This window comes from Spea bombifrons, chromosome 1 (assembly GCF_027358695.1).
Source record: "Spea bombifrons isolate aSpeBom1 chromosome 1, aSpeBom1.2.pri, whole genome shotgun sequence".
Classification (NCBI taxonomy): Eukaryota; Metazoa; Chordata; class Amphibia; order Anura; family Pelobatidae; genus Spea; species Spea bombifrons.
In genome coordinates this window covers 46,302,897-46,374,985 of record NC_071087.1, presented here as the reverse complement: position 1 = coordinate 46,374,985, position 72,089 = coordinate 46,302,897, and the positions used below count along the sequence as shown (strand labels likewise).

The window sequence follows — 72,089 nt, the reverse complement described above, 5'->3', positions numbered from 1 at the left end:
TAGGTTATCTTCTTTTTGTATATTCGAATAAACGTTATATTGAGTCCTCTGAGTATTCTGCAGTTCTACAACAATTTACTAAAAACATTCACTTAAATAAGCCATGAGTTATACTATCATGTTCTAGATCAGTGATTTCCATGGCCCAGTGTTGTAATATCACATACACTCACAAGGATATGCGTGTGCTTGTAGGACAGCAGAACTGTAACGGCGGCTTTTTAGTATCTGGGGCAAGATCGGAGATCCCACAGCGTGCTGTTGTCACAATGTTTCTATAAGCAGAACAGCATTGTGTACAGCATACTATGGGCTGCACTGACTTCATACAGTCCTCCATAGTGTAAATGGGCTGGTTGGGGGAATCAGAGATCTCTCTTGTAACCGATCTATTGAGCAAGAGCATACTGTGGCAATCTGCCTATTTGGTTTTAGGACCTAGGCCAGAATAAGCTACTGCTCAGTTAGCTCCCTTAGTTATCAGCAGCTCCCTAACACGTCTTCATTTCTCCCTCCAATGCTAATACTCCCTCACCAGTTTCCCTTAATGTTAATGGAGCACTCATCCCCCTGTCCTCTCATGCCAGCTGTCTTGGGGTCACCTTTGACTCTGACCTCTCTTTTACCCCCACATTCCCTGCATTCGTCCCTTCCCACTAAGGCTCTTGTCTAATCCCTCATTATCTCCCACCTCGATTATTGTAACTCTGCCTTAGCTGGTCTCCCTCTTACCCGTCTTGCCCCTCTACAATCCACCATGTATGACGCTGCCAGACTTATCTTCCTCTCCCCTTTATTAGTCTCTTCACTGCCTCCCTGTGCGCTTCAGGATTCATTTCAAGATCCTGATTCTTACTTTCCTTCACAGCGCTTCCCCTACTTACATCTCCTCACTCATCTCTAAATACACTTCTAATCAGTCTCTCCGGTCATCCAATGATCTCCTTCCGTCCTCTCCTGTGATTTCTAGTTCACATACAAGATTTCTCTGCCACAATCTTCTGGAATGCCCTCCACTGGCCTATCCATCTGTCCTCCTCCATAGGTCTTTCAAAAAACCCTGCAAGACCCACTTTAAGGACGCTTACAACATTGCACATTAACACCCCCCATATTCCTTTAGCTCACCTTTCCTAGTCCCTTTCCTGCAATACTTACACCAATGTGGCTGGTCCATCCCTACCAACAGCACTTACCTTTTAGCTATTGTGCAATACACCCTAACTCCCTCTATATTGTAAGCTCATTTGAGCAGGGCCCTCCTTGTTGTTTCTGTAAGTCAAACTGTTATGTTATATACTACTTGTTATTTCCTGTTTACCCATTGTACATTATGCTACAGAATATCATGGCGCTATATAAAACAATGAATAATAATAATAGTGCTGTACACCATGAATATACGTAGCATCCTGGAGCTTAACATACAGAGAGCCCTGGCACAACCCAGTCCTGGGTTTTAACCTCATGTTTGAAGAACCCTGTTGTAAATTATGTTTGCCAAAATAGTTATCATCCTTGTTCTTTGTATGATTTTCAATAAATGTATATGCACTGTCATCTACAATAAATAATGCTTGATGGAGTGTTCAAAAACAGGGGACTACAATGGCTGCAAAATGATCTACATCAGTCATTGATGGAAACCAAGTCAGCCTGGGAAACATGACATCTGTTGTAACTAGAGGGTTAGGAATGAGGAATGTCCTTGCCTCCAAGACCTGTACCCTCAGGGCCAACTTGTTCATCTGTAGAGACTATGGACAGCTGCTCTTGTATGAATTATTGAAGTTCATAACTTAACTTGGTGTCATGCAAGGCCATGTAAGAATTACAAAAACTGAACCATTGGTTATCTCTACTTAACTCAGTATAGAGACCCAGTTCACTGAGCCCCAAATATTTAATTAGCAGCAAAAACTCAAACGTACGACTGAAGGCTAACATGGAAAATAATAATTCTACAAATTCACTATTTAACAAATTATTAGAATCCCTAAAGACAAATAAGGAAAATGCACGCAGAACTTTAATTTGAATCATCATGCAAGTCTGTCAAGCCAGTGGTCTTGCAGTATTATTGAATTTAATGAGGTTTAGTTGGAGCTTCTTTTTTTAATTCAATCAACATCATTCATGTGAATTTTGACAAAGTGCAAGATGTGGTTCTGGATACTGTGTATCTAGGACTAAGAGTCCTACAGTCTCTACTCTGGGTAGTGGTAAAACACAGCCAAAGGGATGTATAGTATCAGCTTTAGATGCAATAAGTGCATTTGGGGTCCCTGGGGGTAGAGTATGTGAATGAGCAAGGTAGGTGGATTATCCATCCCACTACCTATGCGTTTATGTACAACAGAGTATAGATCTTCCCTGGAACTGGGTCTACGTCTGATTAAGGTTGATTGTAACCATCAGTTGAAAGGCTGAGACCGGTGACTTTATGCTGAAATTGTGCTTATTTATTTGGTGGGTATGAAAACAAACAGCAGATATCTTTAATATTGTTTATTTTGTAACCACCGGCTTCCAGTATACTGATAGGTCAGTCTTGTTCTGCTAGTCAACAATTTTGTATACTTATGATGAGAAAAAATATTACAAAAGTGGGATTTATGTAGAGTGGAACAAAGAACTGAAAAAAGACAGCTTATGCAGCCAATCGGTGGCACGAAAGTGCTCCCAATGAAATCAGTGGGAAGACTTTACATATGTGCACTGGGCTCCTGCAGGGCATTTAGCTGGGGGTGGGGAAAGGGACAAATGTATTGGGAAGGTGTTCTGCAGAATTTCCAACATACATTTTAGAAACGAATCACACAAAAATTTAAAAGGGACAACTCAGCTGCCATATGCATTAAAGTGCATATAACACTGGAGTATCCTCTTAAATGTCCCCCCTTTCTGGTCCTATTATACCGACTATAGATTGTTGCAGTCAGAGAATAATATCAAGGTAATACATGTTTATTTCATGTCATTAGGTATGTAACTATGTAACTTTTAACCACAATCAAACGTTGAAAATCTATCCCACACCCCTTATTACAGGTTTTAGGTAGCACATTATGTATCAACAGGCAAAATATCCCAATTGTGGGTTTTCTTAGGCATTTTAAAAGAGAATGCTAGATTGTTAGCGCACCAAAATAATAAGTTAGTGATTGAGTTCCTACAAGCATTTAACACTTTGTTGAAGTGTTAGTTGAAGAGCACTTCAGTTAACATCTACAGAGAATTGTATCCATTTCATTCATACAGATGAATGATAAGAAATCATATGAGGCAGCTGCCAAACAGCTGTTAGTGCTCCATAAAGTGGACAGCACCTACCGAGGTTAGAAAATGCGATTATACAAACCCCAATGAGGCATAGTGTTATTTCATCAGCAGATAACATTTAACCCACTGTAGTGTAGATGCCAAACATAGTTATTGAAAATATTCCAGAGAAATAATTAAAATCTCAACAACGGCACTATACAAAGTAATCAAACAGTTCTAGGAGAGTATTATTATTTATTAATGTATATATCATGTTCTGCAGCGCTGTACAATAGGTAAGCAGGAAATAAGTACTGCATCAGCAGGGGTGGACTAACAATGGGGCCACCGATGAATACTTGGTGTGGTGTAACTATGTATATTTATGTAGTCACACGTTACAGTCAGTAACAGTGGAAGTTGCATGGCTCTCTGCTTGTAAAGAAAAGGTAAGGGTCAGAGCCATCAACCTGTAGCAACATGAAGAGAGATACTCTGCAGGAGCCTGGATCTGTGTTAGCGGCAGTGTGTGTGTGTGTGTGTGCAGGCATGCATGTATTTTTGTGAGAATGTGTGAGAATGTGCTTAGTAAGGATATGTGTGTATGCACGCGCATGTATGTGTATTTTGCCTTTGTCTATCTATGTATATCAGTGCAGCAGCACACATAAGCCTCTTTCATAACACATGTTAATATCTCATGTGATATGTACTATTATGTGTGGACATTCAGTTAGCTGACTAACTTTTTTTTACGTTTTGTGGGAACACAGCTTTTACCTGTGGTTCCCTTCCTGTCCCCTTGAACTATTATTATTATTTATTGTTTTATATAGCGCCATCAAATTCTGTAGCGCTGTACAATAGGTATTCTTGAGTATGTCTACAATGTCCTCTGTGTGCCTATGGAGAGTCCCTTTATCAGCGACCATCACTCTTGTGTTCCAGTGGCACATTGTGTTTGCTAATCCAAATTAAAAAGTTTAAAAGACTAATTGATCATTAAAAAATCCTTTCTGCAGTTATGTTAGCACAGCTAGAAATTGACCCCACACATCTGAATGGTAATCTATATAATTATTCTGATGGATGCCCCACCTTGACCTGACATTGATCTGTCCCTGTGCATCACATAACAACTTGGACTTACAGAAACAAGGTAAAGAGGGCCCTGCTCAAACGATCTTGCAATCTAGAGTAGTAAGGGTTGGGGAAGGTTAATAAGGGGTCCCGGGAAATTATTTTTAAAGTTTTGGGTCCACATTGAACTCGCACGCCTTTGCTTTTAACGCACAAACAACTAGTAGAATAGTGAATCAGTTGTTTTGCGAGTGCAAAGGCCATGTGACTGCAGTCAAATACGGTCAGTTGCCCTGTCACAAAAACATCAACAGCAAGAAATGTTATATTTAATGCCTTACAAAAATGAAATCTAGTTTTGAAAATAAAGTGGCAGTTTTTCCATTAATCCTTTAGAACTACTATAAACATATGTATAACTATACTATGATTTTTCTAAGTTTATATATATATTCATAAAGCATTACATTTTGTTTTCATTTATACACAATCATTTTAATTATATTTTCAATATTACTTATAATACTTTAGTACACTTTTTAACACATGCATATTGTGCTTAATTTACAGAATCTATGTCAAGACAGTATGGGTTATTTTTACAATCGGTTCCGCTGTGCGTTTTTAGTAGTAGGCTTATCGCTATAGGAACCAACCAAAAGGCCTTGCTCAATAGACAATTCCATTGGCTGCTATGGCGACAACACTGTTACATATAACACCATGTACTCCTAATATTTGAAACAAGATTTTAATCATCTAGATTCACTCACAAATGTCCCCAAATTTGCCTTTATACCAACTTATTCAATTTTTAGTCTGTCTCACAAAGATGAAAAACAAGGCTGGCCTAAACAGGTGGCAGTTGTTAATGGGAGTAACAGTCTAAAAAAAACTATAAGAGCCAGAGTTCGACAGAGTGCTATTTAAGTTACAGGTGATTCCTGCAGTGCATTGCATTTCACGAGAGTTAACAGTCAGATTTTACATGAAAAGAGAACTATAAATCCAAAGCAACCGCATCTGGATCATCTTTTCCCAGTTTCGGCTCTTTCTTCTTGTTTCCCTATGTCTTACCAGCAAAAAGAATGTTCATGTAATATAAACACAGAAACAGTACATAATACAAATACAATTCCCCGAAGGACAGTCTTCCCATCATAATGTAAAAACAGAAAAATAATTAAAAGCAAACGGCATCAGAGTACCGACAAGTAAATGAAAGCTGAAAGCAGATGCAGTTGAAAAACAGGTCTCTTCCCTTTAATGATTCTCACCATATGGTAAATAAAAGTAATCACTCCATAGTGATTTATGATAAATGGGACATTTGAAATTATCCATTAAGTCACTCAGGTTTCATAAAACCATTTGTTGATTCCTTTAAGTGTTTTCCAGGTTTAAAGTATGGAAGTAATAGAATGCTTCTCATTCTCAACTTACAAAACCTTTTAGCCTCAGAGAACTCTTACGAACAGATTCGTCCTTTTCCTTGTCTTTCAAATAGACAAATCTTTCCATTTTGCAGCTGTTATACATAATATCTCACCCTTTATTTGGTAAAATGTAAGGGTCATTCTGCTCACCAAACATTCCATAAGACCCATTTGTTAAATTATGTACTTTTGCACATGCATGTTCATTATTTAATTTTCAATGGTTATTTATCATGTTAATTTGCCTTATTTAACAAAGATTTTGCCACCTATGTGACCTAGAAAAAGCAAGAATCCTTTTAACTAGAAGACACAGTTTATATATTGGGGTAAGCATAGCTGAAAAGTTGAATTAAATGTACTTAAAAAGGTTTTTAGCAATAATTTAAACCCCTCATAAAAATTTGATCAAAATATTTTGTGCAACATGTTGACAAGGTACAAGTCAAAGTCTCCCTCAGGATCTTTTGGCTCCTGTAAACATAATGTTTAATCACTTCAAATCCTGGCTGTTATCTCACCGGCATTCAACCCCATTTGAAGTCTTCATTAACAATCTAAACCCGCTACCGTGTTATTTCGCCCCTCCAATGCTTATTAACACTGGGGAACACCTATTCTCATGGGCATTATATAGCAGCCAGGTAGCAATAGGTAAATGTATAGATGACCAGGTAGATTCTAGTGGTCCTTAAATAAAACTATTTTTACCAGAAGTCTTTGAACTAATTTCTTCCATCTACAATATTAATTGTTCTACTTGGGTTTTTTTTTCCAATTTATAAGATTCTGTACCAGATTATGACTCACACTGAACTAGAATTTCATTCATATTGTTTAATTTAATTTTTTACATTAAAAGAAAAAAAAAGCCACACCCTGCTTTATTTATTACAGTCAGATAATTTATTTGGCAAAACCTGATTATAATGTGAATTTTTGAGGTCTGTTCACTAAGTGTCCATGTGAGTCCAGTTGGCAATCAAGTTACATTATTCTGGACAACTTGACTGAGTTGGCTGAAATAAAGTAACTTGTCTATTCTCAAGCTGACTTGACTGCCACAGCATTGTGATAATGATAAACATAGCATTCACAGAAAGACAAATTAGCAGTCAAGTTTGAAAAAGTCTAGCTAGCTAACACAGTTTAAGAAGACGTGATGACCAGTTCATCCAACAGATTAACGTGTCAATTCTCATGACCAATGCAAGAAACATGGCAGTCCTGTCACAACAAACCCCTGTAACTCAACTGCCAGCTTAAACCTTAATGAACAGACATGCACATTGAAAATGTTTAGGTCATATAGGTATAGCTATTGTGAAATTTTGAACCAAACAGGTCTATTCACTAAGGTCCAAGCTGCCAAGTTACAGGGAGACCACTATCTCCTTGACTGCCACCCTCAACTCTGATCAAGTTGGAAGTCGAATTTACTATAGAGAATGGTTGGTCTAAGTAATTTGATTGCCAACGTGGTACAGCTGTAAGCTATGGGAATGGACGCTACAAAATTAGATTTTAGTTTTGTCTATACAGGCCCAAACTGGACCCTGTACAGTGGGCTGCAGCCTACATACTTTTATTGCCGCTCTTGCAGCAGATACTGTACTTTCATGTGTGCCCGCTGGCCAAACACTATGAAAGTTTAAGGGCATGTTTGTTGGCCCCAGGCCTTAAAGTGCCAAGTCAAGATGAAAAGATGTACAGGCTTAAGGTTTATAGGCTTAAATTGCAAATTTGATCACAAATCTGTTTAATTTTTATATGGAACAGAAAGTCAGATTACCTTGTGAAATGCAAGATGGTACTACAGGGTGTAGTAAGATGTTTTCGGAGGCCAAGTATGTACTGATTGGAGAGGGCCCATGACAAACATGCTGAGGTTTTCTAGTGGTAGGGTTTAATTTCTCATTTGTTTTCATATTCGTTACTTGTGTATGTGTCATCAAGATAATTCTTTGAAGATTCCCTCAAATTATGTATGTGAGTTCAGTAATCTGGTGCCAATCTTTATTTGTATGGATGTAATATTATTTTATAAAATTATAAAACAGATGTTCCAATACCACAAATCAACATTAGGATGATGTTCAAATATCCAGTGGGATATTTTCGTCTGCCAATCCTTTAGAACATTTTGTTAATAATGAATTATGATAAAAATGGTTAAATTGCATGTCAAATGATTTATACATAAATCAAATTTAAAAAGAAACACAAAAAGAGAAAGAAGTAAGAGAAAATATTAGGTACAAATCCATTCAATAGATCAAGGCCTGAATACTTATATAATTGTGATGGGCAACTAAACAAATGTAACATCAGGGTGTTGCAGTGGATGTAATCTACTTGGATTTTGCCAAGGCGTTTGACACGGTTCCACACAATAGGTTAGTATTTAAACTGAAGGAAATTGGTCTAGATGCAAATTCTTGTTCTTGGGTAGAACATTGGCTTAGAGATAGAGAACAGAGAGTTGTTATAAACGGTAAATTTGCAAGGTGGACAAAAGTGGTAAGTGGTGTCCCTCAGGGTTCTGTTCTGGGACCAATTTTATTCAACATGTTTATAAATGACCTGGCAGTAGGTGTTGAAAGTCATGTTTCTGTGTTTGCAGATGACACTAAACTAGGTAAAGTAATACAGTGCGAGCAGGATATTACTGTGCTGCGGAGGGATCTAGATAGACTGGGGGACTGGGCACACAAATGGCAGATGAAATTCAATGTAGATAAATGTAAAGTTATGCACTTCGGGGTAGGGAATGCACAAGCAACCTACACCCTAAACGGTAGTGAATTAGGGATAACGACAAATGAGAAAGATTTGGGAATTGTTATAGACAACAAACTAGGCAACAATGTGCAGTGTCAGTCAGCAGTTGCTAAGGCCAGTAAGGTATTGTCGTGTATGAAGAGGGGCATCAATTCGCGGGATAAAAATATAATTTTGCCTCTGTATAAATCAATGGTAAGGCCGCACCTTGAATATGCTGTGCAATTTTGGGCACCTATTCTAAAGAAGGATATCGTAGCACTAGAAAGGGTGCAGAGGCGGGCTACAAAATTAATAAAAGGAATGGAGCACTATAGTTATGAAGAAAGATTAACAAATTTAAATCTGTTTAGTTTAGAAATACAGCGCCTCAGAGGGGATATGATAGCATTATATATATACATTTGGGGCCAATACAAACCATTGTGTGGAAATCTGTTCATAAACAGGACTATGCATAGGACACGTGGTCACGCGTTTGGATTGGAAGAAAGGAGATTTAGTCTAAGTAGAGGAAAGGGTTTTTTACAGTAAGGACAATAAGGATGTGGAATCCTCTGCCTGCAGAGGTAGTTTTATCGGAGTCTGTACAGACGTTTAAACTGCAACTGGATGGATACCTGGAAAAACATAATATTCGGGGATATAATCTTTAATTATGGGGAAACAGCTTATTGATCCAAGGAGAAATCTGCCTGTCATTTAAGATCAAGAAGGAATTTTTTCCCTGGTTAGCGCAAAATTAGAAAGAGCGAAACCGGGGTTTTTTGCCTTCTTTAGGATCAACAGCAACAGATTAACAGATAAAGGAAAGGCTGAACTTGATGGATGCATGTTTTTTTTCAGCCTATATAACTATGTAACTATGGATGGCATGGATTTATAATTCAGGATTAGTTCTTGATGTCACTCAATTTATTAAAAAATCATCATAAGAAAAAAAAGAAAAAAAAGAAAAAAAGACATTACCTAAGAGGATTAAATGTTCTACTAGTCTACCTAGCACCAAATATACAGTATACACCAAAAAAAACAAATTAAATAATAATTGATATAGCTTCTTTATCAAATTGATCTGATCTTTGATGAGGTAAAGTTGGAGGGATGGTGTATAGGACAGTACATATAAATAACTGATAGGTAGATCTAACCAAAACATAGTTTTGGCTGTGATTGATGGGTCCAACAACCTGTGGGAGTTTTTCCTTTTTTTTTTTCATTCCGGCCAACCAGCATTTAAAAGGGGAAGGGACAAGCATTAGATATATAACTGTGGTGGCGCCATTTTAACTTGTCAGTAGCAGCAGTTACAGACTGATGAGAGTTGGAGTGTGAGACAGCAGAGGCAGAGATTAATGCTCATTCCTCACCTACCGTACTGCAAGTTAACAAATAGTTCATTTTAGTTGCAGAACATTTAGTGTTGTGGGGTGGATTGGAGAAGCTGTAGTGATGATTCTAATGTACATACCTGGGAACTTCTCGGCTCCGGACACCTGGAGCCTTCCCTTGCAGGAAGCGGCCAGGACTGCACACTGACGTCGGTGGACAGTCCTGCGGATGTTGGGGGAGTTCCTACTGACGTCGGGGGAGTTCCCACTGATGTTGGCGGCTTTCCCGCTGACGTTAGGGGCGTTCTCGCTGATGGCAGAGGGAAACACCCCCATTTAAAGGAAAAAATGGGCGGGGAGCGTGGCATATCAAGACCCCGCTCCCGTGACCCGGAGGATTCGGGTCTTGACATGGAGAACCGGAGGAGCAGCGCTCACCCGGCAATATCCGGGTCAAACCCGGAGAGTTTCCAGGTATATTACCATACCTGGAAACTCTCCGGCTTTGACCCGGATATTGCCGGGTGAGCGCTGCTCCTCCGGTTCTTTTCAGTACCTAATAAGTATTAAAGGGACTGCAGCAGACAGCAGCAGACAGCAGAGTAGATTTTAGTTGATTAAGACAGGTTGCCCATTCATTCTACCAGCCAAACCTGTAAGTTGTGGACAAATCAATTTTTTTATTATCTTGATATCATATCATCTATTATTCTTCATTGATAAATAAATATTGGTGACAGGCATTATATTATATAATATTGGAGAAATTCAGTCTTCTCCACGGGGCTCCATGTGCATATCATCTGCCAGTGTCTACTGCCCTGGCCCAGTGCTCTACGACTGCTGCTGCTGCTGCACCACTTTGACCGTCCTTACTCTGGGGGAACCTTTTCTTTTAAATTTCTATAATGAAAGGTGAGTCCAGAAGGTGTCACAGACCTCTCCCTTTTGGGAACTCCCCCTCAATTGTCATTCCAAATTAAAAAAGACCTCCAAAATTCAGTGCCCAAAAACAAACGTGGCAAAAAACGAAAATTTCATCTGAAGCAATTTTATTAGCCGCCATGCACATGTCTTGTGGGTAATTATGACAAAAATAAACATAGCATAACATATTAATGAAATAAGGATGAAATTCTATAAGAGTATAACCTCCACTGAATATTTTGCTTAGCCCATCCCTTCATCAAAGTGCACCATATACAACTTGCCAAGTGCCAGGCTAAGCAGTTTAGTATATGACCACAGAGAGTCACCCACATTTATATGTATTTTAAAAAGCAGTTGTGTGGATGCTGAAACCCTGGTCATTATATGACAATTCAAAAAAGAACTTTTGATGCATCTAACATTGTTTAATATAATAAACATTATGTGAACCTAATAAGTTCCCCAGCATTTTGAGCAAATGTTCAATATGAGAACTGTTATCTATTCACGCAAAATGTTAATTTAAACTGAAAAGAACAAAAACTAGTAAATGTTTATTTTCCAATAAAAGAATAATCAGACAAATATCTGTCTATATATATATATATATATATATATGTGTGTATATATTGTGGTAAAGTGTATGGGAGAGTGGTTGATGGGATATATATCTCACATGGTTTCCTCAGCCAGGCACGGTAGCAAACCCAGGAGCCCTCAGGTGAGGCTTCTTATGCTCATTACTGGGGAGGAAGCCTTAAAAGAGAGGGCTGTTGGGTTTGCAGGGTGGAGGAGGGACTGAGGCAGGGAGCAGCTACAGCCAGCCAGCCAGCCAGCCAGCCCGCCAGCCCGCCCACCAGGTATGAAGCTTTACCCATGCAAAACCTGTTACTTTGCTTTGTGCCAGACCTTAGGCTGCTAGAGAGGTATCCGGATGTTTAGTTAGAGGCGGACAGGCTTAGAGTTTGTTTTGTTTACAAGGTGCTCTGTGCCTTCAGCATCTAAATAAACACGCTTTACGTTTGAAACCTGTGTGAATACTGTCATTGCCGGGGCGTGAGCTGAGCTGTTCCCTACAATATATATATATATATATATATATATATAATTTCAGTGGCCGTGAAACACTACTACTGAAAGTAAATGGGAGCCTGCAAGTGGAGGGCATCAATAATTAAACACCCTGAAACTTTTAAAGGAGGTTAGTAGAACACATCGCCTGCAAGATTTGGCAGGGGTAGAGGCAAATAATTGGGGGATTCTGTATAATACTTCTGTTAATTCACAAGAAGGAAAAAACATAATTTAAAGAGAATACACAAACACTATACATACATAGGATGGTTGGAGTGTCCCTTTAACGTTTATTTTGTTCAAAAATTCTTGTATAGCATGCTGCACACAACTTATGGATATGGAGATGCCTACAAACAGCAGGTTAGAAGAGACAACATGTTTTTTTTTTTTAAGAAAACAATGTTATTATTGCTTTCATTTTTAATGAACCTGCCATGAACCTTACTCCGTGTATTATTTTTTCAGGTGTTTAATGCCTCGACACAGCAAGAAATATAGGATTCAGCTCATATCCTGCTGCTGCAGCTGGAGACCATGAAGGGAACAATATGGTCTCTTTTAAAATTTGTTATTTCTTGCTATAAAACGTTGTGGAAATTATATTATTAATAATATGTGATATGCGTCGGCCTGTTTGAAACTTGCCGTTGAGACAAAATGAAGATACCGTACATCTGTTCATTTTCACACGTGCTATGATCTCATTGAAATCCTCCAGTTACACGGATATCATTGTTTTAATACATCGTGTGCCTTTTTCGGCCTCATAAATATTGCAAATGTCTATTGAACTGTGACAAATACAGTCCCACTTCTTTCACGTACAGAAGTTACAATTAAATTACATCCCTTACATAACTAAGTACCTAAAACATACATAATCTATACTACGAACGTAACTGGAAACATACAAAATATATCACTTTTTTTTCATAGTAAACGTCAGATGGGATAGCAGATATAAGGATAAAAACTCCTTTCTTGCAGCTTTGTTTTAAATATTTTTGTAAGACTTATAAGTTTTGAGCTTTATTATCTTATTATTTGCATTATTATTGTACTAATAGAAGGGAGCTTCACTCAAAGAAATGGTAATTGGTAAGCAATATAGCCATGAAAAGTTAGATAGGACTCACCAAACTTGGGATACTTTGACATACTGGCGGGCTAAGCAATCTATGGCCACATAGTGTGATGGAAACCCCAATATTTATGCCTTAGGTAGGTTTTTTGGAATGGCATTAGCTGGGTATTCGCTGGGTACGCTCTGAATTCTTGCTTTGTTTAGTGTTTGTGTGTGTTCAGGTGATCCAGTGGTTTGCTTGGCTTTACTTGGCCACATGGCCAGAATATGCCAGCGCTTCCCTTCCTTCGTGGAATGGAATTAATAAAACATTTGATCAATAGACACATTTTTTACAGTTTGTAACACATTCCCATTACTCAGAACGTATCTTCATGCACCAGCACTTTTCTGTGGTTGATGTAAAGGAATTTGTAACAAGACCAAAAAGGGTGTTAACGTGCTGGAATACCTTCAAGGGTTTTTTTTCAAGGCCTATGATGCACATTTTCTTTATGTAAGGTGTAATGCAATACATCTGCTGCTGAATAGGAAGATGCAAGCTATATATATTCACTTAAACGCTGAACTCAAGTTCATTCGGCATAGATCAATCCAGAGTAAGAATAAAATGGTTTGGGGAACTTCAGAGAGAGAGTGAGAGAGAGTGAAGTTTCTAGGGGAAGCAGCATGGTCGTTTATTTAAAGGACAGACTGTAACAATCTAAGGAAGAGGAATGTTTTCTTTTATTGGTTCCACATGTGTCCAGATAAAATAATGACTGATGCACAGGGGTCATTTGCATGTGAAACCTTACAGTATGTAACTTCAACTTTTCTTAATGTATTGTATGGACTGGTACATTCATACCACTTCCAGTGTTGCTCATGGACATGGTGATGCTAATTCCAGCACTGTGTGGCATTTGCAGTATATGTCTCATTACATTACATTTATTTATAAAGCGCCGGCAGATTCCGCAGCGCTGTTACAGTCAGTAGAACAATTTCACATACAATAACACATACAAACTGGTACAAAAGGAGAAGAGGGCCCTGCTCTTGCGAGCTTACAATCTAGTCGGTGGTCGAGGGGGAAGTGAGACAATAGGAGAGGACTGCTTGGATGGGGATGAGTTGATCTGGTTCTGATAATGTGTTGTAGCCGCTTTCTGCAGTGTTACTTGGTATGTTGTTTCCCTCCAGTTTAACTCCAGTGTAACTCTTAAATATCCACTTATAAGGAGGACACTTGGGGAGAGGCCACAGCAGCTACGTTTCCAAGCAATCTTGTTTCCAAGTGAGGCCTAGGAATTTAGAGGGCTGCCTCACAAGTGGTCAGATAAGGTGATTGCATACAGGAGGCAGATGTTTCACACCTTGGCTTACAATTGCAATTAAGCTAGACTAGAATTTAACCCTTTAAGAGCAGCAGGGTATGGAGACAGGCAGTAATACAGACATACCGGGTGGAAAACAGGGGTAACAGCAGGAAATTAGGGGTTTAAATGAAATATGGGATATTCATACCGGGTGGAAAACAGGGGTAACTTTAGAATATGAGGGGTTCAAATGAAATATGGGATATTCATACCGGGTGGAAACAGGGGTAACAGCAAGAGATGAGAGGTTCAAATGAAATATGGGATATTCATACCAGGTGGAAAACAGGCATGACAGCAATGTGCACTTTTTTTTCTAGAATGCCACCCAGACCGGATCTCTTTGTAACAAATTTACATCCCAAACCATGTTTAAATAATAATTTCTACTTTAAGTTAGGGTCAACTCCTAACAATACAACTTACATTGATATAATTGATTAAACAATATTTGAAGCCATTTTTGTTTTTGATGGTGGAAAGAGCTATCTTTGGAGGATATGTAAGAACATCATAGTTTTCAATAACAATTTATTTGAATTTTAACATATCTACATGGTTCTGTTATGATCCTTTTCTGCATATAACAAAGTTAAGAAAGTACCTCTAAAACACAGAATAAAAATAATAATGTCTATGAGGCACAAACTAGTTCAGACTTGTTTTCTAAACTATATAGAGGCATGTTTCTGCTAGTATGTAAGGTCACCTTAGGGTTAGATTTCACAAAGCTTTTCTAGCATAACAGTTTTTTTGTAGAACTTTTTAGAAGTTATTGAAGTTGATTTCCATGCTGTTAAAATAACTCTTTACTCTTTTTTTAAATAGTGTAACTAAGCAGTGGGTTTGCTGGAGAGTGGTCATTTTGTCTGATATCACCGTGCAAAATAAAGGGCAAACAAAGGGGAGCAAGATGGCCCCACATTCAGGGCCATCTTGAGTCTTTTTGCACGTGTGCTAAGAATCGGTTGAGCGTAAAATTAGCATTGACCTGCTCAGATACAATCTTAATGCATGTACAAGATGTTTCCATGTGCAAGCATTGTGCACAAAATATAGTCAGATTAAGAGAATATTTCCTTCTGTAGGCATAAGCACAAGGAAGGCAGGAGTGTAGATTAAGCAACCCATAGGGTTAAAGGCATCATCATGCATGGTGAGCTATTATCAGATGAAGAGAAAATGATAGAGACAATTAATGAATGTTGTATCATACAAGTTAGGCAGTGCAACCTATAATCCTGTTAGCATCTGAGAAGTGTGTCAAGCACTTATCTTATTATATCTACACCAAATGTTTAAGACTGAACTAGCCTTATAAACGTTATACAGTTTTTATTGTAACAGCAATTGGATTCAACTCCAGACATGAAATCACACATAAGTGATTTTATAATGGGTTTAGTTCTGTGTTAAATTGAGGCAATAAAAATGTGGGATTACTTAGGATCAAACTAATCTGTATATACTTAATATGTATGTCTGGGGATATTAGTACATACGAGTAGCAGAGAGTCATAAATAAGACAAGTACACATTAACTTAATGTAAACTTTTTCTTTGGCTTCTGCTTAAGCAGCCCTTGTATTCCTGTCTGACATCCAGATCTTAGAACAGATCAGATATCATCGAGTTTTGCCTGATATTTTAACTTCTATTTGTAATCAGAAGACAATATTTTGTTCCAACAATGGATTAACAATTACGCACTGTGCCTGGTGTAATCCTAATCAGATAAGTATATTAATTTTATAGACACAATTAAAATTCGAAGGGACTAATTATTATTATCAAAGATTTTAGTCTAATTTTAAGGCATTGAAGAATCGTGGATTTATTATATCCGGATATATCCAAACTACCAACAATACGTAGAAAAAAAATGAAAACCATTGTAAGGTTAATTGATATGATGTCCTCTGAGTTAGTCAGTTTCACGCTATACATGGCATGAAATTTCTAAATTTTATAGCAAACCTCGATACCCCATAAAAGATTTTAAAAAATGTTTCTTTAAATTTTTAGAAGTGATCTTGGCACATTACGTATATGTTTTGAAGATTTACTACTCCATGAAAGGGACAACATTCCAATAACATCAGGTCACCATGTGTTCTAGCAGAATATTTCACTATTGCTTTACTCACCATGTTCTTCTTGACTAACGTCTTGTCTATTCCAATCATATTTACTTACATTAGACATTGCTAAATCCTTAAGGTGATAAAACACATCAGATGGCTTCCTCCCCAAAGTGGTCGGAATGATATTCCTGAAAAATGTACAGCAATGACAGAATATATGCAACGGCCATAAGTAGTAAGAACAAGACAGCCAAATGAAATAAATAAACAGTATATTTATATACCTGAAAGCACATAAGCAGTTAGAAATGACTGTACTCCATAGTAACCATGCCTGGAACCGTGTCAAAAATATACATTATCTCATTTATCTTCATGCTTGTTTAAGGTTTTATAATATCCTTAAACACCCAAATCCCCACAGAGGATACCAGAAGAAAAGAAGCAGACAGGCTCTTGGCCTGAGGAACTAATGGATCAGCCAAGTCAGCCCCTTTTCCTACATAGCGATGTGATAAGATGTCAGATCAAACTGACAAAATTGACTGCAGGTGCAAAATGCTATGATAATAAGACAGGCAGTGGACATACTTAACGTGAATAGCGGTTAATTTCCTCATGGCATTTAAAACACTGTTTAACACGGACTCCTAAACAATTTTTCACATTCCCATGTGTAGCCAATTACGCAGTCAGACCGTAGATTTTTTAATTACATAATAAAAAGGAGCAGAAGATAATTAATAACGATAACAGACATTCAAATGAAAGTATACAAACAAATTATTAACCGTGGGACTGCGGTGGGGCCTGGAGACCTCAAAGGCGGAGGGAACAGATGGTTTCTTTCAGAATGCACGTTTGGGGTATTAGGAGGAATGATTGCGTGTTTCAACAGGTGAGATTTTAAAGCTTAGGATAAGTACAGAAGAAACTGATAATATATGTATTGGACTTGTTTTTATATATGTTGATATTATAATTTTATTACATTTTTCCTAATTTGTAGAAGAAGAAACATTTCACCTTGTGCCTCTCTCACTCGAACAAATAGATCAGAAAAGGTTGTCAAATATACCACCTGGCATGTGAGACAACTCCAGATGATTATAACTTTCCGTCTATACATTTGATATATATATATATATATATATATATATACATATATATATATATAGATATTGCTAAGAGGTTTATAAAATCAAGCACATAGGTAGCCATCTCCATAGACAATCATTGGAAGTAGGATGGCATTACTGAAGATGCCACCTTTGCCACAATTTATTTTGTGACTTTTCTGCCCTGCTAGATCTGCCCCAGTTCTGGGTGTTATTTTTATGAAGTGGAAATATCTAGACGTAACAACAGCTCAGCCAAGAAGAGGTGGACCACACACACTCTCAGAGCAAGGCTGCTAAGTTCTGAAGCATGTAAAAATCCCATTGACACGCTCCAAAATCTTGTGGAAAGCCTTCCCAGAAGAGTGGAGGCTGTTATAGGTGCAAAAAGGGGACCAACTCCATATTAATGCCCATGTTTTTGGAGTATGATGTGCAACAATAGTTTTAATGTCGTCAGCAAAAAATGTTTTTGGTTGAATGCATAGCCACTGATGCACCACTGCTTCCACATCATCCTCACATGAAAATCTTCTTCCCCTTAAAGCTTTTTTGAGCGGTCCAAAAAGGCAAAAATCAGATGGCACTAAATTCAGACTATAATCTGGGTGTTCCATAACCTCCCACTGTGCCGGGCATTGTCATGCAATAACACAATTCCCTTTCACAGGTTTCCTCTTTTTTTACAGGTGGATCCTAAAGCAGGCAAGGATGTTTCCCTGTGAGTACACAGGAGATAGGGCTGTCATAAAACAGCATACACTAGTGATGTCCTTCAAGATGATTGTGTTCTTATAAGGCATGAGAATAACATAAAATGGAGAACCGAAGCCAAAAATATAACACAGGACATTTAGACAGCGCTGATGGCTGCCACAGTGAGTCTGTTCTACAGATTCAAACACTTTCAGATCGGCAGGACAGATTTTATTAGAGTCTTGAAGGTTAAAGCCTTCATTAAAGAAGCACTCCAGCACTTAAATGCTTATGATAGCTGCATGGTGCCTTTAAATTTTCATGGTGTCCCCCTTGCAAATGTCTACTTTAATATGCATTCTTCTTGGCTTGCAGGAGATATCTTCGCCTATGCATATTCTGTTGGTGAGGCTGCTTATTATTATTACTATTATTATTTACTATTACCGTATTTGCTCGATTATAAGATGACCCTGATTATAAGACGACCCCCCAAATCTGAATATTAATTTAGGAAAAAAAGAAAAAGCCTGATTATAAGACGACCCTATAGGAAAAAAGTTTTACCAGTAAATGTTAATTAATTTAAACTATTTTTTTTTAATAAAAGCTATGATTGAGAAAAATATTTTGGTTTTATTTCCTTCTATTTTCCAACCTGCCCCCCAGTTATGCACATCTGCCCCAGAAATGCCTTATACCCCCTATATGCCACTGTGCCCCATGATATGCCTTTTAACCCTCTAAATGCCATTGTGCCCCATGATATGCCTTTAACCCTATATGCCACAATGCACCATGATATGCCTTTTGACCCCCTATGTGCCACTCTGCCTCCAGAAATGCCTTATACCCCTATATGCCACTCTGGCATTTAGAGGGTTAAAAGACATATTATGGGGAAGAGTGGCATATAGGGAGGTTTAAGGCATTCAGGAGGCAGAGTGGCGTATAGAGGGTTAAAAAGGCATTTCTGGAGGCAGAGTGGCATTAAGGGGGTTAAAAGGCATTTCACAGAGCACTCTGCCTCCAGAAATGCCTTATGTCCCCCATTTAACACCCCCCCTCCATCCTCCAAACTTACCGGTGCTTCTGACTTCCCTGTTATGTAGCCAGGGCAGCGTGTAGATCCCACGCACTTACGCTGCAGCCGGAAGGAGGCGTGGCTAGCAGCGGGGGTTGTCTGCGTCCATCGCAGACAACCCCCGCTGCTAGCCACACCTCCTTCCTGCTGCAGCGGAAGTTGTCTATGCGAATCGCGTAGACATCTACACGCTGCCCCAGCTACACACTGGGGAAGTACCGGTAAGTGGGGTGGGGGGGGAGACAGGAGGATCCAGGTCCCCTGCAGCTGCGGGGGATCTGGATCTTAGTCGTCTCATAGTCAGACCTATTTGAGGTCTGATTATAAGACGACCCCGATTATAAGACGAGGGCTCTGAAAAAAACATCGTCTTATAATCGAGCAAATACGATATTATTATTTTCTTTATATAGTGCCAACAATTTATCCAGTGCATTTAAAATACATACATTCAAAGGGTTTGTCAAAACTGGAATTGATAAACTAAGAGAAACCGATACATTAGGTAAAGAGGGCACTGCTTGCAAGTTTACGATCTAGGGGGAATGTGGTATGACACTAAAATGTCCCTTTAAGGGCGGCATTTGACCTGGTGTGACAATTTGCAACAGACTTTAGGAATGGATCCTGCTACAAGTGACCTTATGCACTTTGCACTTAGTGTCATATATCGCCTGGGAATAAGAGCAGTTGCATGGGAACGTATCCAAGCGCTCATTAAATGTTGTCTCGGGTTCCTTTAAGACACATGTATCATTTAAATTTCATCACTTGCTAATAAAAATAAAAAAAAAAACATTGTGATTATTCATGAATGAAGCACATCTGTTTTATTTGTTATCAGGGTCGCAAGTAACACCTATGGTTAACTATACAAGTACAGTTTTGTATACTGGAACTTGTTGGAAAACACCTGCAAATGAATGACGGGAAAGAACATGTAGCTGATCTTTCTTTTACCTCAAGCTGTGATCATCATAAAAGTTAATCCAATAGTTATTGTATCAGTTCACAGTTTACAATGTGTTGTCTTATATTTGCTAGCATGCTGTTTATAAGTATGTATGCATTTGTGTGCCTCCAGAGGTGACTCAGTAGAAAGCTTTACTCTTTGCTGTACTATATATTCAATGGTGACATGCAGTAACACACAGTGTGTGGGTAACTTTAGTGTACGCATGTACAATAGGTTAAAGAGTCACCTGCAATCTGTTGGCTGATGGCTAACTGGTTTAGAGCCAATTTTACTGGCATTATACCATGATTAAAAAAGTTAATCTAAATGATACAGATACAGGTGCCCCTTATGCCCTGCGTTAATGCGGCCGTAGAGGCCGCATAGGCCCAGTCAGTCCAGTCCTGACTGGGCCTATTTTAAGGTAGGGGCCTGGAGCTGCAGCTCCATCAGCCCCTAAGTCAATCCGGCCCTGCTGCGGCCCGGCCCACCGGGCAAATGCCCGGTGTGCCTGATGGCCAGTCCGGGCCTGGACGGGAATATATTTGTCACCAAAGCTATTTACTCAGGGTTGCTTTGTACTCTGGCCTGTCCACTTCTTGAAGCTGAGGGAATCCCAAGTAGATGCAGAGGCATTGTTGTCAGGCAGCTCACATGTGTCTCTCTTGCCCCATACAGCTCTATTTCGCTGGCTTCTATGGTTATAAGGTCACTTTCTAGATATGATATGCCACCTTTTTGGAAGGGTAGTTATAATGAAAATACTGAAGCAATACATAATATTCCAACGTACCAGCTGCTTAAGTGCAGTTGTAGTTATTAAGTACGAAATTGTATGTAGTAGACAATATTTATGCTGCTCTTAAAGCTTCCGGTTGCATGTTTGTGACAGTTATAGAGAATTAATTTGCCAGAGGTCGAAATAAGTAGAACAGATTGTGTTACAGATGTCTGAATTTAGCTCTTTCCAGTAGCGAGTCATAATTTTTTCATTTAGATAACTTTTCACCATGGCTGCATCTCTTCCTACTTCAGATTGATAACCTTTGTCCTAACATGATGCGTGATTCCAGTAATGCACTTTGATATTATATCCTATCTAGTTAATGCAAACCAAAACTTCCTTAATTTATTAAAAGGCTACGATATTGTCACATACTCCATTTTCACTGATCTCCCTTTGATCTCCTGGAAATTTGGATTTCACAAGATATGGGAGGAAGTCTGTACGGGTGAAAATTTGAGTATGTTCCATTCTTATCTTATATCGCTTCACTAAAATACGTTAAGGCTTTTGCTCTACATTATACAGTGTGTCTGTCAGCAGTGATTTGTGGAGTGTTTTGGCAAAAAGAGATACATGACAAACAGACATAGAACAGCTTAACAAATCTTGAGCACCAATTTATCTTCCATTAGTGACATATCCTAAAGCATATATATGTCTGTTTATGTAAGATAAATGAGTATGTGTTGCTTAGAAGAGCCAAGATACTGGAAAAACATGTAAATGCATTGTTATATTAAAAGTATACAATACTGTAAAAAAAAGTTTTAGGGAGGTGTGGAAAAAAATGAGAATGCTTTCAAAATTAGACATGTTAATAGTTTTTTATTATTATCATTTTACAAAATGCAAATTGAGTTAAAAAAATGTTTTAATCAAATCAATATTTGGTATGACAACGCTTAATTCTATGTACACTTGCACAGTTTTTAAGGAATTCAGCAGGTAGGTCGTTCCAAACATCTTGGAGAACGTCTGTGGTATTAGGCAGCCTCAGTGACTTCTCTCTCTTTATGTAGTCCCAGACAGACTGAATGATGTTCAGATCAGGCCTTTGTGGGAACCATACCATCACTTCCAGGACTCCTTGTTCTTCTTTACACTAAAGATAGTTCTTAATGACTTTGGCTGCATGTTTGGGGCCACGGGTCATGCTGCAAAAATAAATTTGGGGCCAATCAGATGCCTCTCTGATGGTACTGCACAATGGATAAGTATCTGCTTGTAGTTAGCATTGAGGAGACTTTTAATTCTGACCTAATCCCCAACTTCATTTGCAGAAATGTAGCCCCAAACATGAAAGGAGTCTCCGCCACACTTCAGTATTGCCTTCAAATGGCCTTCTCCTATGGCCACTGCCATTTCTCTGAACACCAGTAGTTGAGTTGCTTGGCCTTGTTAACACATTGGAGGGTTTTTTTTGGCTGCATGTCTTCAATGAAAACCACTTCCGACAATACTTATCTGGACAGTAGATCAGTGTACCAGGTCCCATTGTTTTCGGCAAAGGCTGAGCTGATGGCGCAGCTGGACATCTTCGGATCATAAAGGAAATAAGCATTATGTGTCTTTCATCTGCTGCACTAAGCTTCCTTGGCTAACCATTGCTTCTACAGTTCTCAACATTGCCCATCCCTTTGTGCTTCTTCAAAAGAGCTTGGATAGCATTTCTGGAAACCCCTGCCTGCCTTAAAATTTCTGCCTGGGAGACACCTTGCTGATGCAGTATAACTACTTTGTGTCTGGTTGCTGTGCTCAGTCTTGCCATTGTGACATTAAACTTGAATCTTCAGCAACCTCACCTTGTTGGTGAGTATGGCTGTTCCTCACCCAGACTTATTCCTCCTACGCAACTGTTTTTGTTTGAGTTAATGATTGTGTTTCAACCTACATATTAAATTGATGATCATTAGCACCTTTTTGATATCATTGTTTAATCACACAGCTAACAAAATCCCTGATTTCTCTAGTGTACGTAGAAGTATTGATGCTGTTTTGAAGGCAAAGAGTGGCCACCCAAATTATTACTTTAATTTAAATTTGTATCCTGTTCACTCACTTTGCATTTTTATTAAATGATAAAAACTATGAACATGTCTATTTTTGAAAGCATTCTTACTTTACAGCATTTTTCACACCTGGTTATAACTTTGGCACAGCACAGCATCTGACAGGCTCAACATAGATAACAGAACCTTGAAATATATAGAAGCAAAGAATCTCGGGTAGTAGAATGCATCTGTGTGTAACAGCATGTTAAATTATTGAAACATATATCCGTAAAAGGTCTTAAAATGTACTCAAGCAAGAATTTCTTCCACAGATCTCCGTTCAGTACATACACTCATGCACATTTAATAGCTAGTCTTTTACTAGTCTTTTATCAGTGCCCATAATCAATTATCAATAACAGCAATTAAATTCCAATGTCCCCAACCTCTTTATGTAACCACAAAACACTAGAATATTTGTGGTTGGACTTGACTGCACAATTCGTGCCTAAACAAATTGCTGGTGACTTATGGGCCACAAGACCAGATTTAGTCCATAAAAAATATTCCAATCCCCCCCCCCCCCATACATACAACTTTATCATTTTATGGAAATAACATTTTCCCAAGCAGAACTAGGTTGCATTATTCGCCTTGCAAGGGACACACCTAATAATTGTGATGGGTTAATAAGCCTCTTGTCAGTCACTTGTGGACAACTATGAGAAACGATTTACCATTTTGTTATTATGCTTCTTCTGATTCCATTATGGCCAAGTGATGTCCTGGTAACTTCAAGTGTCTTAAAGGATCAATGAAGTAGTTAAGTACCGGTATATTAATTTCATAAAAGGGTTTCAAATGGCTTATGGATTAATACACATCCATTTGAATGGTTTCTGTTTGAGTATTTCACATGCAAGATCTGTTTGGTCAATGGGGGAAGGGGCAAATACACTTGCAAAAGGGATATCCCAGAAAGTTTAAGGGATCTCTCAGCTATCATATGTATTAAAGTGTTTATGGATGCAGTGCCCCTTTAAGAAGCAGAACGGGTGAATATGTTCACAAATCTAACAGAGACAAAAAAAAGAACCCAATATTTTTTGCCGGCTGTTTTTTGCAGAGTTGTAGATCGTTCTTGCTTAAATTGACAGAGGGATCAGCAGACATAGTCTTATAAAATCACAATATCTGCATTCCACATCCATTGTTCGTCTGACTGCAAAACACAGAGGAAACATATTGCTATCAATTTACCTCAGGGATATACTGTATGGGATATATTGCCATAAGCAATGCAGATGTCTTTCCCAAACCGAACTCTACACTTATTCTGATGCTTTTACCATTAGCACTGATCAGGCCTAATTCCATTATTCTTGCTCCAAATCCTTCACATCTGATATCGGAAATAGCCTAGAAACATCAATTAACCTCATTATGTAATTCCATATATTTCCTTAAAAGCTGACTAGCTTTGGTGTCTGCAATAGAACTGATTGTATATTTACAGCGTAATGAAGTATTTTCCGTGAGAGTTCACTTGCCTTAAAGCATGTTCTGCATCACTGTCATAAGCCATCTCCAGCAGTTGTAATTTGTAAAGTTTATAAAGTACACTCAACCTAAACATATTGGAAATGTATAGTGTAAAAATACAGCACTGCAGAATATAGTGATGCGATATAAGTCAATGAATATTTCACATTTGTGCACTATCCAGGACTTCAAGCTTGTGATTGTTGGTGTATATACCAAAAGTATGTTATTTTCCAAATTAAAAAACTGTAGCGATATATACAAATGTAGCTCAACAGAGATCAACGTCATGGGTCAGGGCAACAGAGCAATGACTCACTAGTAATGCTTTTCACTGGAGGTATTCATAAATATTTATGTGATATTTAAGTCGTAGGAGGTGGCAAAGAAAATTGAGGGTAAGGGAGGGAGTATTTTGAATGTATGTTAGAATGAGAATGTCTGTGTAAGTACATATGAACATGAATGTGTATGTGTACTTGTGTAGGCGTTTAAGTGTGTGAGTATGGATATGTAAGCATTTGGGGGGCAAAGTTGACGCTTGCTGTTTGGGGAACTAAAACTGTTTAGCAAAGATAGCAAAGACAATTTGTTTGGGAGCACTGACAAGATGTTTGGGGACAAAGATGACAGAAAAGCTGTTTGGGGCACTGACAAGCTGTTTGATGCAAAGATGGCACAGACAGACTGTTTTGGAGCTATAATTGCACAGGCAGGGTCTTTGGGAGCAAGAGTGGCACATACAAGCTGTTTGGGGGTAAATATGACACAGGCAAGCAATTTGGGGGCAAATATGGCACAGACAGGCTCTTTGGAGGCAAAGATGGCACAGGCAGGCTATTTGGGAGCAATGATGGCACAGGCAAGCAATTTGGGGGCAAATATGGTACAGACAGGATCTTTGGAGGCAAATATGGCACAGGCAGGCTATTTGGGAGCAAGGGTGGCAAAGGCAAGCTGTTTGTGGACAAATATGGCACAGGCAAGTTGTTTGGGGCAAATCTACCACAGGCAAGCTGGTTTGGGACAAATATGACACAGACAAGCTGTTTTGGGGACACATGTGGCACACACAATTGTTTGGGGACAAAGGTGACAGTGTGGAAAATGGTGTGGGGGGATTTCCACACCTGGGCCTTTTGTGTTGGGGAAATAAAGGAGATGGGTATAGAGATGATGAGACATTATGTTAGGGAGCACGAAGATGGAGAAGGATGATTGTTGTGCAATATGGGTTGATAATGGTAGGGGATGAAAATAATGGTGGGGAGGAATATAATGATGGGGTATATTTATGTTGGTTGGGGGTATAATGATGCACACATGAACACACCCTCTTACACCGTACACTTAAACATACATGCACTCTTACATTTTTAGCTCTGTTTTTAGAAGAGCTACAGTTTTTTGCCATGTTTATTACCTACTGCAAAAGCGATTTCTCTGTTTTAAATAACATTTATTTAAATTTGAAAACGGTTAATGTCATATGTTTTTTTCACATTATAAACACGATGTATTATATACATTATATACCGGTGTATAGTTCTCAGTTGGTCCCAGACCATTACATGATGTCATGGGCCACAGTGAAATTAGGAACTATGTGTTTTCATATGTATCTTATTTAAGACTAATGTGATTTTCAAATATACTTTAAAATACAGGGTTTGTTGCTATCCTAAACAACAAACGAGGCCAGAACCTGACATGTGCAGTATGCCCTAAAATATGGGGCTAGTATTCAATTATTTCTAAAGCTGGTTGTAATTTCCAATCAGGCCCTGCCTTAAGTTCTACCTTTCACCTCGTACTTCAATGTGCAGGTATTTAGATGCAACTTTGGATTGCATCACATTACGTAGTAATACAATTGAGATATTGTGTTGTGCATTGCAGATTCCTTTAAAAAAAAAAACTACTATTTTTCAAAAGAACACGTAATATACCGTCTGGATTCTGCCTGTATTGTTGAGCAGTCTGCAGATGATTCTCTAGCTCTAGAGATGATTTACAGCTGCCCAAGTCCTCTGTAATGCTCTTGTAATTAATATCTTAGTGAGCGGTAGCAGCTACATTTGGCACAACATGCTGTATATGCTTGAATATAAGAAAATGTTCTGAAAAATACCCCTCGTCTTATAATCGAGGCCGTTTTATAATCCAACCTCAAATATAGGTCTGACTATAAGTGCTGTAGGGAACCTGGATCTTCCGTCGTCCAGCGGCTGCCCCCACTAGACACCAGGGAGTCTGGAGCACGAGGTGTAAGTTGTGGGATCAGAGTGGCAATTATTATTATTTTTATTATATTTTATTTATATAGCGCCAACAATTTACACAACGCTCAATACAATACATATATTCAAGGGGTACAACAAGATGAGAATTGACAGACTAAGACAAACCGCTACATTAGGTAGAGAGGGCCCTGCTCGCAAGCTTACAATCTTGAAGGAATGGGGTGAGGACAAACATAAGGAACAGAGAAAGGTGAGAGGTAGTGTGGGGTTGTATCAGTGACAGGGAAGTTCTAGCAGCTAAGATGGTATGCTTCTCTGAAGAAGTGGTTTTTGAGATGTTTCTTGAATGTTGCGTGGGTGAATGCTGAAGGTTCGATGGAAGCAGATTCCAGAGACACGGAGCAGCCCGAGTGAAATCTTGTAGACGGGAAAAGGAAGAGTTGATAAAAGAGGAGGAGAGCCTTAGCCCATGGGAAGAACGTAAGGATCGAGTAGGGGAGTAAAATGTATGGAGAAGCAGTAATATGGAGGGCCTTATATTTTAGTAGCAGGATTTTACATTTAATTATAAAGGTAATAGGGAACCGGTGAAAGATTGCACAGAGTGGGGAAGCAGAAGAGGAGTGGCGTGCAACAAATATAAGCCAAGCAGCAGCATTTAGGACAGACTGCACAAGAGAGAGTCGAGACAATGGAATGCCAACCAGAAGTGTTGCAGTGGTCAAGACGAATGAGTGACTGAACCAGTTTTTGTGGATTCTTGGGTAAGGAATGGGCAGATGCAAGAGATTTTTTTTTATGTGCATGCGGCAGGATCTGGTGAGGGACTGAATGCGAGGGATGAAGGAGAGGTTTGAGTCAAGGATGACCCCAAGGCATCGGGCCTGTTTAGTAGGAGAGATAGTCGTGTTGTTAATGGTAATAGGGAATTCAGCGTTGTGACATCCATGAAGAAATGGCAGACGAGCAGTTGGCAATATGGGCCATGAGAGACGGAGAGAGAGATCAGGAGAAGACAGGATAGATGATACTGGAGGCCAAATGCTGTTCAAAAGAGAGAACAGCAGAGGGCCAAAGACTGAACCTTGGGGGACGCAAACCAATATTGGAAGGGGTGATGATGTCTTGCCAGAGAAGCTGACAGAGATGGAACGGTTAGACAAATAGGAGATCCGGGAGAGAACTGTGTCTTGAATGCCTGTAGAAGCAAGTGGGTCTAGAAGAAGGTAGTGATCAACAGCATCAGAAGCAGCAGAGAGATCCAAGAGTATTAGAATAGAGAAGTGACCTTTTGCTTTGGCAGAGAGCAAGTCATTGGAGGCTTTTGTTGGAGACGTTTCAGCAGAGTGAAGGGGTTTAAAACCAGACTGTAGAGGGTCAAGGAGGGAATTAAAGGAGAGGAAGTTAGTAAGGCGATTGTACACAATCCGTTCAAGCAACTTATAAGTAAAAGGAAGCAGAGAGATAGGGCGGTAGTTAGTCAGTCAGATCTAAGGAAGGATTTTTCAGAATGGGTGTGATTAGCGCATGCTTGAAGGCTGCTGGTACCGTTCCAAATTAAAGAGAAAGATTAAATAGGCGGGTAAGTAATGGACCAAGGGATGGACATAGAGACTTTGTGAGGTGTGATGGGATGGGGACAGGTTGTTGGCTGAGAAGAAGAATGGCAATTTGTAGGGGAAAAGGCAGTTAGTATGGGGGTTAGAGAGCATTTAGGGGGTATAAGGTATATCTGTGGGGCAGAGTGGAAAGCCTGGGATTAGATGTGTATAACTGGGGGGCAGGTTGGCAAATAAAAGGAATGCATTTTTCTCACTCAGCCCCCCGAAATATTCAAATTTTGGGGGGTCGTTTTATAAGCCAGTTTCTGATCAGGACCAGATAAATTACCATTTTGCTATGTTTTTCTTCAAACAGCAAGGCTTACCCCTGACAATAAGTTCCCTCTTTTTTATTTAATTAACCAATACATGTCATGTGTTGCATTTTTTATTACTTTTTGGGTCAAATATATTTTTGAGTTTTACATAGCAAGTAACATGACAAGTAATTCTTCATCAATAAAATGCGCTTGACAGATACAATAAAGTAGAAGGAAACAATTGCACGAATTACAGTTGTGCAAAAATGTTGTACAATTCTTCCTGCTGTCACTGTTTTTATCTCAATGAAAGTATTTCTGCTTGTCAATGCCCAGAAGGCACATTATCCCCAACAAGTAGTACATCAGTCATTCTGCATAACTGTGCGATATTGCCGATCCAACTTGAAATTCCCCCAGTGGAACCAAATACTAGTAGTATGTTTCACAATTGACCTCTGCCCCGAGAGACTCCCTCCACCATATTGTGGATATTGTCAACTGCGAATTGAGGGGGTACTTGTTGTTTTCCAATGCAGTATTATCATGGCCATGGATGCCAAGAGCATTATTTTTAATTAATGAATAGCACCTTTTGGTTGCTGGCAACAGCAACTAATTTCATACTTGTACTGGACTGTATTGGACTTTTTTTTGATCATCCTCTCTACAGATCACTTAATCATTGGGAATCTGCAGCACTTTCCTAGTTACAGGCATTCTGTTACACTGAATCCGTCAGGCAATAGGCAGCAATGTTCGCCTTTTCTGACAGAAAGGAAAACATGTTGCCATTTAACAGCGGTCTCTACACAATCCTGGCTGCAATAGGCACTGCAGTCTTAATTTCAACATTTTTGAAGGTAACTGGTAAATAAGTAGCAAAGGGATTCATGTATCAGACTGTTAAGCTTCACAGGGGTACCTGCACCCTCCAGCACGGATTTAAAAAAAGGTAAACTGCCATTTTTTTAACATTGGGGAGGGAAATGCTGGGGAGATGACTGGCACATTCTGGCCCACCAGCTACAACTGGCACACATTTACACTTACACAAAGATACACGCATGCTAACACACACTAACACATACTCACAATAACACAAACATTCACTCTCACACTAACATACTCCAACACGCACACTCATGCTTATACATGCAAACAAACATACATATTCATTCAGGTCCCTGTGAGATGTACAAGTGGAGCATCCAAGCTCATCCTACACACACACAGTGTAACATACTTATACACATGCAGGAACATATTTTCACATACACACACAAATGTTGTAAAATCCTTGCAGAGTAACATCCTTACTTTTACACACGAACATACTTATTTACATATATATACACACACACCTACCTTTGTTGGGTCAGGAAGGAGTGGGTCGATAAACGATATTCTGCTCTCTCACAGTCCTCAAATGCTGCCGATGTCTGAGCACCGGGTGTTCGGACTTAGCGTGCTGAGCTTCAGGGACTTAATGTGGCTTAACGGTAATGTCTGGCACAGGGTGGGGGTTTGGAGGAGCTGGTGTTGGGAAGCGCCCCCACTGGACCGGGGACCTCTGTTCCGCCAGTCGGTGTAAGTATTAGGCTCTGGAACATCTGGAATGTTACTACTCTCTTAATGTTTTATATACATTATGCCCAGCTAATCCAATGTCTTCTCCATCGGGGTTGGAACTTTGACTTTCAATAAGTAAAGTGGTCAGTAAAGAGCATTAACCCTTTAAGAATACAGAAACAGGCAAGGGGCACAGAAAGTACCAGAGTAGAAGAAATATGTACATTTTATTAATAGAAATATGCAGCATGGGAAAAATCAAAAGCTCACAAAATATAATCATACAGGTCTACTTTAATAGCTTACATTAATGGATATATAAAAAAACAGGATTAAAATAGATGTAAAGAAACTTTTTTTGCACTAGCTAGCCCATAAAAGTAGAATAACGACATGATTTTTCAGATAATTTAAAACAATAAAACATGGGGCCGCAGCACACCTTTATGTGCAAAGTTAAAATCTCATATTTGCAGAATAAGCACCCTTAAAATCGCATGATGTATCGTTTTAACATGACCTAAAAAAAAGAGGCTTTTAAAAAAATGGACCAGCAGTGGTACACAACGGAGATTATTTAAAAAAATGGGGGATGGAAAAAGAAGGGGGAAAAAAAGGAAAATGCATTTTGGTGAGGGACATTTTGGGTAAATAAGCAGTGATGATTCTACCCAACGTGTTGCCTTAATTGGGCCTCCAAATCCCCTTTACATTGGGAACACAGGCCAGTGAGTGTTATTTAACAAAAAAAATGGAAACAGGCATTCGAATACAGCTGCGTAGTGAGGTACTTGTAAGTTGTAGATCAGTTTAAAAGAATACAGTAAACGGGCAAAACATATTGTAAGAAAATGTAACATTTAAAAACCTTCAGCAAGTTCTCAGCCACCAGTGGTATGTAAACCACGAAAACAAATTGACCATCACTTATTTAACTTGTTAGCCTAAAACGAAGGGTTTACAGTATGTATCTCCACGTACACAAAAGTAACAACACATGCACACATAAAGCACCCTTTTAAAGCGGTTATTGGAATGAATAAGGACACGTTTTTTTTCTTTGTTCTTTTTTCTTTTGTTTTTGTACAAGCAGTATGCAGGTAGCTACCAGATTTTAACACATTAGTCGCCAGCGACCCATAGCTACGCAAGAGAACTTGTGCTGTTAGGATACAAAGAGCAGCGGCAATAGTCAGCATTAAGAATGGAGGGGGAACTTGTGTTAAAACCATAACGGTTTTGATAGGGAAGCTCAATTTAAAAAGGCAAGCATTGATTAGAGACATATTGCTGGTATTTAGAAACACACCCCGGTGGGACCCACAACCACATAAGCACAAAGAATTCTTGTGGTCCTATCAAGAGATGTCAAGAAGATTAAAAAAAAGCATAATGAGTTAGGCGGTCTCCAAGGCTTTATAATATTCCTTCAGTACATTCCACGCTGTTGGAGCCATGAAGCCATCAGGAGGATTTTGTCCCTCTCGGGCAAGTTTGCGCATCCGAGTTCCTGAAATAAATTCATAATCTTCAGGGCTAAAAAAAAAAAAAAACATATCAAACAAGGAGGAAAAAAAAGTTACAATTTCAAAATGTTCGTTAATATTTGTCCAAACCAGAAAATCAACATATCTCCAAAGAAAACTATAAACGTTTTAAAACAAAGCTTCAAGTGCCACTTTCCTAAATCCTAGGTTTTTTCGGTTTGTTACACTAAATATATTTTCTGTAGGTCATGGTTTTGTTTCCTCATTCCCTTTTGTTAAATTGTTGCTTGCATCCGGTGGAAGCTAATAGGTGCTGTAGAGTGTGGAGAACGGATAATCCATTAACTCTTTAAACCAAACTTAACCTAAACAATTAGCCACAAAAAGCTCACTCCATGATTGATGACCATATCAACTACAACATCAACTCCAGGATTATTATTAGTTGGAAATCACCAATACGTTCCAAATCCCTGTACAATTTTAGGTGGGGACATCGAATGACTCACAAGGTAGATGCGAGTAAATATGCATATTGGTATCTAGCCACGTGGGAGGGTCTCAAGATGCCACAATGTAAAGAATATAGGCCAATTTGAAAAATCCTATCCTTGTCAGAATTACTGTCCAAAATGACATTCCTACTCTATACTATAAACCAATTCCATAGAGTATATTACATAGAGTACATTCTACCCTCCTCTCTTTTTCAGTTTTGGTCTACCAATCCCCTACATCAGACTTAAGAACTTTTGCATTTTCTTGCGAATATAAAAATTGGTTGCAGATTTAGCTTCCCTACTGAACTGAATTCAGTGTAAAAAGCGCCCTGAAGGCCTGCATTTAGCAAGGCGTATCATTTAAATTTTTTCTCTTCATGCACTAAAAGCAGGTAGCATATTAAACTACTCAAACTTAGAGCTACCAAGAATTAAAAATCAAATCTATAGAAGGAGCTTAGACCCTTTGGGCAAAGCACTGATGTTAGGCAAGTGCGTGAATTTAGATGAAGAACAACAATATAAAAAATAGATGTTTTTGCCCTTTTTATGTGCTCAACATCTACAAGTGTGCCTGTATATAAACATATGCTGTGCAGAAGAAACAAGCATCCTTTTAATCAGACATTGGGAATTCTTCGGAGTAGGGGGTGGGGTACAGTTAAAGGAAATCTAAAAAAATAACATCTCATCATTTGCAAGTAAAATATAGGTCAGATTGCAAATTGAAAGGGCCTCAAATTTTCATATTTGCTCGATTATGAATTTTTTTTTTTAAAGGAAAAATAATCTGAAAAACGTGACAGCGTGCTCCACATGGACAGCCACAACAGTGGTTTTGATTGTGCCCCCCCCATGGGGTGGTCATATATTCATGGTTTTTCTCTCTTTTTTTCCATTAAGATCCAAAGTTTGGGGGGTTGTATTATAATCTAGCAAATACAGCATATACATGAAATACAAATCAATTGTGTAGAAAAATCACAGACTTGGGCAAAAGGATGTAATTGACACTTCAATGTTCTCTAAAAAAAATTAAAAAGCTGGGTTTTTGATTAACAAAACATCCATGTGGAAATTATTAATTATTGTGCAAAAGGTTTTTAAAGAAAAAATAATCAATGAGGGTTAGAAGAATCGGGGACACTGTTTTCTGGTTACTTCCACCATTATCAAACACACAGAAACTAGCTGCCCATTTTTACCTAAACAGAGAAAGCGAAACAAAAATAGAGTGTACATAAAATATTTACTATGTGACGTGTCCTTCTTGGCTTTCATGTGCTAGCATCAGCCCACATTTATTCACTAACCTAGATTTTGTGATCAATGGTCAATCCATTCTCAAGTAATAGAAGATCACAAACAAAAATAAATAATCGAAAGAAAAACTACTACTACATTAATGCTTTCTCTGGAGCCCAACGGATTAAAAAGGCACCTGTTGTACGGGAGAGCTGAAAATTCCAGACACAGAACCAGTTCAAATTGAAATAAACAAGGAAAGTAACATGGAAGATTCCCCTCCAAACCTCACTAGTGGTGGTCTGACCACATGAACTGAAAAAATGCAGTATACCACATGAAAGGCTGTGTGGCTGGATGACTCTGCAAAGACTTTAGATGAATGAAAATAAAAGCCAGATCAGTTACTTCCTTACCTCATTCCGCCCTGCAATAATGAGTCTGTCACCACGCTACATTTATGAAATGTCTTCTCTAACTGTAGACCATATTCTAAGAGATGGATGTGGGATGGTTTCCACGCTACTCAATTTGCTCATATTAATTCCTTATTCTCAAGGAATATGGCAAGGTGGAAAAGCGGTTCATCTGGGTCAGAAAATGTAAACCATACATTTAAACTGGTTACATATTCCTCTGTTTTGAAAATATATCAATGTATTAACAGAAGATGAAAAAGATGGTTGGAACAGGATGACCCAACCAGGAGGTCATCTACCAACATAATGTTATGACAACGTCTTTATAGAACAGGTGGTGAATGCGTGGAGGTGCTTGCTTGAACAAAAGTTGGGTAGCACTCAATCCTGAGCATAAACTAAAAGTAAACTTTTACTCCTCAATGTCCATGGCCTATTCTGGTGTGGAACTACACCTCTAGAGTACTTTTTGGGGGGCAACAGATACACGAGTACACAACGCCCCTCACATGAAACTGAGCTATAATGCTACTTTACACCCGACGAATGTTACACATTTTGCACATACATAAAATATGCAATCTCTGAGTCACCACATAAAAAAAAATTACATTGTATGTGAAATTTTAGTTTAAATTAAAATTCCAATTATGTCCTATTTTGAGGTTTTTTTTTTTTTTTTTTTTTTTATTTAGACAGGGAATTGGATACACTTTCATTTGCTTTTAAACTCTAGGTACCTAAGATGTAAGTATATGTAGCACATTATCCATTCTAAGTGGAATGCTACATCTGGATCTACAATTCTATTGGCTGTAACTTTCTTTTGCACACTATTGGCTGTTTAGGCATTTATAAAGGCGGTTTAGGGATAGGCAACATCTGACTCTTTTGCTGCAGTATGCCATAGTACCCCCTTTGTGTACTTTTGTAGGAATGCTTGTGTTACGCACTACAAAATCTCAGGAAAAATAACCCTAAATACGTGCTACTTAAAAGATGCACACAAAAGTGGAATTATGAGGTCATCTAACACCGTATGGTGCATATTTTGCTTTGCAGAGATACACTCCATAAAAAAAAAAAAACAACATTTGGTTCAGAACAACTAGTTTGATCTCCCAGTATGATGTATTTGTATTGAATGGAAATTTGGCATCGCCACAATACTTTTGATGAGAAAGAATAACACAATACTAGACGAACAAAGTACGAGAATCATTTTAATGTTGTGAGAGGCCATTTGGTTTTGGCTACAATAATTACGGACTTTCATTGCCTGACAATACTAAGAATTTCCTAATAAAATATTTTTTTGCATATCAAAACCAGATCCATATAATCACAAATGACATCTGTTTTCATATGTGCTCATAGTGTTCTGATGAAGTGTCACCACACACCTCACCCCCTCGCCTACATGATCAATACATAAACGTTTAGCTGCATTGTAGCCAAACCTGGTTAAATTTAACTCAAAAATCAATAGAGGACGTCAAAGACATCCAATGTGAAATCATCTTTGATATGATGAATTAGATTCCATTAGTGACGTCAGAGCTCTTAACAGTCATATTTTCCAAAAACATGCCCTAAAGCTGGAAAGGCAAAAAATGTCTGCAGGTAACCTCTCCTGTATATTGTTTTGTCTAGTTTTAATCCTAAAGTGCAGTTTAAATACTGTTAATATATATTATACACCAACAATTTTACTATGGATTTATGATTTCAACAAACTTACTGTGCGGAGTCAAAATAATCCATGCATTGTTTTTTCTTGTTATAGGCAGCCACCCGGAATGGAACAATTTCTAGTGAAATAAGACCAGGAGCCATGGTGAGCACTTTGGCCCCATGCGTGGGTTCATACAGATCTTTCCCAGTAGCTGGGTGCGGCATTCCTGCAGGATCTCGCCCCACAATGTAGAAGTTAGCCCCAGCCACCATGCGAGCCCTGCAGTGCCACTGGACCTGTGGATTATAAAGAGCAATTAAATAGGGTTCACACAAAAAAAGGTAAAAACTCATTAAAAGGGAGAAAAAAGGGTTACATTTTTGCTATTCATTTTTCTAGAACATTAGCGAAGAACAGAAAATACGATGAAAATCAAACCTACAATTTTTTATTGAAATATAGAACAACATTTTTACAGTTAGATAGCAACATGTATATCCAATTAATATCCATATACATCTTTGATCCCAAAAACGTATGGGAAGCGAACAGAATATAACAGAACGCTAGGTAAGCAGAACAGATGGAACAACTAGCTGAACGCTGATCTGTAAATAATTTCCTTTATAGAAAAACAGTATAACATTATCATTGACCCAAAGAAAATGATTAAAGCATGGGATGAATTTTCTATTATTGTTATTATTTGGCAAAAAAAGGCATCGTTGGCAGGTCACATCTGAAGTCAATGGAAAAAACAGCTTGCATTGAAAGATCCAGTTTATCATTATCCCCCCCCCCACCCACAATAGATAATGTAGAGGCACTAACAATTCTTAGTATTTTAGATTCACTTTTAATGGGTTTACTAGATCAAAATTTAAAAGGATGAGTTATATACACATAGATGCTATCATCATATATTAGCCCCACATATCTAAACAAACATTTTCAATGGGGACTGAACATTTGGAAGGAAATGTGACACCCAAAAGTAGCCGAGAAAAACACTACATGCATTCTAAAGGGACAAGGGTCTGAGCTGCCTAAAGACCTTTTCCACTTTCCCTTTACCCAAAAAGAACTGCCAAAAGGACCCTTTAAAGCTCCCATGCTGTAGATGATGCATTTTACAAATTTGATTTTTTAATAAAATAATTATGACAAAACTGGCTGAAGTTCAAATGGGGAGTGGGTGTATAATATGTGCAGTTTTGATTCAAACGTTATGATCAGGGTACAGGATATATTTTGTCAGTTGCCGAGTTCTAGATACTGTATTAATGACAACCTCAAAATGCTAAGATTCAAATGTGCATTTAAGTGTACTAGACTGCAGTTCTTTGGAGTGTATCTACCTCAGTTGGGCCAGCATACATCATGGGTGATGGGAAGATGGCGACCACAGTTGTCTCTGGATCAAGCACCCCCTCTTCTAGCACCGCTGCATGCTGTTTCATGCGCCACATCAGGGGGACATCGTCGTCCTTTGTCCAGCCGCCCAGCGGGTGGAGGAGCAGCACCGGACGTCGGTAGCCTCTCTCCAGCAGCTGTTTGTGTGTGTCCTGCATCAAGAGGGCATGGCCATTGTGTACTGGGTTGCGTAGCTGAAATGCGAAAACAGCATCTGGTGGCAGAAAACCAAGAGTCAAATCGGTCACAAGTAGGTTCAGTCTCCCCTTATATTTTAGATACTGTGCTTCACGATTAACCAGATCTTTCACTTGTAACCATATCAAATAATTACCAGAATCGTACCAGAAGGCTTTCCCCCACCCCCACTCTCTCTCTCTCTCTCTCTTTCGGCTATAGGGCTGCTCAAGCACGCAAAAGGGCACAAAAAAGCTATGGCGAACATACAGATAAACAAACAACTTTATATTTAAATATCATAACTCTGGGGATACTCTGCATTTGTAAGAAGGATACCAACACAAAATATTTAAATAAAATATATTTTAAAGACTATGAATGTACCTGTAATTCAAAAAAGATGCCTTGTCCATACTCCAAGGAATCTTGTACTAAACTCCAGCTTTTTTTATTCAATTTAAAATAATTGTATTGTGGTGTAACTTCACAGCCTCAAGTCTTTCTTGGAAAGGTAAAAATTACAGACAGCAGTATTTTGTTGATGACAAACAATCAAATATATCCCCTGCTCTCTGTCAAAGGCATAAAGGGTTGCTAAAGCGTTCACCAGAGTGCATGACCCATGTACATTGTGCCATTTATAAACAAGCAGGACTACTCCAAAAAGCTGTCCCGCGCTAACCACTGTGGTCGTCAAATCATCCTAGGTTAGCTGGACTGTAGAGCATAAAAGACTTGTGTATGAAAGCCAAAAACCTTCAGGCACTCCTGAACAGGAAAATCCAATGCATTATTGTAGGCCATCCAAATCCTCACCCTAGAGGATGCTCGCTTTTGTTTTGCAAACCATTATGTGCTCACGCGGATTGCCAAACTGCAATTCACTGAAATAGGGCGGATTATTTACTCATGTGAAAAGCTTTGATATGCTGTGACTCATGTCCAAGAGACATGAGAAAAATATGTTTCTTTGCACTGTATTTTGACTGTCAGCCAACATTAAAGATCACCAGAACCATGTAAGAGCAACCCAACTTTTCTTTTCTCTTGATGCTGAACAGGTAAAGAAAACAAAAAAAAAAAAAACTTAACTTTTAGTCTTAATTTCCTGAACAAATACTACATAATCAAATAAAAGTTTTGAAACCTTTCTGTAGCGTGTGCTTTTTCTGCAGCCAGTGTAATTGTTACGGCATTCTAAAAGTAAGGGACTAATTTACCCAAGAGAAGCTTCAACATGTGCCAAAAGCTGTCAAAGCTAGCATAATGAGTTTTGTAGTCTTAAATCCCCTATTTTTGTTCTCTTCTCACCTCTACAAAGTTGATGAATAATTAGGATAATTTGTAGAATGAGAAGAACACTGACATAAACCAGATTTCTAGCGGATTTATACTATATTTTATAAACATCATATAAATTAATGACTGAAGAGAAGCTACTACAACAGAAGGTGGGTTTCAAAGTGTACAAAATTCCTCAACTTGAGAACGGCACATACAACACAACAGGCTGTGACATTTGGGGGGAAACAAATGACTGGAAAAGGGATAAATCATGTTTGTGAAGAGAGAATCAAAAGTGGTAGAATGGAAGGACATGTTAATTTTATTTTTATTAACTATTAATTAGGATGAGGGAAGCAATCTTAACGCAAAGAAGAACTTTTGGATGACAGATTTACTTAACCCCTTAATGACAAAGCCCGTACATGTACAGGCTCAAAACGCATTGTTTTCAATGGGTTTAGGGACGGCCCATTGTCCGTAAGGGGTTAAAACAACTAGAGTGACTGCTCACCAGCATTCAAGTCTTTGAATTTTTGCTTCAGTTCTGCTGGTGTCAGCCTATACTGGTCAAGTCCATCACCCCAGTAAATGCGATCAAGCACTTGCAGATCTCCACCGACCAGCCATTCTCCACTCTCCATCACCATCTGCAGCAATGAAAAGTAGCAATCAGTAACGATATTTGATATGTACTTAGATATATTGGAAATGTAGGAAATATACAATTGAATAATTGCATATTAACCAGGAATACGGTACTATGAATTAACACTTAGTCCGTTTTGGGGATTTTAGACTTTGCTATTTAAAGACATAGCATGTAGTCTGTGTAGCGTAAAGGAAACTAAAACTGAAATTTCTATCAATGGAAGTATCTGTGTGGTATAGGTAACTGTTACAGTAAATGTTATACTTGGGGCCATTTTATTCTTTTGGATAAATGTTGCCGAGTTTACAATGCTCATCTGCCCAATATCCTAGAGTGGATGAGCTGTGTGCACTTACATGGAATGCTAGTGGAATGTTTATAAAATACAAATGTATTTTTTTTTAAAGAAACTACTATTATATCTTATGAACTGTTATAACTTACTATTTATTCTTTTAATTGTTAAATTGCGATCTTAAAAAAAATCACTATAGAGTTGCTTAAGGATATCCTTATTTCAATCATACCGCAACTCAAAGTCCATAGTTTGTGAGACCTACGACCATTGGCCAAATGTTATCCATGGTAAATGCAGATGGCTGATTAGGTGTGTATGATCTTACTTTGATATATGGGTGTTCCTTGCAGGTAGTTCCCCACTGTCTGGCACAACGCTCCTCTTTCCTGTGCTCATAGAATTCAGGATGGCGAAGAATGGCCACTCGTTTCCCTTCATAAACCAGGGCAAATGCAGTGCATCCATCAAGTCTTAGCTTGTCGTCGTTGCTGGCAGTCAGGACAATGGGCACAGACAAGTTGATAACACCCCCTGCATAATAAATACAAAAGCCATTTCAAATACATTAGAACCGTCCTAAAAAAACGGACTGAATTAATCTGAGTAGAATTTAGAATCAAGCAAAGAATGTGTCCATGGAGCAAAAAGGGCATCACAAAACGTTGGATGTAAAGCTTTAGAAATCATGGATACCGGACTATCGAGATTTGCCCATATTTAAACATTATTTCTCATGATTGTTTAACGGAGGATCCGATCATTAAAAGCTGCGGTTGTCTTTGGAGATTCCAAAAAGGTGAAGTTCCCTGGCTCCCAAATCTGAGCCCTTGCCAAGTTCAGCAGGAAGTCTATGAAAAAATGGTGATCGGCTAGGTTTGGGAAAGACCTGCATAAACAGACTGTTCTCCACAATCCAAATACTGTGGAGATTCACAGGCTATGGGATGGTCCATATGATGTAATATAAACACTATAGAAGCAGTTCCAAACTGCAGGGTGGAGAAGGGGGGAGGAAAAAGCCTGCAAGTAGCTGGTGGGTCTCCAGTAAAACTCTTCAAATGTCACAAGGACAGCCCTTCTGCAGTCATACAACTCTTTCATTAGAGCTCCATTTACCAAAAGGCTAAGCGACTTTTAAAATTAATGAAACACAGCATCCACAGACAGCCTTCGGTCTAGCTAAACGTTAAACTGTATGTCATAGTAGCTGCCGGGTGGGTGAAGGAGGGGGAATATATTTCCTGAGAAAACACGAGTGAAGAGAGATGAAGTGCTGGCTGAGTTTTACTGCCCGTTGAGGAAAAGATCAATATGATGGCAAACCAACAACATCTGAACTCATTCTACTTTACTGTAAAATGGCTTTTATATGGATTACAGCATTCTTTTTGATCTGATGATATAGAGGAAGAAACAATAAGACTGAAGAAGAAATGACTTATTCTGTAGGCAGTACAATGTATAGGAGTTCCTCAAAACATTCTGTATTTTTGCCCTGTATGCGCAAAAATATCGGTGAACAGGATGACATGTCGCTATATCTTATGATATGGATGAAGTTGATTTACCTTGATTTTTTAAAACAAAAAAGGCATGTCGATGTAGTTTTTGTTTTTTTACCGATTAAATCAGTTTTTTTCCCCCTCAAATTATTTTGCAATAATTTTTAGGAATTGGAAGCACATAAAACTACTACTATAATGCTTTACATACACCATAACATTATGATCCTGGCTCCTCTAGACCTCTGAAGGTGAGCTGTGGTACCTGGCACCAAGACATTAGCAGCAGATCCTTTAAGTTCTGTAAGTTGCGAGGTGGGACCTCCATAGATGCATCCTGGTGCCATGTTTTCTCCTTGTAAGAGATGCACCCTGACTGGTCTCCTACGAAGCCCCATATGTAACAAACTGCGATGCACTGTGTGTTCTGAAACCTACCAGAACCAGCATTCATTTTTTTCAACAATTTGAGCTCCAGTAGCTTGTCTGTTGGATTTGACCACACCGGTGTTGCCGGTTCACTGCTTTTCCTTCCTTTGATCACTTTTGATAGGTACTGAACACTGCAGACCGGGAACACCCTACAAGAGCTGCAGTCTTGGAGAGGCTCTGAACCAGTCATCTAGCCATCGCAATTTGGCCCTTGCTGAGATCCTTATGCTTGCCCATTTTTCCTCCACATCAACTTTGAGGATGAAATGTTCACTTGCTTCCTAATATTTCCCACCCACTGACAGATGCCATGATAACAAGATTATCGGTGTTATTCACTTCACCTGTCAGTGCCCATAATGTTATAGCTGATCGGTGTGTGCAGACTCAGGCTTAAAATATTAAATCAGGGACAAATAATTGTTATATTAACAGTAAGTGTCATTTTGTTCCAGAAATCACATGAAAAATGAAATATTTTATTCATATGGCAAAGACATAAATGATTAATGCTCTGCATTTGTGTCACATGGGTTAAAAGCCACAATGAAGTATTTCTTGAAAACAATTTGAATGATATAAAATTTGAAAAAAAGACTAAAAAAAAAAAAAATTCTCGGCAAGGTTTGGGCATTTAACGGTAGTAAAATTGGTTGTTTCTGGTAATTTAGTTATAAAAATGCTTTATTGATCAGAATAGGTGGAACATCAAGAGATATTCAATCAAAGCGAGTTATTTATATGCTATTACATATGCTTGTAAGTCTAACAAATGCCAGGAGGGAGGTTTATTGAAGCAAGAAAAAGGTTAAAACAAGAGGCCATAATCTAAAAACTAGAGGGTCAGAGGCTCAGAGGTAATGAAATAAGTTTCACTTTATAGAGAAGGAGGTAGTTAAGTTGAAAAGCCTCCCAGGAGAAGCAATAGAAGTTAACCTGTTAAAAGTTTGACTTATGCCGTTTTGAAGGCAAAAAAGTGGTCCCGCAAAATATGAATTTGATTTTCATTCCGTTCGCTCACTTTGCATTTGGTTAAATGATAAAAATAAACCATTAACGTCTATTTTTGAAAGCATTCTTAGACATCTGCCTAAGCATTTGCACAGTACTGCACATACACACACTTTACACGTAAATATATGGAAAAACAAACTGAACAATGCAGTTCAAACTCCAAAAGTATAGAATAAAACTAAATAGATTGCATTTATATTGTATTATGTAGAAACATGGCGATACAGTTTTATTAGCCATGCGAGAGAGAGGCTGTGCCAACATTATCTTGCTTACAAAACAAAAAAAAAAAAAACATAAGGTTCTGTACACACCAACTACTAAAATTTAGAGGGAACACTGGCTAGAGGTATTTTTTATTATTAATTTAACTATGCTGTGACATTTCTCCTTTAAACCTGATCTTATCTTTCTCCCCAGTCCAGCTCTGCATTAAATGTATTTAACATACATTACAAGGAAAATCTTTATAATGCAGGTTAGGCACAAGTATTAACACGGTTATCCAAGCGGAGGGAGATGCAGTATTCCTGAAAGATACTGAAAAGGGGTTAACTGTCTGCAAAACTAAATAATGGCGCCTTTTATCTAAATGTAGGAGATGAATGTACAGTAACACCTCCAGGAGCATACACCATTTATCCGGTAAACTGCGAAGACAGATAAAGTAAATAAAAAGCACAAGCTCTATGCGCTCCCAAATGTCAAAGGAAATGTCATATATCGGGTAATTTATCATGGCTGTCTGACCATTGACTAGACCCTCACACCTCACAACTTCAAAGGAAATAAAATGAAGTAACCTTCATCCGCTTCCTGCTTCAGAGCTACTTACAAACCACCTCATGGATCAATCACTGAAGGCTAGGTTTACAGAGACAAGACGACGAACATGGATATGTTCTGATTAACTGAGTGACAAGAGCTACTATTCACTGGCGGCTAACAAACTCTGGGTGTCTTTTCAAAGAGCTTTCGAGAATGAAGACCAGCCTGACCGGTCCTGGAGCTGAACTCAATATATATGAAAGATGGACTAAAGTACTGCATTGTTTACAGAGCAATTTATTTCTTCCACCTGTGCATTACAGTACATATAAATCATATTGCGTTATTCACAATATAAATTCAGATGTCAGATTTAGTATTGTGCTCAAATTGATTTCTGATACCTACATAAATGTCTTGCGTTGCTTCCCATGCTCGATATTTTTACCCAGCGGAGGTTGTAGAGGCCAATACAGAGAGGGTATTTAAACATGCATGGGATAGGCGTAACGTTATCCTGAATCTAAGACAAGAGCAATGACTGATTAAGGTCTGAGTATTCCCATAATGAAATGGACAGATTAGATGGGTTCTTATCTGCTGTCAAATTCTGTGTACCCTTATCTCTACCGGTGGAATGTTCAAAACAATGCTATGCTTCTCCTAAATGCAGCCGTACTTTCCCATCTTATTTTCTTTCATGTGTTTATTGGGATTAACTTCCAACACCATCATTATTAGTTAACCTTGTCAAATGTTGTCCAGTGTATAACTTTGCCTATAATGCTTTTCTTCTTTCGTGAAAACCAAGCACTGATAGGTTGTCGTCATACAGTAGAGGTTAAAACTACTTAACAGTTTAATTTGCTTTTATATGACTGAAGAGTCTGAGGGAGGAAGGGTATTAATGGGGGCTGCCTAACCATTTATTATACGGGTGACCAATAGTAAAAACTAAAAAAATGACTAGTTCCTCCCTCACCCTGGTATTTTGCCATGATGTAATGCATAACATTATGGATTATGTCACATTGATACCTACGAATGAAAACCTGTGTAGAAAGTGCTATGGACTTACCATCCAACAGACAGTCAAAATGAAGGCACTGCAAGTACTCTCTCTCTCTCATGAAGCCATTTAATGGTGTGGCCCAGCCTTCTGCCAGGACCTGTACCCACTGCATGTCGACCTGTAAGATAAAAAGACTTTTCAGTAAATTGTTTAGCTGTTTAACTGTGCGTAATGTAAAGAATGTATTTAATTTAGCAGCAGAAATCTGCATTTTGGGTTGTGTTTATCGGTTTTATCAAATCTTTCATCATTTCCTCTGCATCTGAGGAGAGTAAGGAAAATATAATGGCTTGTTAATGGCATGTCTGTTTTGAAATTACTTTAGGGGTCTGACCAAAGGGTCAAGTTGGTCAGAGAAAAATCACAATGTAAAATTTTCATAATCTCTGTGGTGTATTTAAAAGAGATGGTTTGGCCATCTCAGAAAGGCAGTGGGGTATCAAGGTCTCACTAAGACACATTTCAGATCCCACAATCTAACTCTTGTGTAGCACAATGAAATCTAAGGGAACAAGCCGTGGAAAACTAGATGGTACAAGTTACCCCAAAATGACGGAGGGTAGGGGAGCCTGGAATGTTTGAGACTTGGTATAAAACCAGACACGTTCGATTAATAATCGATTAAGATATGCACAAATATCCAGAAATAGTGGACAGCATAGGCTGTATAAAAAGGCCAAGCATCAGTAAAACATGTCATAGGACTGGTCGGGTTCCACAGATACAAGATACCAATATACAATGTATATTACCTTGTTAATTTCCAAAGTGGGCAAAGTTTCAGCATCAGTCTTTGCCAGTTGCAGTTTGTTTTCTAGCACATACAGTTCCTTGACTTCATAGGATGCATCTACAGGTACAATATCCTAAAATGACAGAGCACAGGTTGGGGGGGGGGTGCTTTAAGCTCCGAAACAGATGTGTATAACTTAACAAGTGGGAAAAAAATAAAAAGAGAAACATTCACCATCACAAAAGTTCATATTTTTGTCTCTAGAGTTTAATAATTCTTATCATTTCTTTAAAGAACAATATTAACAAGCGGAGCAATGTGGGTTTAGGTGATAATGTTTTAAGGACAAAGTCAATGGCTGGGATCATGGGAAGAATACAGAGTCTCGCTGTGCCCGGGAAATGAACTCAAGGATGAGTCATAAGGGAGATTCATAAAGCATTGGACAGAAAGAATATTTCTGGTCCATGGAGAGCAGTGTACGAATTTATGCACCATCCTGACTAATATTTGTACACAAAACACAAAATAAACCCAGTCAAGATCTTCAGAGCCAAAACCTTACTGGGCGTCTGACCCATGTTATATGCGTAATCGTTGGACTCCGAATGAACCTTTTCAGCGAACCATGAGGTCATTTTGGAGTTTTAAATCGTATAAATAAGAAGGATACTTCAAATGTCACAGTATCTAAAAATCCCTTCCAGCTGGTGGGGGACAGACCTAATCTACAGGAGAGCCCACAAACCTGCATTTAAAAAGCTAAGAGTCATATAGCTGAATTAAAAAAATCTGTTTATACATTAGAGGAACCCTGTGAAGCTCATGACTAGAATCTCAACTTCTAGTCCCTCATTCCTGTGATCCAAAACTGTGTTTTATTTGGAATTTCTTGCTATGGCTTAACGTTAACAGAGTTGAGCTGCAGGTTAGAGATGGAACCACGGGTCAGATTTTATCCTTTATATAATAAATGGATCAAAATGACGGCTCAAATTTCAAAGATGTTCTTACAATTCCACTTCCAAAATAAAAAGCTGCATCTGGAATGAACACGCACCTCCACATGTAGATTGGAAGTTTGGGAACATCTTAACCTATGGTGTTGGTTTGTCTTAAGTCTGTCAGTTCTAGTTTTGTTTTACCCTTTACATGTTGGTATTGTAAGGAGTTCTACGTAAATTGTTGGTGCTATATAAAAAGACAATAATCAGCATAAAATCCTTTACCCTTTTATTTCAACTTTATCACCCTGGTGACCCCACAGAAAGGTCGAAAGGAGACAAGCAGTGATTCACGGTTTGAGAACAAATTTGCAACAACCTTCTGGTCTTGGTACAACAAGCTCGACATCACTGTATTAGCACCGACTGTTGCAATCTGCTGTGATGTAAGCATCTACCTCTTTTTGTATTAGAGTACGGCTGATAAAAAGTAAATAGTATCGCATGTGAGAAGAAAACAAGCAAAAAAAACATATTTATCCGTTATCCAGAATGACAGAGACGCAGCTCGAACTATACAATTTACAGTTTATAAGTCACTTCATAGGCATTGCCATAACAAAAGTCAATTCTTATTGAGATTATTGTTGAAGAAAATATACAAATTGCCACATCGGCACATCCTAATAAGGACTTATTGCGGGCAGCAGGAATGACAACTTAAAGGGAATTGTTTTTCCTTCCATTTTCTTTAAAATGCACCTGCACAACTTGGCTCCACTGTATGGAAGAGGTCGTTACTAGCCCATGTAACTCGTTCCCATGTGTATTTCCCTAGTTTTTTTCACAATTATGCTATATATTTAAGATCTTGTTTGAGTACCGGTGTTTTATGAACTAGTTGTAATTCAGTATATGCACTACAGGTATGTCATGTAAGAACTACAAAACACACACTAATATGTATATTATACACACAATAAGGAAGAAAAACAACAAAAAAAAAAAAAAACTCACTCACACTCTGGCCCCAATGATGTATATCGTATACATCTAATTCAGCCAGAAAAAAAATGAATGTGTAATTGGAAACTGAAAAAAGAAGGGTATAAAGGGATGAGTTAAACGTTCCAGACACAACACAGCTCTACCACCATACATCAAATGTTAATAGAATGGATTTCTTTTAGTAGGTTTGCTGTAAATGATAAAGAACAGAGCCATTCTGGAGATCTCTATGAGATACACTTATATCCTTTCACACACCAATATGTCAAAACTCTGTATGTGCTTAATAAAACAATGAGATCCAACAAGCTCTGCAACTGTGCTGCAACATCCAAGATTCCAACCAAACCATTTTAAAAGACCTTCGTCTCAGATTACCCCAAGTCGCTCATCCACCACCATTACTTGACCAGATTTCAAGTACAGACCTTATAAAGCAAAGCATAAATACCTAATGGAAAATCTATACATCTAGATGTGCTGAAGGACGAACACATTGCAAAACAATAAAACACACCACAGCCGCGTTTGAGGACAAACCTTGGAACCACAATTCCATATTAACAAATCGACATTCATGAGGATAGACATTTTAATATCTAATATGCCAATATCCATGGTTACTAAGGGAGCTGATCTTTAAAGGGAAAGTCACATGAAAAATAAAAAATATATCTCTCGTTGAGTATAAAATACAGCGATGTAAACAGTAAATCGCGTTGACAAAGTCTTGGTTTTAAACAGCTGCTATCTGCTGACCTGGTGGCTGTTATTGTTGTCAGTCGAGTGATATTTTGGGTGATTTCCCCTGCTTAAACACCAAAGGATGCTGATTCTTTATGGCAACACTAGTGAAGTCCTGCCTTTTCATGAAAATGTAGTTCCTCAGTTAGAGTGTCTGGCTGAGTGATTAAGACTAAGCCATTCTACTGTTTACCACAGGCAGTGTGGTAAGGAGCCAGTGTGCTTGGGTAACCGAGCAGCCCAAGATACCAGAGCTAGAACACAGTTAAAAATAATTTTGAAAACGTATAAATTGAAAGTGGAAATAAAAATGCGATGGGAATTTCCCTTTTAACAATAGCGTGAATTATTAAAAATATACAACCAATAGAACGGAGAATCACTTAACACTAAGTAGGATATTAGCACCTCAACCTATAGGTTAGAAATATGGTGACCCTTTCATTAGGTTTGCTCGTAAGTTGCTCATTGTCAGGTTTAAGTGTAACAATTAGCAGCTTGTATAACATCTCTATATTCACAATATTGCAGGTGCACTAAACATGGCAAGATTTGGCCTCCAAACCTGTAGAGTTTGAATCACAGAAGAATGAACTTCAAGTTTTAGGTACGACCAATGAGCAGAACCCTCAAGCTCGCAACAAAGTCACTGCAGTACTTATGTCCTACTCTGACCAACTAACCAAAGACGGATTTTCTTCTTTCCTCGCTTCGGGGAAAAGCACCCAATTCCATAAGCGTTTTGCTTTCAGGTTCTAATTCTCTCAATACACGGTTTACGTTTTATGAACTTATTAAGAGATCTGCTGGAGTCTATGGTTCTAGGTCACTGTGTCACAGGTATAATAGAGTTCAGCAATAGAACAGTGAACATTCCATTAAAGGAACAATAAAAGGGATTTTATTTTTGGGTAAAATCTTCTACCCTACACAAACATAACACAGTAAAAACCAACAGCACAAAAGGACACGTTCTTTGTAGAGATTACCTATCCTTAGACTGCCACCTACTGGTAGAAACATTTATTTCGAGACCGTAAGCTCAGAACCCAAGTCCAGGAACACGATTATCACATTTAATTTTAATGCGTTCAAGGGAAGGACGCCAGAATGAAAAATGGAGAAGCCACCGTTTATAAACGATGGGTGTACACAAAATGAACTTGCCACATTGTAAATCTCTTGTAAACCTTCTAAAACACAGCTTCTTGCTCATGCAATCTTTCAAAAACAGATGCATTCTAACATTTCTAAATAAAAAGAACCACATGTTGAAAGACATACAAAAATTATGCTAGATACATAACATGGAACTGTGGAAGGTTAGTTATGTCTTATTAAACTGATAAAAGTCCTCTTTAGAGGGACAATGTTTAAGATGTATGTATACATCGGCTATACATTCACCAGGGTAAAGGCTACTGTAATATTAGTTCAAGAATGGAAGGAATAGACAACTGTACTGAGCAAGAAATAATCAAGAGTTACGAGTATTGTTTGCTATAAGAAAACAGATGTTTTCCAATTAGTTACCATCGAAATGTTTGTTGCCGGGTGTCTGCTCGAATGTTCAATATCCTTGATTTAGTGCGCCAACAAGAACCTACTTTTTATTTTATAAACTACAAAAAAAAAAACAAAACACTAGACACACTATGTGTTCCTATAATCTTTGAATTTGACTCAGAAACTGCTGCAATTTATATTGCTTTAAGTTTAGGGATTGCTTAACCATCATAGACCATAGAATTTCCAGCGGTTACAACAAGGATTATGGTGAAGAACAAAACCAAAATGTGTGGGATTCTTCAAACTGGCCTGGCCATTTCTATCTAAACTAGACCAACAAGTTAAAAGCCAAACACTGATCATTATTTTTAATGTATATTTAATGTTCTATTACTATTCTATTTCTGGAACTTATGGTGTTAGCATGTGTTTTGGATAACGGTTTTACAACCGGAGCTTATCGAAGAAGAAAAATAAATTTTTGGTATTTATTAGGTTGATCTTTAGATTACCTCGCATCGTTTACTAAATGCACGGCTGACATTTTCCATCAATACCGGCCATCATTATATCGGGAAAAGCCACGTACCAGGTAAAAGAATAGGCAGCCACGTGATTTTTTTCTCTTATTTCCTAAAGACACACCAAAAGGCGATGAGCTTACTAGATTCTATGCCAACAGAGACAATCCGAAAAACCTAGAGCACTGACTTCTCTATAGACCACTTCTCTATGGTTCGGGACTATTCAGTCACACCAGAAGAAAAATATATAGTGAATTTGTAGGCAGTGGAAATAAAAACCCATATGTGAAATACTGTGCAGTGTTAACATATGGTTTTCTTTTTTTAGATGGACACGTAAAACTTCAAAAAGTCCTTTGATAGCCAAGTTTGCGAGCACTTTACATGTTTATGATACGAAGCTTTTGCCTGAAAAAGAAAATGTTTATATACAAATATAAAGCAAGTCGGAGTGAATCGGATCTTTATTGCCTCTGCTAGGCATGTGGTGATGAGGTGTAACCGAGCGGAGCTGACAGTTTTACGATTCATCAATTATTTGCAGTAGAAGTATCTTTACGGCAAAGCATTAAAACAGCTTTCTTTAAAAGAGTTAAGCGTGTGGACTATAACATGTGATCATTCGGTAACAAGCATCATACTTGCTCGCCATTCTAGCACGATTAGAAATCAATAACACATTATAATTTAAATGAGAAATAAAAATAAAAAAAATTACACAAGAAAATATATTGATTTTTTTTTTTAAATAGCAAATTTTATTCCGGGTGACGGGTTTACTAAAAATTCCACCCAAGATAAGGAAAATATTTAATCAAGGAGATTAACATAAAAACTGATCGAAGAAACTCTTAAAGCAGGTGTCGACAAATTTGGTTTGGCTCTAGGAGCCAGCAAAAAAAAAATAAAAAAATTTAGGAGCCAATTTTTTTTCTTTCCCAATAATGTTTTGGTTTTTTTTTTCCCATTTATTACCCTCTGGTCTGCAGTGAAACAATATTTATTGGGACAATATGACATAAAACACATTCTTTCTTCAGTGCTGTACCATTTTTTACAGTACTGCTGTTAACCTCTTCATGACAAGGTATTTTTCACCATATAGACTCAGGTTTGAATTTCTTATGTTCACAAACACTAACATTCCGCACACATGTAAAAACATACCAACACCATACACTTATACACACTAACACTATATGCTGACATACACACTCATGCTAATGCCATATGCACACACTATCCAACAACATACCCTCACACACACACTGGTTAACAATATACATATATAATATTACACATTCTAGCACTATGCATTACATGACTCTGTTGGGCGCCTCACGACATCCACTTCACCGCGCCCCCGCAGGAAAGCATAAAGGTGCCAGATTGGCCAGGGCTGCCATTGTCAGTTTTTATCCCCAAAACCATGGGAATTTTTTAAGCCGTGACTTAAAGGGTCCTTTAAAATGGCATATGTAACCCAAATGTACACTTACATGTCACATGGATTCAAATGTAGTCATGTACATTCATTTTAAGGGAACGTTGACGCGGACCATACCAAAGTTTGAGTAAAGACAAGAACTAATAATGAAGCCGGTGCCTCAATCATATTGGTGGGTCACAGTGGGTACATAATACATTGACTAGGCGAATGAAGATTTTAGGCTTTGTAAAGAATTGTTGTAATTAAACATTTCAACAACGTGTATTGATGAAGTGTTCTTAGCATGCGCTAGTCAAAATTAACAATGTAAAAGACAATGTATTATGATGATTGTTATGAGCAAAATGAGCTCTCTTCTGCTTATGAATCCCATGCCCCTGAATGCATCGCAGTATGCCTGCAATTCACTTTAAAGTTCATTATCGGACACAGCTACTGACAGTTTTTTTTTATTATTATTATTTACAGCATCAAGAATCATTTGCTCTCCAGTTGTTATCATAGTGGTTCCAACTCTGTGACTTCATCATTCATTATGAAGGGCCAACAGTAGTGAGTTTTTCTAGCATAAAGGGCTAACCCTGTATAATGCATAATTCAATGCGTAAGAAAGATTTTACCAAATTTAACTATGCACTGCAAAGGGCCAGCCAGCTCTTTCAGCAGCAGACATATTGGACTTACAAAAATAATTATCTGCAGTAAATGTGATGGGTAATTGAAACAGGACAATTATAAGCTTTTGAATTGTTCTTACCATTTCCTGCAAAAGCTCGACAACTTGTTGTATACAATCATTTACATCACAGGAGTCTGTTTTCAGTACTAGTTCTGGGGCTTCAGGCTTTTCATACTCTGCGTCAATCCCCGTGAAGCCTACAGAGAAATTGTCAACAGGCAACAGGAGTGAGAAACGAGTCTCCCATGTAAAAAGTAAATACAAAGATAACTACATAAAATAGTTGTCAAGAAGCTGTAAAATTACTAAACTTAAAATTACTTACTAGATCCACAAACACATTATGTATGTATGTATGTATGTATAATATATATATATATATATATATATATATATATATATATATATATATATATATATATATAAGAATACGATTTCCATCCAAAATGAGTCTCAGCTATTTCCCTGAAGGACTTGAACACATCCTTTACTAAAAAATATAACAATTATATTATAACAAGCAGATTTTTTGAAAATGAATATACCCAACTGCAGAAACTCTAGAGATCTAGATTTCTATTAAAATTATTCATTAAATATAATCCAACTCTCTCTTTTTAAGGAGATCCATAGCTACAGAGTTGACTTATGCCAAGCAAGGGGTAAGTGGTTTAACTAAACCAAGAGTGCCATCCAGTGGTGCTTTATAGTACTGCATGAAATATATATATATATATATATATATATATATATATATATATATATATATATATATATTATATATATAGTACTTCAGTGGATACAGCAATTCATAAGTATCGCTCATGAAACCTTTGCTAACTTACACACAGGTTGTGCCTTAAAACCATTGTAAAAAACAATTTGGAGAAAGGTACACATTGACTAATATTTTGTGAACATGGTTCTCTGCATATTGAAGGCCACAGACAGACACAGTGAAGTCCGCGGTAGTTCAACCGCTTCTTACCTTTGATTTCCCCGGCTCTGGCCTTTTTGTATAGCCCCTTAACATCGCGCTGCTCACAAACATACAAAGGGGCATCCACAAACACTTCATAAAACGGTAGCCCAGCTGCCTCATGAATTTGCCGAGCATTGTTACGATCCTAAGGAGGCACCAAGTTAAATAAGTAAAGCAGGGTAACAAATTAACCAAATAGATGTTTTTCTGACATTAAATTCTAGGTTTAAAACATCATTCCTCTAAAATTTATAAACAAATACGTACATAATCATATATAGGTTTCATCGACAAAAAAAAAAAAAAAAAAAAAAAAAAAAATCAGGGAAAAGGAGCCAAGGGGAAATATATCAAATGCAGTCATGTATAGTATTGTATCAAGGAGTCTTAAATTACAAAGCAGCGGCATTATCTTCAGGACTGACTTATAGGTGCTCTGATCTAGTTGTATACTTAATTGTCTGCTACATTTCGCTAAAGAGCACTTAAATACTTTTTGGCTGGCTTACTAAAAGTAGTTGCGTTTGTGCAGCCTTTGGCCATCCCACTGGAAACGAACAGATGTTTACAAGCAAACTAGGCCATTTCAGCGGATCGCTATGCGGCTCCCCACCGCCAACTCCGCTGGGCCAGCTGAACCGGTTTTCAAAAATCTAGGTCGGTTCCAGGAGCTCACCTTGGTGTACGGAGATATGAAGCTGGCAATACACACAAGACCAGCATCTGCAAACAACTTGGCAACTTCAGCGATACGGCGAATGTTTTCCTCGCGATCTTCCTGCGTGAACCCAAGATTTTTACTGAGTCCATGACGGATGTTATCCCCATCGAGAGTATAGCAGGGAATGCCATGGCACACTAGGTATTCTTCCAGCGCCATGCTCACCGTAGTCTTTCCAGCACCGGATAGACCTAGAGATCAGAAAATGATCATAATGGGAAGGGTTAACTGATTTACAAAAAAGCAGGTAGATTTTAGTCAATCAAACCCTGCCCTATAATATGTGCACGTTTTAATGACCCAAGCGCTAACCCAGGCTCCAGGCAGACAACACAACAAATTTTGTGCCCATGCATATGCAATGGCGTGTACAAATGGAACCTATCCCACATACACACAATCCTGCTATACATGCCAAGATGCCATTCGACTATAAAAAGGACAGCCAAGCAGCACTGCAGGGCATTTAACCAAGAAGGTACGGGTTTCTAGATCTCCCTTAAAGCGTCAGTTATGTGTTAAAAATAAAGCACTCCATTCCATCATTATAGGAAACTAGTTCTTTTCTACGCATGTTGAATATAAAATTAGAACAAGCGAATGCTCTCCGGGAGTCTTTCTTTAATTTCATAGTCTAATGGTCTGCAACAATGGTTTACCACGTTGCAGAAGAATGAAACTCAACTGCAAAAGGTACAATAGTTACAGCAAAGGGTTAAGGCTACAAAGGCACCACATACATACGTCCTTTGTTGCACCCTTTCTACCAGGATGGTGAATCTTTGGTTCACTGGCTCTACATGGCCATGATACCTGTTAGCCAGACTGTACAGCCACGAAATCCACTTCTTGTTCCCAGAACCTGGCCTCGCTTGTTCCTGCTGACATGATGAGCCTGATATGTAACGTTGGTCGCCCGCTGCATTCCCTGTAATACGATTTTTTGGTCAGTCTTGATACACCACATTTTTCTACATGGATGTAAGAATCATTTTGCTTTGCATCGTACTCATTTGAAAGACAGCAAAGTTTACTTCCAATATAAGAAATATAACCTAAAAGCCTTGGACTGAACGCACATGGGGCTGAAGCAAGCATTTTAATATCGCAAAACAATGTTAAAGAATATGACTTCTCCAAAGGATCTTTTTCTTTTAATTAACACCCACATAATAAATTTATTGTATAGAAAAAGAGTAGTAGTAGTAGTAGTAGTAGTAGTAGTAGTACAAAGTTGTTCAGTGAGTTTGCTGGATACAGATAGTCTCCTCGTCGGTAAGTCTGGGTACTGGCTCCATACCGGGGAACTCGAAGAAATTGCCCAAGTCTCAGCGTTTTTCCTCCATTCTCAGGAAGAAGGTGCAAAATCTTAGGGTCACATAGTCTCAAGCTGACTCCTTCATAGTCAACATGGCCTGATGACACCAGAGCCTCTCAATTAGTGCCTTTGCTACCAAATTGTTTGTATGCATGTTACTCAATTAAGTATATCTTTAAATAATGACAAATAAAAGGTTTCCATGACAACATTCACCATATGGACAAAAGTATTTTTACACCTGACCATTATACCAACAGGGACTTTGATGACATCACATAGACAGTAATGTGTAGTTGGTCATCACTTTGCAGCCATAAACAGCTTCCACTCTTCTGGGAAGGCTTCCCACAAAATTTTGGAGTGTTTCAGTGGGAATTATTGCCCATTCATCCAGTAGGGCATTTATGAGGTCAGGCACTGATGTTGGACGAGAAGGCCTGGCTCACAATCTACGTTCCGGGTCATCCTAAAGGTGTTTAGTGGGGTTGAGGTCAGGTCTCTGTGCAAGCCAGTCAAGTTCTTCCACAGCAAACTCAAGCAACCATGTCTTTATGGACCTTGCTTTGTGCACTATTATATGAACAATAGTATAGGAAATCACCTCTCAATTAGTTAAATCAGGGTTTGGACTAGGCCCAGTGAAGGAAAATCTTCATGCTTCAGCATACCGAGACATTTTGGACAATGCTTTGCTTCCAAATTTGTGGGAACAGTTTGGTGAAGGGCCTTCTCTATTCCAGCATGACTGTGCCCCAGAGCACAAAGCAAGGTCCATTAAGTTATGGTTGGATGAGTTTGGCGTGGAGAAACTCAAGACCTGCACAGAGCCTTGACCTTAACTTCACTGAACGGCTTTGGAATGGCCTTCTCGTTCAGCAGCAGTGCCTGACCTCACAAATGCTCTACTGGATGAATGGGCGAAAATCCCCACAGAAACACTCCAAAATCTTGTGGAAAGCCTCTTGTGGAGACAGTTATAGCTGCAAAAGAGGGAACCAACTACATATTAATGTCTACGTATTTAGACTGGGATGTCATCAAAGTCCCTGTTGGTGTGATGGCCAGGTGTCCCAATACTTGTGTCCATATAGTGTATATCATTGTACATGGGAGGAGTCACTACTAAGAATCTTCATAATGGGTCATTAAAGGGTTAAAATTCAAAGAGGCTCAGGGTCGGCTCATTTACAAAGTTCTCTACTAAATTCACACTTTTAAACATAGAACCTAACTGCAGTTAAGTACTATTCTGTCCATGTTTCCTAATCTAGTGACCTGAATCAGTACTTGGTCTTGTATAATGTCCCTCACTGCTAACCGCTACCACTTCTGATAAGAGGCTGGTCCATTTATTTACCACCCTCTCAGTAGAGACGTATGTAACAATGTTTAGCCCAATGAGGAGAGATGTTAAGGTGAAGTGCCATTTATGCGTGGGTGACAGAACTTGAAGCAACCTTTTTTTCCGGAAACGTGTAACAAGGCAAGGAAAAAGAATAGACTTGGGCACCAGCAACGTCTTTGTGGAAAAAAAAATTCTTATTCTATGAATATCAGTCCATTCCTGTGTTTGTTTCGGGCGAATATTCGTATTCGTTTTATTCTTTGTTTTCTGTCACTTGCCATGGAAATGCTGTGAAATGGTGATGAAATCAATAAATGAACGCATAGAAGTTGAATGGGGAATTTGTGAGCAATTTCACATACTTGCCTAACATTTGCAACTTAGCTACAATGGCATACTTACCTAGAACCCGAATTTGATGGGACAGGACTGTAAGAAAACGGGGGGGGGGGTCCATTTTCATGTGCTCCCGAATACAAATACGCTAGTCTAAAAAAGAACTGCTTTGAGTTTTACTAAAATAATATATATTAGTAGCAGAAGCTAAAAGGCATGCAAAACATCTCTACAATTAAGGGCTGGCTTTGGGTGTTGAAGCACTCTGTGCAGACCACTGTCCCATAGCGCCCCCTCCCCCCACGTCATCACCCCCAGAGTCTCTTTGTCCCCTTATTCACTAGGTGGCAGCTCTCTTTTCCTCCCCGTGCATTTGTAGGTATTAATAAATGACAAATGAAAACACAGCCTTGCAGGTATAAAGAACTGAAAAATCACATGCAGACTCAGCACTTAAGGTATAGATGAAATAATGCATGGAAACCCCAAATTACAGGCCGCATACCCCAGAGGCCAGCCCTGGCACCCAGATTGCACACATAGGACTTGCCCAGCACCCAGATTACATCCACAGTGGGCTCCTCTCAGTCCGACTCTCACACATCTGTGCTCACTGGAGCCCAGGAGGTCATATGACCCCTTACCAGGGATGACATCATATCCCGACACTCTGCATGAATAGCCAGTCGGTTAGAAGGAGATCCATGATCTTGCAAACTGGCCCTAACTTTTCAGAGGTGGACTACCTCTGGATGAAGAGGACAGGGTGGTGGACACCTTGACGACCCCTGGGCGCTCTGACTTCTGCATTCCTGCAGGGAGTGGGAGAGGCTGTCTCTCCGTCCCTGGTGAGGGGAGATCTTTTAATTGCAGCAGAGGAGGCGTGCACTGGGGTGTTGCACCCTGTACAGTCACACGTCACACACACCATGACCATTGCTCTACATATACCCCCCCCCTATGTGGGTGGCAAAACAAACAGGCTTTACAAGTCATACCTACATCTCTGCAATTAACTACAGATACACACCTGTCTGTCCACTCGCTCATTATCTTGTCGTCTAATTCCTACCTCTTGCGCTCATATACAGGTCTTCTCAATGGCTGCCTGTTGCCAAGCCAAACCACAGCTTATCAGCCTCTTCTCTTGTCTCTAGTCTTAGGGAAGCCTCTGTTAAATCTCTGTGGGAAGTTGCCATTTATACAAATCCCCTCTTCACACCCCATTTACGTTAACATTTTTTTACATTTTCAAAACACTTGTGAAACTGATACATTTCAGTCGAAGGGTAACAGTTTTGACACACGTGTGGGTTGCATTTAATGATTAACACCTGAATAAGTAATGCTTTTTATGGTATGGCACTGCTAGTGCTCTGGCAAGTACCGTATTACTGTTATGGCCCTTTAAGAAGGACATCAGGCTAAAAGAGCTTAGTGAAACAGTTCAAGGACACATTGTTCTCCTGAGCGTTGAACAACTAAATAGAAAATCTCCAAGGGGGCAGTACCCTGAAGAGATTTTGTGAAGTAGAACACACTCACTCACTCAAAGAGCAGGATTGCAGAGTACTGAAGCAGGTAAAAAAACAAATAAAAACATATAATCGCCTGTCGTCTGTAGCATCAGTCACCACAGAGTTCCAGAATACTTCTGGAAGCAACATCAGCACAAGCACTAGGAGCTTCATTCATTAGGTTTTCATGACTGAGCAGCTGCACACAAGCCAAAGATCACCATTATGCACAATGCCAAGTGTCGGCTGGAGTGGAAGCACACAACTCTGGATAGCCAGCTTACTTTGTTGGACCGTCAAACAGACAGAGCATGCTGGCCAGAAAGTTGCATGTTCATGACACATTAAGGAGACCCTATTCATTAAAGGGAAAGTTGACAACTTCTTAACTTGGCTACAGGTAGAGTTTGGCTAGCCAAATTTAATTTATAGTCAAACCAGCAGGTTTCTTCACCCACTATACCGGGCTAGCTCATCCCTTGCTTCTGAAGAAGGCTGCCAGGGTTGGTCCTTCATAAGGATCAGTAAAATGAGCGAGATCAACACTTTCCCTTTACTGAATAAACACCAAGGGAGTGCCCGCTTTTCAGCTGTTCCTTGCCGACGTGGATAATTTATTGACTCGACCCACTGGAGATGACACAGAGGAAGTTAGTTAAATGGTACATGTGACGGCCCTGGGTTAATAAGTGCCGTCCATAGTAGTTATGACCATCCAGGGTTAATGAGTGCCGCTTGTATCAATTACTGTTTGAGTTCCATATTTCCTTTCTATGTATGTGCCGTTTATTGCCTATGCTCCGTTCCCCTTCCCGTCCTACCCTATCCATGTACCACATGCCCATGGACTTTGGCCCCTCGTAGCCCGGACAACCCCGCGGAGACTGGAGATCCCTGGTCGCTGGGACCGCTAGAGAAGCGGAGCTCAGCCAGCGCAGTTATCAAACACACGCCGGCTATCTCGCAGTTCGTCCCGGGGAAACTCTGAACTGCTGCCGCTCGGGGTCGCTTTTTGTACCGGATACCCCCAGGACCCCGAGTTATCCACCGGCACCCTGAGATCGCCGCCGCTCCTCCAGTATCACCCCGAGAATGATAGCTTAAGCTGTTCCACTTATCTATCACCATCTCAGGAAAGCATCTCCCATTGGCAGCTGCCAGACATAACTATGGCAACCTGTTGGCTCTGCAGCATTCAAACAGTTAACGTTTGCTAAAGTCGTACAGACATTGCGGGGCTTGGTGGTCTAAGCGTGGCGCCGGACTGTCTGGGCAGGGCGGGAAGATGTGGGCATGATTTATGGTCTATTTCTCACCTAACCTGTATATAAGCCCGTGTCTTTCCCCAATAAAGTCTGTTACTTCCCTGGACATTAGTCTTGTCTAATGCTTCATGGGCTCGCCGGATCAGTAATTGTCCTTTTGAGGGCAATTACGGCACTGTACTCAGCTACGCCTCGGTGAGCTGCGGTGCCGCGAAGCTAAAGACACCTCACCAGTTCTTGAGCCCTTCCTTGCTAGTGTCAGCTAGCGCTGGTGGCAGTTAACCTTTACGGTCAGGGCAGAACCGATGGGCGTCCCCAGCCGGGTGCAAGGCGTGCCCATCACAGTACATTTGTGGGGACTTTTATTACAGGTGTCCACAGTGGCCCCTGATATAAATGTATAAATCCACTTGACGTCCCATTTCGATGTCCCATCCCCCCCCAAGCCAGTCTCTCTCATCTGTATGGCAACTTTAGAATTCTTTACCCCCATCAGGGTATATTTATTCATTATATGCACTCACCTATTTGTTATTATGGATTGTGTCATTTATTTGTGATAGTTGGGCTTCTTAACAAACACGGCAAATAAGCAGATATATTACATGCCGATACATTTATCATCCGGATAAACCATAACCATCTCACCAGTTATGAGAGCAGAACCTTGCACTCTTCGGCAGAGGAAATAAATGATTTTAAAATACAGATCTATGCCAATCTGGCACCATATGGACTTTTCCCCGTCTTGTTGGGAAGAAGTAGTATATTGTATGAATGGTGTGAGGAATCTGTATCTGGCTTCCTGTAGGATAATCCCACTACAAGTTACTCATTCATATAAATAAAAAGGGTCTTGGATGCCATTCACTAGTGAGTTCATTTAATTTATGCATGAAGTGTCACAGACAGGGCTGGGGAGCGAATGAAGCTGGTCATTACCTGCCCTGCTAACCCTGTTCTCCTGCTGCACACCATCAACCCACCCCATCTACAGCAGAGCTGGATCCAGTCCTTGTGTAAGTGACTTAGACTAACATGTACTTTAATAACATCAACTTCCCCATAGTGCCTGGAATCAGAGACCAGCCCTGCAGCCGGCGATCGCACAACTAGTCAGCCCTTCTCAGTTTAGGGAAGGATGAAGGATGCCTCCCTCTTACGTCTCATCAGCCGGGCCAACGTTCCATGCACAGAAGCCATTCAAATCCGGCCCATTTCCAGCACTCACCCAGTTCTGGAGCTTGCCGATCAGCTTCACCTTCTTGTTCCTGCTCTCCGAAGTGTCCATGTTAGCCGTATGACCGCTGCCGGCCGGGTAAATGGCTGCGATGATGCGTTCCGAACGATTTGTTCCCGTTAAGGAGACAGGGGAGTGTCTGATCGCACGCCGCCTCCAGTCTCGCAGGCAGATCTCCTGCGATGTGACGCAATGATGCTGCGCAGGGCCTCGGAAGTGAGGCAAGTATCGAGCTCAGCAGCTGCAGGAAAAGGAGGATCACATAGTCTCCTGCCGAGAGGGTCTGCGTTAACGAGACGGGTTTCAAGGGGTTAAATGGGGGCGTGGTCTTCTATAGGCTCTCTCACAGACAGATACCTACACGCAGTCGTGGGTTTCAGTCTTGAGTTAATATTATCTGAGTGGGTTATCTATCCTCCCCAGTGTCTCCTTATTGATTCCGCCTGAAGAAGAGACCTCTGTGGTCCTCAAAGCTTATATAACTTTAAATATATCAATATGGCCGTAAAACTAAAAGTATGGCCTTCCACCAGACTCCATGTCTGATGTCCATCGAATTCTGCCCTTTTTTTCCTGGTTTAAAGACAAAACACAGCGCTTGGTCTCGGTGTATAATCTGGATAGCCATAGCCTATCCCTTACCTGGTTAAATACATGTACTGTAGTAGCCTCTACTGCTTCTTCTGCAAGGAGGCTGTTCCACTTATCTACCACCATCTCAGGAAAGTGACGTGATAAATAACACTGGAAAGCATTTCTCTTGGGCATAGAAATATCATACTTAAAATATTAACATGGGTGTCACATTTTGTAATGGGGTATATTTATCTATTTGAAACATATTTCACCAGGAGGACTTCAAACAGCTTTTTTTTTTTTTAAGTATCTCCCATAGGCAGCCACCAGACTTAACTATGGCAACCTGTTGGCTCTGCAGCACTTAAACAGTTAATGTTCAGTACCAGGCGGCTTAAGGAATACAAATACATTTTAAAAACAGATTTTTCATTAAAACAAATTCACCGTATCAAATGTAAATACCCGATCAATAATATCTAATATTTACATAGGTTACAAAGCACTGCGACGCACGCTCTATCTAGTTACATTTCCAGACAAAGCGCATACAATGGAAAGAACGGATCTGTAGTGACCGTAAGGGAGTTGAAGCGGTGAGCGGCCTCTAGACTGTCCATAAGAGAGCAGTGCCTTAGCAGGCTCCACGTGAGTCCTGTACTGAAACCTGCTCCCTCCTTTACAACGGGTGGTTCCTGGCAAACCATAAAGCATCCTTCACGTTGGGTGCTGGGCATCCTCAATGCCATCATCTGGAAAGATTCTGTAACGTACTTGAGTTTAATCTCTACGGTTCCCAACAGATGCTGTGCAATCCAGCACTACCAGGACAAGGGAAGAGATGTCTCCTCTATGGCTGGCTGTGATGAGCTTGTGGGGAGTTCGCAGCTCCTTCATAAATTTGCCACTTGAACCAAGGCATAGTCCGGTTATGAAGGATAGCGATGTCCTCACACAGGGAGTAGGAAAAAGCAGGTCATTTATTTTCCTGCAGAGCCTTTCCTAAAGTCTGTGAGTCCTATATACACAGTTACAAACACGGATGAAGCAATGGATGAAGCCCCAGGACCGTATTAGATTTCAGGACCTCAGAGGTCTCATCTCAAGAAGAAGTCTGAATTTTTAGTCTAATAAAACAACCGATAAGTGGTAGAAATTTTAAGAGCTATAAACTGATCCAAAATTGTGCATATTTGTCACCTATATTGCAAATAAATCTCAACAATAGACTTTAGATTTTTATGTTGGTGCTGTTGTCGAAACCAGTCTGTGACAGAATGACCTGTCAAACAAGGCCCCAAGGTAGTCAGAGATGGCTCCAGCCTGGTTGCCAAACAAAAATAGCACAGGCAGAAACTCCATTGTGTAAACTAATCCCATCAATAGGATTGCTGCCAGGAGATTAAAGGTTGGGTTGTCTACATGTACCTGCTTATCAATGTTAATTTATGTTAATGCCGTTCTGTGGATATATGAGTATGTTTTATATCAATAAACTGTTCATTCCTGCTGCACTCAATTCAAAGTAGTTGTGTCTACTTATTGGGTACTCATAGCAGGGTTCCAAGGTGCGCATGTTGGCTTGTGCTGGAAGTGATTCCGGGGACAACAGGAGGATACTGGATGTTCTCTGGGAGTTACTACAGCTCTCTTGGTGAACCTGCCACATTGGTGGCAGTACCAGCGGGTATACCAGCAGCAAGCTAAAGATGGTTCCAGCACAACAGGACATGCTGGTGCGCAGCAGAGTCGCAGGTTACATACATGCCTGGATGGAGGCTCTCACAGTGGACCAGGGTGTCTGGGGGAATAGTCCTCCCATCCTCCAAGGAATGGTACGTGCTACAACGAGATTGGCGAATGCCGTACCTGGGAGACCAGCCCCAAGAGGACTTGGCTGAGTTGGAGAAGTTGCTTCCACTTGGAATGACTGTGGATTGTGGATACCGGGCCCTGTATTGGCAGGCCGTGCAGTGGTGTCCAGAGCTGAAGGATGACTTCATGCCAGAGGGCGATGACTTTGGCAACCCAGGATTGATAATGGAAAGCCTACAGGAGGACCGAGAATTTTGGGAGCCCATCAAATATCGGTGCAAGGAGATCCGGGAGTTCAGGGAAGGGATTCTCGCAGATGTGCCATGTTACCTGCCCGACTTGTGGGCTGATTTCGATTATTTGGTTTACCAAGAATGGATCCTGGAGCAGGCCTACCGAGAACTCTTTGATCATGCTCAGCACGATTTTAAGGGGATTAAAATGCCTTCTCCTGCCCCCAAATAGTGTAGAATATAACAGAGCTTTTGCTCCCTTAAAGTAATAAATATTTTAATATCTGTGGCACCTAACTTGAAGAAGAAATCACAAGTAAAATTGCAAAATTGGTTGCTTTTTATTTTTTGTTTCTGTTTTTGACATATCCATACTGAGACTACACAAACAAGTATTATAAAGTGAAAACCCTATCTGTCCTTGAAAAAACGGTATATATGTAGTACACCAAACATGAAAAAATAGGAGAATCACAATTGAACAAATATATGGCCTAATTGCAAAAAAGCTCTGGTCACAAAAGAGAGTAAAACCCATGATCATGAAGGGGTTAATGACTCTCTCATATGTAGTAATGTACACTACCTCCAGGGGTCTCAAGAAAAAACTCATAACACAGGCTGTTGTAACTTAAGCAAGCCACCAGAGGTCACAAGAAGCTGTCAAATAATGTGGCATGGGTGCAAGATTAAATGTAATTAAAGAGTAACAAAATCACATCTCAATAGAAAATACATTAACAATTATTGCATGAAACAATATATTAAAAATTACTGCGATATAAAGAGGTAATCATTTCACAAATGCTTCCTTCAGGTGTAAGGATATTAATATTTATTAATCTATATTGTAAGCTGGTTTGAGCAGGGCCCTCCTCATCTGTTGTCTCTGTAAGTCAAACTGTTATGTTACATACTACTTGTGTCCTGTACAGCGCTATGGAATTTGATGGCGCTATATAAAAAAATAATAATAATAAATAATAATAATTTATGGCAAGAAATACAATAAACAATCATAATGTGTAGCCTAGGTTTAGGCTGAAGTCTGTCATCAATGATAATAATATGTTGAGGTCCGATCTTAGTTCCATGAATAAGTTCTTCAACTTATTTTTGCAAAATATTTTGGCAGTAAACGGTATTTGGTATGAGGTCCACCTTTAAGGGCTCGAGTTGGACAATTTTCTTGGGAACTGCTGTCATGCTACCTATTGCTTGTCCTTTCTGTTTGTCAATCAGCGTGATCCTTTTAGAGATATTTAGGGACAGTCTGTGGCACAGCCAGCATTATCATCAAGGTCTTGTCTTGAACTTCTCTCCTTTGTCCACAGCCCACCCTTACATAGGCTGCCTGAACATCATGGGGAATAAAAATCATGCAGATCCAGAAAACAAGAAGTCAAGTTATCTGCTCTTATGGTGAATCTATAAGGTGGGTTTAATTAAATGTAATAAATACAAACAATATATTTCACTTATTTTAATCTGTAAGCAACTTTATGTGTGTTTTGTTTAGTAAACTGTAAAATTTAGGTGCACCTAGTAAATGTAAATGTGTAAATAGCTATGTTGTAAGTTTGACGATCAATGAACAACACACATACAGTATAGATCTATAAAAAAGGCTAAAATGATGTTATATAAGTTTGACGCACTAGTGACTAGACCATGTAAAGAAATAATACTGCAGTAAACTAATACATCATACATAAGTAAGTATATCATTGGTGGTCTAATAAAAATGCTTTACTTTTAACTAATAACGTGACTGAGGGGGTTTTTAGTTAGTATAATTAAAAGGTGTCAAGCTTAATTTATCATGTCTCAACTGGAATGTCCAGTATAACTTTAACCTGACACACTAGTTAGACATGTGTACAGAATAATTTTTCAGTTCGTTTTTGGACAACAAATTCGGTTTCCTGTCCGTTTGTTTTGGACGGAATTTTAGGGCCCATTTTAATTACAGGAATGAAATTCGTTGTCCAACACCCATATTTACTCACACAATGTCTCACACTCTGTGTTTTGTTCACTCTCTCTCTCTCTTTGCCTAGTCTATTTTCTTTCTTTGTCTGCGTGGACATACCTTCCCGGCGAACTTCCACAAAAATGGTGGAGCTTCTGGTGCTCCAATCAGGGAAGAGGACGTCACCAGAAGCTCTGCCTTTTTGGTGGAAATTCACACGTGTTTATCGAAAATTAAAAAAAACAAAATGTTGGAAATTAGTTGCTTTTAGGATGGCTTCCTATGACAGCATTTCAAATGTAACCGCAGCTGGTCACAATCTGTTCCTAAATGGACAGCCCAATCTCCCTGACACCCTCTTGTCAGAAGAAAAATGCATATAAAAGTAGTCTGTAAGCATTATTCAAAACACTTACCTGACCTAGAAGCTGCTGCTCAGTTGCTGCAGCTGCCTTCCTCTTCCGTGGTCCAATATTTCTTGCCACTCAATAAACTGACACTGGAGCTGACTGGAGGCAAGTACGGTATATCACATGCAAGGAGATGTGTTTAGCACTGCCCAGCGCTCCCTTGACCGTGGGTGTCCTGTAACACTTGTCCTAGCGAGGGGCGGGGGCAGTCCGCACTGGGTGCTGCTCATCAGGAGGGCGCCACCACGCCGGCACACCTCCAGAGACAGACAGTAATGTCAGCAGCAGGAGGAGTAGGCTCGATTGGGGAGATGCAACCGGCTTAAAGTCAATTAAGGGAGCGGGAGGTCTGTTAATGCAGACCTCCGATCCTGCTCCCTTGTGACACGCGCGGCAACTGATGCTGTGCGTTGGGATTTGTCATATCCCGGCGCACAACACTGAAGGCACGCCTTGCACAGTCACTGCACCGGAAGGACAGGACAAAGAAGAAGAGCAAGAACGAAGAGAAGGAGGAAAAGTGACAGTGACAGAGAAAAGGTAGGAAAGCATTCAGTGAGAGTTGATTAGTAAGTGTGTGAGAGTGATGGGTGTTATGCTGTAGTTTATGCTGAATGTTTTTGAGTTAATGTTTGTGAATGAGTGTGTGTGTGGTAGCATGGATGTGTAAGTGTGTGTGGGAGGTAGCATGGCATTGCGAGGCTGTAATCACATTCCTATCATGTCCAGGTTACAGCATGCACTGGGTGCCTGGGCAAGATAGGAGTGTGATTGCTGTTAGCAATTTATATATATATATATATATTAGTGTTCATTTTTGTTGTTGTTTTTTTTCTCCAATTTTGGTCCAACCGCACGTTTATTAAAAGTAAGTAACACACCAAAATTCGACAGAAAAAAATCAATAACAATATTAATATATTAATAATTGGTAACCGCAATCACTCTCCTATCATGCCCAGGCAGCCAGTACATGCCAGAACCTGGGCATGATAGGAGTGGGATTGCTATTAGCTAAGTGAATGCTGAATTTTCGGTTTCAGTCCAGAACTTTAATTTCGGTGCACCCCTATACTAAGTCAGACACTGAAGTGGTAGGCCTACACCACATCAATGTTGGGCTTAGTATATAGTAAAAGGGGTTATGCTGCATTATTGTCAATGTCTGGTTCAATGTATAGTGATAGGGATTATGCTGTACCACTGTCAATGTCTGCCTAATACTCTAGGTATGCCCCTGCGTCCAATGGCCCTCCTGGCCATGAATACCTATTTGGCAATAAAGATGATTACATGTCACAGAAAACAATTTAAGGTGGTCGAATACTAAAGTATAATGCTTTGATTACTATACTAGTGGTGCATGGCTTCACTGCCTGGTGAACAGGTGAAACTAGTAGACTGGGGCAGAGGCCTTGCTGTAAAATTCTGAGCCCCTGTAAATGCATGTCTGTCCCACATACATATTAGTATTTATGGCTGTAGAAGACTATGATAGACTGTGTCTGGCAACTGCTTTGAGGACAAATAGGGTCTAAATGAGGGACATTTCCATGTCCCAGATATGTTGATGGGCCTTCCTCCTATGTCTTAATTGCCATCTATGAGTATTAATAAGCACTGTAGTACTGTATTTGCTCGATTATAAGACCATAAGCCCCCCCCCCCCCGCTGCTAGCAGCACCTCCTTCTGGCTTCAGCGGAAGTTGCCTATGCGAATCGCGTAGACGTCTACCCGCTGCCCCGACTACACACCAGGAAGTCAGAAGCACTGATAAGTTTGGGGGGCATAAGACAGGAGGATTCAGGTCCCCTGCAGCGCTGCGGGGGATCTGGATTTTAGTCTCATTTTAGTCTCTTATAATCAAGCAAATACGGTATTTGCATTCTATGACCTACACCAAATTTGTATTTCAGGTTTCCATACTGGTTTAAAAAAGTCCATCCTCATTTGGGAATCAACATGAAAAAAAATCGATTTTGCATATCAGGAAGTTGCATTCTCTTCTGGACCGAACAGATGACTCCATGTGGTCCTTGTTATGGACATGATCTAACTTTTAAAGTGCCAGAGGAATGTTCAATCCCCTTATGCTACACATAGAGTTAAAAATGCTTTTTCTTTGACACATCATCATTCCTTCTGTCCAAAAGGAACTAGTAATCACAAACGTTAAAAAAAAGAGTCACGTCAGTTTGTAAATGACCATAAACTGGACCAGCTGCAACGGCCTTGACCACAAAGCAGACTGGATTTGGGTGTGCCATGTCATCTGTGTGTTCTGGGATAAACATAGTTCTTTGGAAAATAAAATGTAAAATTAAATGAATGGCTTCTTTCAGTATTAAGTATAGTGAGCAAGAAACCAAGTCATTTTAAATACAATTTATATAAACATCTTACTAACCATGCCTGTACTTTACTTTCCAGTCTTTGGCTTGGGCGGGGCGTATATGCAAACAGTTTTCACTTTGATCTGGGTATTTTTCTCTCTATGGACAAGCTGAATATGTTTCATATAAATATCTAGTATGTAGCTTAGAACAGTGGTTGGAAAGCGCCCCTGGCTTTACTTTCCATGTGACTCTGCAATGGGTTTGCTTATTTTGCCTGTTAATATATTGGTTGTTTAGAAAGCCTAGGGACAGCTTATCATTAAACAGAATATGATTCAGTTTAACCCCCTCACGACAAAGCCCGGGCTCACAATGCATTGTCATTAATGGGTTTAAGGACAACATGTTTTTAATGATTCAGTGAAGAGAAATAATAATGTGTTTGCTCTGTTTGTATAGGCAAAATTAATTTGGATGATATTTTTTTCATAGAAAACTCTTGCTATGTCTATAAATGGCTTTGTCTATACAACACTTTTAAAGGAATCTCCCGGAGTGTGGACATAACATTAGAGCGCCACATTTTTGAACATTGGGGTGGCTCACCAAACGTTGAGACAGACAATAAAGGATCATGTTCTTAGTTCATTATTCTGTATACAGTATATTATTTACCTGCTCCCCGTAGTTTGCTCAGTGGGCTACTTAGGTTGGCAGAAGGAAGTCAGATTTAAGTTCTACTGTTTTCTAATGAGATTGCTGCAGTACTTGTTCTCTGGTATGCAGCTCTCCTAGGTAGTCTAAACCCTTACTGTATATTACATAGTGGCCATGGTGAATTTGCGCATGCTTGCTTCAGGACATTAAATGAGCAATGTTAGCTATGTTGAGGCCAGGCAAACGCCCTGTGGCCCCATACCCAGTGTATAATGAATACGCACTGCTGCACACTGGGTGAATATAAAAACATAATGTGCTGGTTTATAGGACAAAAACCCTGTCAATGCTTTTTCTACTCCGTCATTCATCTGTTGGAAATACACATTACATGATTAAACAGCTGGCCAATGTAGGCTGTGCAGTGTCATTTTTCCATACTGCATACTGCCCTCCTCTTGTGTGTTGTCTAGATTTATACAGTGCTGTGGAATATGATGGTGCTATATAAAACAATAAATAATAATGAGGTTAGGTCTTAAAACTGGAGAGAAGTCTCACATGCAGAGAACGATACACACTGTGAATGTTAGAGTGCTCCATTGTGAATGCAAAATGAGATTACTTGGACAATCATATTATGCCTATTGCAGATTGAACACAACTAAGAAAAACTGAGCAAATTCCTTGGCTAAGGTTCCCAGATCCCTTGTAAGGCAGTGAACATGGCAAAAGAAAATAACAATTTGATTGACCCAAATGATTAGTGGCACAAGGTGCAATGTTGTCTGTTCCTATACTACCACAGATATCTCTACTGGGGTTCTTTCAATGGAATACTAGGCCAACTAGGCTTAGGGCAGCAGGTCCAGAGAAGCTGTAGCTCCTCTCCCATATACCGTTGCCCCCTGGGTTACTTAAAAGGTAGATGACTGATCTCCTCAATGGGCCCATTAACAATATGGAGGACAGTGCAGTTGTGCATCCTTAAAAGGTGGCACTTTGGGATATGACATCATAGCACTCAGCTCTGCAGTGCAGAAGGGGTGCTGGTGGCGCTGTCCAGGATTAGGCCTAGCATCAAAAGTAGATACAGCACTGGGTTCCTTCATAGAACTTAGGGTGATTGCTGAAGAAGAACACCTGGATAAAACATTATTGTAAATGCACTGATATTGGTAAATTCAGTTAGTTATATTTTGCAATATAAAATATAACTAACTATTGCATATTGGGTGCAAAGACTTGGGTTAATGATGCCTAAGAGTGATTTTGAGAAATCCTACATTGTAGTGGGAGAGTATAGTCAGTCCCATAATTACATTAGAAATTAGAAACCCATCTTGGGTGTATCATAGGACCAGCTAAGTTACTTTCCAAGATCTCCATGATTATTCCACTACATTAAGTAGTTCTGCCACATTTTGCTAATTATTTTGCAAGTATACTAATGGTAAAAAAAAAGAGCGAATTCTAAGCAGATTTAATAAATTGTCTAAAATTCTATTCTAAACGCTGAGGAGGCAGCACAAGCTGTAAAAAGATCTGAGTGGCTTTTTTATACACATTACTTCTTACGCGGAATCCTTGCCAAAATTATTACATCAAGTGGCGTGTGGGAAGAAATATTACTGCCAGACCATCAATGCACGTTGTGTTATTGAGAAAAATAAGCTACAATTTAGAAACACCTCCTATCATTTTCCAAAATATTTGCCCTTGAGCATGCTTTTCAGTATCATATTAGCTGCACACACCATAAGCATTCTAAAAAAAATGTTTCTAATTAAATGTTTCCAATTCTGTCTGTGTGTATCATCATAAAAGCATCCTTTGGCATTATAATTCTTCTGCATTACAAATAAAGTTTTGTGTTACACGCATTTATATTTAAAATCGGGTGTTTTTCTTCTGTTTCTTCATGAGACGCATTTCTGAAGGACACAATAAGCAACCGTCCAAAGGGAAGTCTTTCTGGCTACAATTTTCAATAGCTATATTGTAAACATAACAGATATTGTGTATCACGTTTGTGCAACAGTTTGACGTAGTTATGAATTAATCTAGAATGTTTATCAGTCAAGAGATTACACTAAAAGGTAAACTCATAAGAGGTCCGGGTGACATTGCAGGGTCTGCATCTAGAGCAGCAGTTTTTCAAACATGCTCGGGACCTCCTTAGATCCATAGAGACAAACTTTAAATTTTCCATAATAAATATCATACAAAGCACAACGATAATGCAATTTCAATAACTTGTTCCCTGCTCCTACTTTCTGTCCTGGGCATACCAACAAAACCAGATGACCTCCATGGAAGGCCCTAAGTATGCATAGTGTTGTAAGGACCATAGTCTGGGAACTATTGTTCTAATCTAGAGTATCAGAAAGGGATGATTTTAAACCATCAATAAGTCAGGGGGGGGCAAGTGTTTGATGTTAAATGTAAAACAAACATGCATGGTTTTAAGAAGAGAATTAGTAACCTTTTAACTAAGATACATTTATCTAAGGTAAGTGATTTCAACCCTAAATTTGCATTATGTTGCCAACTGGTCAAATGATAAAAATAAGAGGGGTTTACTGTGTATGATCACTCAATAAAAAAAAATTAGACTCACTATAAAACATTTATTTGACTGGAATAAAAGGTTTGTGAACTGCTCAAGACTATAGGTCGTATACCTGTTAGCTAGAACTTGGAACTGAGATAAGTATTTGATAACTTCTGTGCACTTAAGAGACTAGAAAGGTACTAGTATTTTTCCAGTCTCAAAACTAAAAGGCTTAAAGCTTCTCATGATACCGGTGACGAATGGGACATGATTAGGTTAAGATTTCCCTGTTTTCATAGGACAGCCCTTTTATTGAGAGCTGTGTCTTTGGTATTTGTTCCCAGAAGTATCATCTAAATATCTAGTAAACCCAAAGGTAAAGTAAGCTATGACCAAAATGAGATGTGAACACTTCTCCTCAATGGCAGTAGAATATGTTGTACCGAAGACCTCAATTACTTTAATCATGGTGCTTTCATAGGATTCTACCTTTGCTACAAGTCAGTTAGATCTGCCATTGTCCACTGTGAAGTGGAAGTCTAGGTGGAACAATAGTTCGGCCATGAAGCAGTAGACCACATATTCTGACAGAACAGGGCAGCTAAGTGCTGAAGTGCATACAGCGTAAAAATCACCTGCATCCCTCAGTACAGAGCCCCTGGCCATGAAATGGGTTTCCATGGCCAGGGGCAGGCTGGGCCGGAGAGCAATTGCCCCCCAGGCCGCCCTGAATCCGGCCATAAAGTTAAGGACTAAGAGGCTGCGAGTGGGATTGAGAGAGGTCGTCATGCCAGTAGCGTACCTAGCAGGGGGAGTGGGAGGCGGTCCGTTCCGGGTGCCGATCATCTCAGGGGTGCCACCACGCCGGCAAGCCTCCAGAGAGGATGTGCGCGGCAACTGTTGCTGTGCGTCGGGATTTGATGTCAAATCCCGTCACACAACAATAAAGCCACATCCCCACCTTCCGCGCTCACTGCACCGGAAGGAAAGGACACAGAA

At 39.3% G+C, this 72,089-nt stretch overlaps 1 protein-coding gene across 1 annotated transcript; it reads right to left on the bottom strand.

The window, feature by feature from the left end:
• Positions 1–31,526: 31,526 nt before the first annotated feature.
• On the bottom strand, positions 31,527–60,782 carry PAPSS1 (3'-phosphoadenosine 5'-phosphosulfate synthase 1). The gene is made up of 12 exons (XM_053461520.1): positions 60,528–60,782; positions 54,326–54,440; positions 53,468–53,703; positions 52,798–52,936; positions 51,888–52,006; positions 44,971–45,084; positions 44,225–44,336; positions 39,756–39,961; positions 38,995–39,130; positions 36,962–37,230; positions 35,670–35,899; positions 31,527–31,813 (listed from the first exon to the last, which is right to left on the bottom strand). The coding sequence occupies exons 1-12, from the start codon at positions 60,585–60,587 to the stop codon at positions 31,675–31,677; spliced, it is 1,875 nt and encodes a 624-aa protein (XP_053317495.1). The 5' UTR covers positions 60,588–60,782; the 3' UTR covers positions 31,527–31,674.
• Between the last annotated feature and the right edge of the window lie 11,307 nt (positions 60,783–72,089).

Coding starts and splice junctions, on each gene's coding strand:
- PAPSS1 (XM_053461520.1), bottom strand. CDS start 60,587: ATGGACACTTCGGAGAGCAGGAACAAGAAGGTGAAGCTGATCGGCAAG. Junction 52,937..53,467: donor TCATATCTCCGTACACCAAG/GTGAGCTCCTGG, acceptor GTGCCTCCTTAG/GATCGTAACAATGCTCGGCA. Junction 39,962..44,224: donor TTTTGACTGTCTGTTGGATG/GTAAGTCCATAG, acceptor TTTATTATGCAG/GGGGTGTTATCAACTTGTCT.